Here is a 72089-nt window from a genome sequence, read left to right on the forward strand (position 1 = left end):
GTAAGATATTTTTGCTTTGGGTCTTAGATGTCTGATATCTGATCCCATGCACACCTCCTGAACACACAGACTGGTGTGCTTCTTTAATGTGGGCTTTAATGCTTCTCAGTTAGATGGCTGCTTGTTTATATTCAAGCTTTTAAGGCCCCAGATGTTGTATCTTTTAATAGCCAGGCACTATCCACTTTGTTCACCACATTTGCTATGCACCCACTTTGTCTTCAGCGATTGCGTCAGGATGATGAGCATCATGAATGCCAGGTTATTACAACAAAGTGTTCCTTCATTGAGGGCATGCTTGTGTAGAGAAACAATGTCCGTCTGCTACATTAATACTAAACCTATAAATATATATACATAGATCTCTTTCCCTATCATTATATATAAATATATTTACATATGTACATTCTTGTTTTAGGCCTCTATAAATGCCCTTTGCCGCCTCCTTCTTTCCTCTATTTTCTTTTACTTTCCTCTTGTCTCACTATCATATTCGGCCTTCATTCAGGTTTTGGTAATTCCTCTCAGTTACATGACCCGTGATCAAGCCCTACCAAGCATCCCACACCTTCCTCACCATCAATTTTAGATCACTTGTTGTTCCCTTGTCCCTGGATTTGTTAACCTGACTTCCTTTTCCATACCTCCCCCTCTCCCATGTCCCCAACCTCCCTGAAACGTCAGCCCATTGTTTTCTCCTCTGGATTGTTTATCCTGCCTATCTTATCTATATAGATTTTCAGAGACAATAATAAGCACATAAACAAGACAACCTAACAAAGAAATAAAAGAAAACAAAACAAAAGCAATAAAAACCAACAACCAAAAAAGATAAGCCTATAAATAGTTCATAGTCTATTTCTTAACCTTTAGGAACATCAAGCCTGATGTGGTGCCACGCCCTGGCTCCACAGTCTATTTATGGTGTTCCCTTGGGACTTCACATTTTTGCTTCTGTTGCTGTTCTGTTGCACATCCTAAGTGTTTCATCCCAGTGTTGTGGGGTCAGATAGGCGCAATTGCCACACTCTCCAGACTTTATCATGAAGCATCAAGACATGAATGCAATATATGGGCATGAAGCAGGGAACCAGTAGAGAGGTCTGAGAAGCTGGCCCCAATCTCAAGTACATGAGCAGACCCCCTCCTCCCAGAAGAATTCACATTATCGAACTTTTAAAAACTTAAGAGTTTTATTGATTTTTCTACTATTTCTTTACATTCTATATCCTATATCTCTTTTCAGATTTTTGTTTTCTTTTTTATGTGCTGCATGTGATATTTTCTAGTGGATATTTTCATAGGTGATGTTTTTTTCTTGTGTTCTTTTTTACTTTTATCATCCTTTTTACGAAGATAATTATAGCTACAGATGCTTTTTCCCCAATTATTTAAGACCTTTATTAACAGGTGCTTGCAGTTTGTTGATTTAAAAAAAATCAAAATGTAAACTTTTTATTACAAATTAAAACTTAGGTTCTTCAAAGTCTCAACTTGACCAGATATGAAACAGTTTAAAAACCTTTAAATGTATATTGAGAAAAACCAAGCTTTTACAAAAACACGTTTGTTATTACCAACTAGGTAATATCCTATTTACCAAATAGGTAAAAATAATAAAAACCCCATGCTGCATAGATAATGCAGATAGTTCTAGTTATCTGGTCAGTGGGCAAAAAGCAAACACTTAAGGTCTTCAGCTCCAATCTTTTGTTCGCTTCTTATTGCTGGAATTTCATATTCGTTTCTTCTTGTTGGATGATGGTAAATATGGTAAGCCGGCATTTACTCAGCCCCTCCCTCGGGAGTGGACGAATTCTTAGCTGGTGGATCAGCTGCTTTTGTCTCTTTGCCATATTGTGGCTTTGGCTTATCTAGACATCTCCGTCGGTAATTGAAGTTGCGGAGGTAGCATAACGACATTGAGGTGGCTTCTCACCTTGAGTTTCATCTTGATTTTCCTTATCCTCTTCATTGCCATTTCTTTAGGCTGCCGTTGGCTAGGAGGGCCCCTGCAAAATCTTGGCCTATAACCTGGATACATATTCTGTCTCACTGGTCTACCTTCTTTTCCTGCACCCTGCTTGTCAACAGCCTCCATCACTTCTGGCCCACGAAGGTTGGAATACTGTGGCTACGCCCATAGGGTCTCTGAATGTAGTCAGGTGAGAACCATCCTTGCTTGTGGTAAGGCCCTACACTGTTGGGCCTGGCCTTAGGCAGTGGTCTCCAATGCCTCATTCTTTTCCCTGCTCTCACTACTCTGGTAATTCTGCTGGTAATTGCATGGAGGACCCCTATGATGTGGGTAACGCCTATAATGGTTAAGGTCTGCTGCATACATACTGCCTTGCACTGGAACGCCACCAGGACCTGTAACATTTGCTGCCTCCGCAACATTTACTCCTTCAACAACATCAAACTCCACACTCTCTCCATCTTCTACACTGCAAAGGTACATCCTGGGGTTATTCTTCTTTATGGTAGTCTGGTGTAAAAACACGTCTTCCTTGGTGTCATTCCTGTTAATTAAACCATATCTGTTTCTTACATTGAACCATTTTACTGTTCCAAAACCTTCCTAGTCCCCGTCTGCAGGCGCTGCCAATGTGAGGCCACCTGGACCTCAGCTCCCTGCGCTGCCACCCACGGTGCCAGACTTGTCCATGGCGCTGAGGGCTGGGGCAGTGGGCGGCTGCTAGGTCTCAGCCTCGCTGCTCACAGTTGCAGTGATGTTGACTGGGGCTGGCTGGGCAACTGTGGCTCCTCCAGGGGTGTGATAGTAACTTGGCCTTGGCAGCTGGGGGGCCTCTGGGAGACCTCAAGGCTCTCTGGGGTCTGCTGTTCACTCCTACTACTGATCAAACTGCTGCAGATGTTCTTTGTGCCTTGCTTTTGCTGTGCCCTGTAACTTTGATAGCAGTTGTTCATTTCCATTTGACTTCTCTTTTTCTGTTTGTTTCTCACGTTACATTTTAGTTGCTTATTAATAAGACTGGTAATATTCATAGAAGATAAGCTAGAACATACACAACTTAGAATTATTATAAAATAGACTTAGATATGCTTTAGCCTTTATTTTTAATTTCACAGTATGAGAGAAAAAATAATTTATATGACTTTAGTACTTTAAGATTTACTAAGACTTGACTTGACAATTCATTTGCTGAGTTCTTGAGAATAATAGTGGAAAAGGTATATTGTGCTGTCATTGGTAACATGCTCTACATATCTCTGCTGTATTGTGTCCTGCAATACCTTTTGGATCTTTCATGGAAATTATTTCAATTTTGAATATAGTATAATGAAATCTTTACAATTTTATCAGTATTTGTTTGTTTGTTTATATCCAAAATCTGTTTCATCTCTTTGTCTTTTTCAGTAAGATGAGTCTCAAATTTCCATTTTGGTGAATTTTATTAGTGTATTTTATTACTTTGATCATTAACATTAGAATTTTGCATTGTGTAATTTTAAAAAGTGTGCCTGCAATTAGTTATTTCAACTATGCAATTTTTTACAACAAATTTCTTTTTGCTTTTAAACTCAGACTACTGCATCCTTTCTTAATGCTATAGGGTATCCAGACTTACATGTAGATTTTGGAAACACATTATTCACTGCTATCATGAAGCATAACCATTAGTCTTTGGATAACTGCTTCCTTATCTTAATTGTGGAATCATCTCATACCCTACCACTTTATTATATTTATTCGTTAAATTATTATGTACACATGCACACTCATGAATACACACATATATTGCACACATTCTCTTGTATAGGATTGCTTTGAGTCAGAATCAACATGGTATAAATGGGTTTGGGATAGATTTCTATATAAATATCATATATCTCTCTGAAGTTCAAAGAATTCTTTAGTTACTAGCTTTAATAGTTGTTGCCTAAATTTGAATACTAGCAAATAGCAGTGTACTTCAAAGTAATCTGGAATATTTTTTAGTGAAGAATATGATACCATTCCTCCAGAATATGCCAATCCCAGCATAGTATGCTATGTAATTCTCCAATTTTAAATGATCAATGCCAGTTGATTTCAGCTTACACATGCATAGGATACTTTATCTTACAGTTAACTGATCCTTTATTATCATTTTATTGGGGGCTCATGCAATTCCAATCACAATCCATACATACATCCATTTTGTCAAGCACATATATACATTTGTAGCCATCATCATTCTCAAAACATTTTCCTTCTACTTGAGCCCTCAATATCTGCTGCTCATTTTCTCCCTCCCTCCCCACCCCCAACTCATGAATCCTTCATCATTCATAAATTACTATTTTGTCATATATTACACTCTCCAATGTCTCTCCCTGGCCTTCTCTGCTGTCCCTCCCCCAGGGAGGAGGCTATACCTAAATTATTGTAATCATTTCCCCCTTTCTAACCCCACATTCCCTTCACCCTCCAGTCATCGCCATTCTCACCACTGATCCTGAAGGAGTCATCTGTCCTGAATTCCCTGTGTTTCCAGTTGCTATCTGTACCTACGTACATCCTTGGGTTTAGCCAGGTATGTAAGGTAGAATTGGGATCATGAAATGTGTGGGTGAGGGAGGTGGGTGTAGGGGTTGTGGCATTTAAGAACTAGAGGAAAGTTATATGTTTCATCATTGCTACACAGCATCCTGTTCGGCGGTACTCCTCCCCATGACCCTCTGTAAAGTGATGTCCACTTGACTACATATGGGCTTTAGTTCCCCAACCCACACTTCCCCTATTTCACAGTGATATATATTTTTTTGTTCTGTGATTCATAATGCCTGATCCCATCAACACCTAGTGATCACACAGGTTGGTATGCTTCTTCTATGTGGTATTTTTAGCTTAAGTTAGATGGCAGCTTGTTTATCTTCAAGCATTTAAAACCTCAGACACTATGTCTTGTGATAATCGGGCACCATCAGCTTTCTTCACCACATTTGCTTATGCACCCTCTTTGTCTCAGTGATCCTGCAAGGAAGGTAATTTTTGTTCTTGTTGCTGGCATCCTGTATTATCTGATCAGCATACAGATTAAGTAGGTGGGGTGAAAGGGTGCAATGCTTAAATACATTGTACTGGAATGTGTATTGCTTAGTCTTGGAAACTCAGAAGGCCAGTTGTGCCCTGACTCAATGGCAGTTGAGGTTTTGAGTTTGGTTCCCACAAGATAGTGTCAAATCTTGATCTCTGCAGCAGTAATTCTGGAAAGAATTCTTAAAAGTTTGTGAGCAGGCCTGCCTCTAGAAGCCTTTTACTCTGAATTCTAGTTTCAGACCATTATATGAGGAAGTACTTTTCCTTCCGTTTCTTGTCAAGCGGTCTCCATATGAGTTCGCCTCCTGTGTGATGACTGCAAAAACAATGACTGTCTCAAGTGGTGGTAAAACCTGATTTGTAAATGTCACCCAATCAGAATTCATAAGTTTCTGGATTTTCTCCTATTTAAGTTCCATGAAATTGTTCTTTACTATAACTCTGTGAATCCGTATAAGTTACTGTCTAATCCTTGATTGTTTTTCTTCCTCCAGTACATTCTTTAACTGGAGCTCAAGCAAGACTTTGATCATCAAAAATATCTGTGCATATTCCATTGGAGAATGAGTTCTTGTGCTACCAATTAAGTTAAGAACTGCCATCCTTGAGAAAATTGTTTATAATTACACAAGGGCACTTCAAAATATTCATGCAGAAAATGGAACTTCAAGAGTATAGTAAGTTTCCTCAATGAAAATGATCAAAACTGTTTACATTTATCTCCCACCATTTATGTTGACCTCCATTTAACAAGACAAGTCCATTTCCAAATTCATTTTCTTCCAACCCTTCTGATCTTGAAAATTCTGTATGGTAGGTTTATCTTTATGGAAACACGTCAAATTCACACAAAGGTAAATTGAGTTTTAGGCATGGTGAATCGTCTTCATTAATGAAAACATTGCTTCAGAATGAATACATTTTTAATATGCATTTTTTGTAAAAAGATTCTTACAAAGTACATCAAACATAAAGACTAACAATGCAGCAAGGATCGTCATGCTGACCAATCCAAGGGACCCTAATAAGACATCAAGCTCTGTGTCTGAAATGCTGAATAATATTATAAATCCTATACCTGAAATCACGTAAGTTTATAATTTGTGTTTCATTTAAATAGAACACATGTTTACTTGTTTGTTTTAAAAGACAATGTGCAGTTACATTCACGTGTCCATTTGACACCTGTTCATAACTACACATAGATAAGAAATATCTGTAAGCCAAGTATTAATGGTTGCTTAGTCAGTATTGACTCGACCACAGGAAGCCAAATAATGATTTGATATTACATTAGAGTACCTAAAACTCCATATGCTGTTTACTTTTAGGTAAAATAGCATGCGTGCATGACATTCATGAAAATGTCTGCCGATGACATTCACATATTTCAAATTGCATGTCAAAAATGTATCTTCTGTAAAGGTCCCCACACATTCATTTAAAACTCATCCCTTTGCAACATTCCATGTTCCTACATATCTGCATCTTTGTGTTAGAAATATGTAGATGTTGGTGTGGGTCGGGACATGTAATACAAAGTCAGCCACTAAGCAGAATATTATGAAAAGGGTTAAAAAACACCCTTAGCTGGAAAAGAACCTTCAGCAAACCTGTCCCAAGTTGTTATACTGTGTCCCTCTTCTAAGTGCTGTAGATGAACCTCCACTCGGAGACTGCTCTTTCCTCCATTGGTGTTATAGTCCCAAGGAAGACTTCAGGTGAGGCACAGATAGTGCATCCAAGCCAGTTTTGTTTGTGTTTTGCTTACCTGCTTTTTCTGCCCAAGTGGAACAATCTATCCTATCAAGCACAAGCATGCATTACAAGCATGTTTGACTCAAACCGAAAAGATGTTTTGGCTAGGACTGAATATTTCATGAAGTTGTTAATGTAGAATACTTCCATGGCTCCTGTATTCCTTCTAGACCTCCTAATAATGACATCTCTCTTCAAGCATGATAGAATAAGTGGTTTGAATACCATGCTACCTGTCAGCATATTTGTGAACACTGGAGTCACCTAGAAATATATGACTTAGAAATAAGGACAGTTCTACCAAAGTCGGTGCACAGAAAGGAACTTATACTTTCTCCTTTTGCGTCAACTTCTGGGAAAAGGGGTGTTAACATACAACACTGCCTTGTTTTTGATTAGTAACCCTCAAGGAAAATTCTGATTTGAGTTACACTCATCTTCATTTCGACCGTCCTCACAGTCCATTGATTCATCCTGTGTGTAAAAGTTTATCCATTTGTGACAAAAAGGGAGTATTTCTGGCTCTGATGAGCAACTGTTTCTTGAAGGTATCTGTTAGGAATGTTTACTCAGTTGGGTGTTTAATTTAGTAGCCACATCTGACAGACAGGATCAGCATCCACAGGATCCTGTTGCTGTTTTACAGCTCTGTCCTCAAGGTAAATGCAAACCCAGCTCACTGCATTGGAGTCTCTTGTGCTCACTCAAGGTAGGAGTGCCCTGCGGGTTTCTGAGACTGTAACACTTTACTGCAGTAGAATGCCTCCTCTTCCCAGGCACAGCTGGCAGTTTTGTGCTGGACTCTTATGATTAGCAGCCCCAGTGCGTTACCCACAACACCCCACTAGGACTCCCGTCAAAAATACCAATTACACAAGCCTCAGTTACAATTCCCTGACTTCCCCAAATGACATTTCATCCACTAAAATCTCCTTTTCTCACCTCTCTGGAAACTCTTAAAAGCTTAATCTTGTTATCTAAAGATAAGGGGATTGATCACCAACACTTGTGCTTCTTCAATTTGTGGGCAAATAAATCATCTTTGGCAACCCAGAACTCATTTTGCAGCACTGGTTTTGCACAGATAAGGGCCTAGCATTAAGCCCCTGGCTATTGATCAGCTCATGGAAAGCCTCCATTATTGCCTCTCTAGAGCACAGTGAAACTCTGGTCCCAGGCCTCAGCTTTTGACATGCTTCTGACTAGACTCTGGTAATGAATGTGATAACCATGACACTAGACAGTCAAAGTTGATCATGTGTCCTAACAACTTATATTTTATCCCAGCAGTAGAGCCTGGGTCTTAAGGCTTTCTTGTGCTCTCTTCAGCATGCTAAAGTGTGTACATTTTTTTTCAGCCGATGCCTGGGTTTTGGCACATTGGCATCATCTGCACAGTCAGCTGTGTGTTTCCTAGGGACTACAAAGGATTGCAGCTCCTCTTTGAGGATGTCTGAAATTCAGGGGAAGGCCGAATCCTCACAGATCCAAATATGTCTCTGAAGGAGGAACTTCAAATGAGGCGAGAAATATTTGTCACTAGTCTGTAAGTGGAGCTTACAGAGGCACTACTAAAATGATTAAAAGACATATGAGAATCACAGCAATGTGTTTCAGTCCTTTAAAAGGGACTGTCTTAGAGATGAACTTTGGCAAGGTTTGGAGGAGACAGACAGTTGTTGGTGGAGGGCAAATGAAAGAACTGTAAAATAAAACTTATTGAGTCAATGAGATTTGTAAATTCAAAATTCTCACAATGTCAAAAAAGACAAGGAGAAAGGTGGGTGAAGTCAACACAGCATAGTGACTGCCTGAATGTTCCTTGATGGCATTTTTAACAAACCTGGCTCAGGATGTCACAGAACTTAGAATGGGAGAGGTATTTAAAAACTTTAACAAACTCTTGTAAATTTTGGCATGCTTCCCCTCCATGTCTGCACGTGAGACAGATGTGGACACAGAAACAAAGAGGCTTGACTGAGGTAAAAGATCCTGAGAGTATGAGATTTTGCAGAAGGACATTATGTGAGGCGTGTTTATAACCAAAGGGACTACATATAATTCCTGTATGAGGAAACACTTGAAACTTTGGCCTCAGTGGCTGCCCAGTAGCTGCTAGCAACCAGAGTCATCTATGATGTCACAGTGAGTCAGCTGGTGAAACAATGGATGGCACAGAAGTGATCCCTAAGTGCAGACTAAGCAGCATTTGAGAACCATGCCAAAGAGGCAGGTACCCAAAGAAAAGTGGACTAGAGATGGCCCAGGTTCCTTCTGAAACTGAAGATGTTTCTCCTCACCATGAATCAGCAGATGCAGAAGCCTCCATGAGATCTCTAATCTATGACTGTTCCTCCACTGGGGAAACAGTCTTGAGGGCCCCAGTTGAAGAGTATGCTTTTCAGGCTTTGTCGGAAGGGCTCTCGATGAAAAGATCATCTTACAGATTTAGTGCCTCTGAAGCACATGAAGGTAATGATTTGCTTTCTCTGACATTTCCCAGGAAACTTTGGAAAATCGTTGAAAGCAACCGATTTAAATCAATTTCGTGGGCTGCAAGTGGAACTTCTATAGTGATTAATGAGGAATTGTTTAAGAAAGAAGTTTTGGAAAGGAAATCCCCATTCAATATATTTGAAACTCAAAATATGAAAAGTTTCGCTCGACAGCTAAACCTATATGGGTTCAGGAAAACAGGAAAGAATTGTCAAAGATCTGCTTCTCTGGCTGACTTCCTGGAAGAAGAAAAAGAAGCCTCTGCTTTCAACAAGGTACTCTGAGTTTTTCAGTCACTCATACGTGGAGGCTACATAAGGGTGGTGGTAGAAATTATACACACACACACACACACTCACACACACACATGCATGCGTGGTAATAAAAATCAAGAAAATAATATGAATTTACCAAGGTTAAAGTTACTTGATTTTTAAAAATGTTTCTATCTCAACTGTCAACCTGGTTTGTGCTTTGAGCCCTAAAGATCATGAGATTTTTACCAAGTGCTTAGAATTTCAAGAGTAAACACTATAGAAATGTACTTGAATAAAGGTGTACTGCTACCATAGATGCACTTCTAAAATATTTCTAGCCTAGTAAGTGTAATATGGAGAAAAATGCACATATTCAATGAAGGAAACTGAATTCTGAGGTTGTTAGAATGCTTACTTTGTCTTGCCTTGATCTAACATGATATTAAATTACCTTTCCTTTGGTTTTTAGTTGCAATTCTACCGTAATCCCAATTTTCAACGAGGCTGTCCCCAACTATTAATGAGAATGAAGAGAAGAGTGGGCACTAAAAATGCCTCTCAAATATCAGCATCCTTACTTGATCTCAACCAGAAGCTTTTTTGCTCAGGGAAGGATGTCATTCAGCAGAATACTAGTTCCCAAGATGAAAGTAGAAGAGAGAATTCTCCTTCAACTTCGACAAACCCTCCTGCACCTCAACTCAAGAAGCCGCCTACCAGCACGGGGATCGTTAACACAGTTGTCCCAATCAGAAGTAGTTTTTCTCTTCCACCATTAACTCTAGTCAGTTTATCAGGACAACCTGCTATTTTAAATCAGCAGACCACTTTTTATGTGCGCACCCCTTGTGACCACACACAGGCAAATGGTCACATGGTAAATCTGGTCACACCAACTTTTCCTCTTCAACATGTCTCTCTCCCACACAGCTGTTACTTTGGACCGATGGCAGGTCCTTCCACTCTCCCAAATGGGCACCCTGAGTATTCCGCCAATGAGCTGCCTCCTCTCAAGCACCTAGTAACTGGAAATAAATGGATTTTAGTCCCCGTGATGACTGATATAACTGCTAGATTTCCACCAAGGTGAACCCATGCAATCTCTTCAGCCTAGCAACATCACCCATGTTGCAATTGAACTTCTGCCAAAGAAATAACCATCAGGCAAGATAACAAAGATAAAAATTGTACCTGTTATTTGGACAATAAATGTGCATGGTCCACCATGTTCACTTTCCTTATTTTTCCAACAGTTGAAGAGTAAAAGGATTGAGGTTACTTTTTCTCCCACCAGCAGGTGATTGTAGTGTTTTTAGCATTCAGGCTTCTCAAGAGGGGAGGAACATATAAGTGCTCCTCAGAAAGTAAGACATAATGGTTTAAGAAGGAATAAAGAGTTGGAGACATGAGGCAGGGGCTTGGTTGGGTGAGAGTGAGGGCTAAGAAAGAAGACAGCAGAGGGAGTGAGGAATGCTGAAATAGACTGGGATTAAACCACAGGAAGATCTCAATTGAGTTAGAGTAGGGGAGAGAAAACAGGATTAAATGGCCAATTCCAATTTCTTCAATTACGCTGTATTCTCCTAGTTATTTTGCAGGTAGTCTTTGAAGGCAATGCTTTGCAAGTGTATTTCTCATTTCAAAGTACAGCATACTCAACACAATCCAGTAGCCAGGATCACTGTTGTTAATACCTTCACCGAAATAACAAAGGTTACATGATGTAATGTTTGCTTGTATCTCCATCAACACATGTTGAGATTTTACAAGTAGCATTGGCAAAGCCCTGCAGTTGACCTATTCATTTAATTATACCCCTCTCCAATTTTTCCTTTAAATATTTTCTAATGCACACTTTTACAACAAAAACACCAAGCCTCAATGCCATTGAATCAATTTGGACTCATAGTAGAGAGTAGAACTGCCTCTGGGTTTCTAAAACTGTCACTGTTGGCAGGTGTTCAAAGTCCCATCTTTTTCCACCAGGAGAAATGCTGGTGCCTTTGAACTCTGACCTTTATGGTTAGCAGCCCAATAAATAAACTATTCAGTCCCAGGACTCTGAACACCCATCCCTTTGTTCCTTGTCCTGGCATCTAATGTGGGTCCTGGACTCTGGACTTTGCATATCTGTCTGGAACTCCAGACCAACCATTTCAGCCAGTCATTCGCACTCATATCTTTTTGGCTAACTCTCCGCTGGGGCTAAAATATCTCCTGGATGCTTTAGGTCTCAACTTAGACATCACTTTCTCCAAGGATGCTTTTGTGTGTGTGTGTTTCTTTTTCTTTAATTCCCATAAGCCTTACCCCCTCTCTATCTTCGAAATGTATTTCTTGATCAAAAACTCTGTTCTGTCTGCTAAATATATTGAATGAGCAACAAGTGACTATTGACGTAAATGCTTTAAAATTGACTTTAATTATGGACGACAACAAACGATCATCAGAATTTGACATAGAGTTTGTAAAGCTCATGGGTCAAAATTCCAGCCACCACTGTCCTTTGAGCCAGTTGACAGTGCTTTCTTTTAGATAGGAAACAAAAGGTATTCATTTTCTTTGTGCCTTTCCATATGCTGGCTTGTTGGCTGTGTGAACACCTGCATAAAATCATTGTCTCATCCAAGTACCTGTAATGTCCACTCACCACCAATTTCATATTCAAACCGAGATATCAGAGGGTCTGGGTGAAATCCTAAAAATTCCCAATAATTTTACGTACCCAAAATGAGTAGAAAGTCCCATTGGAAAGATTAGGTGACATAGTCCTGAATTGCATATCTCTTGGTACAAGCACCATGGGCAAGGAGTCATTGGGTAACCCAAAATGCTCACTTGGACCCAAGGCTATGAAATCACTGTGTCAAAATAAAAGCATAAGTCTTTGCCAAGATTATGTGGAATATAATTTTCTTCCAGTCTGGGACAGTAAAAATGAAGTAAGACCAAAGATATGTTAAAACATTTTCAAGACCCTGCATCCAGAGAGGGCAGGTAGACAGATCCCTGTAAAACAATAAGCATGAGGTGAGTCCTATGATGTCCAATTTGGGCTTTTGAATTTCCAGGTCAGGTCTTTGTTAGATGAGTGTGGCAGAGACTTTGATCTCAGTATGGTGATGTTAGATAAGATCCAGGTTGAACATAGACCCATGTTGGGGATGTAGGGGAAGTGAGGAAGGGAGGGTATAGAGAGTCACTGAATTTAACTGAAGTGTATTGGTGACTCTCTGGGCTAATTGTGTCTTAAGAATATCTTCCCAAATTCTTGAGATCCCATAAGTAACCTGAGAACACAGTTGGATTCCTTAAGACAAGATTAGTTTCAAGGAATTCTGTGTGCTTAGAGCAGTTTTATCATGATGTTATTGCTACACTATGCAAGCTATTTACCCTTGCCTCATCATATACACACTTTACTTTGGAAATGAAATTTGCCTTTGAATCATCATCCCACTGGCCACTCTTTTTCCTCAGGTTGTCACTCACTGCAGATGTATACTGATGGACCTTAACAGAGGAATAAACAACACAACAAAACAGAAAACCAGAGTTCCACAAACCCCACTGTTATCCATAAGAAAGAAAGAACCTTAGGAAACTGGAATTCCTTTGTTCATTTGAAGAGAGAAAAGCTTTGTGGCTACCAAGCAGCCACTATTCTGTTTGGCTGACAGCCTCCTGTCTCTCCCTTCCTAGATAGATGGTCAGTGGAATGCCTTTCCCTGGGGGCAAGAATATCCAAGAATTATTACCCTGCAAACAGAGGAAGATGAGGTCATATTTACAAAGGAGAAGCAGCCCAAATCAAGCCAAGCTAACCAAGTCATCCCTCCTCAATCAATGCTTTCCAGGCCATTCCCTCTCAGCAACCCTATAAGGCAGAGTAGACCTGACCCCATGTCTTTCACACCCTGCGAGTTTCTCTGGGTTGAAAGCCTCATCTTTCTCCTGCTGTGCAGATGGTGATTTCAAATGGCTGAATGACCCAGCTCTTAAGCACCAGGCCACCAAATTAGACAAAGCACAATAATGACAGCAAGCACAGGGACAACAGCTCACCTTGATAAGGGAGTGCCACCAAACACATGTTCTCTTTACATGTATATTCTAGCCCCGCCACTCAGGGCAAGTCATGGAACTCCCCACACTGCCAGGCTGCTGATTACACTAGCTCTTGAGTGTAAGGTAACCAGCACTGACTGAAGGTGGTATCACAAACAAGGTCACGGTTACAATTTTTCAAGTGGGAGAAAAACACTCTGCCCAGCCCCTTAATCAGTTTCACAGGCTTTCCACTCACTCTTACATTCACTCCACTGACTCTCATGAAGCTTCCATCAGGTAGAAGTCAAAGCAGAGAGGAGGGGAGTAGTTCAGAGAGCTGGCAAGTGACAGAGCCAAGAAGGAGCTGTTTCACTATCTGCTCTCCCATTTAGTGCCACAAGGTGTCTGGGATGTCTAAAAGCTGCCCGGTTGTTGAACCTGATGTTAGATAAGATCCAGGTTGAACACAGACCCAGATTGGGGATGTAGGGGAAGTGAGGAAGAGAGGGTATAGAGAGTCATTGAATTTAACAAGTATATTGGCGACTCTCTGGGCTAATTGTGTCTTAAGAATGCCCCAGGCTGCACCATCTAATACAGAAGCTTCAATTTTCACCCCCTCACATGGCTTTCTCAAACCACATGACAGGTAAGAGGGAGAAGTCTCATTGGAAACTCTCAGTGACAACTCCCACTGACCACAAAGCCATGCCAAAGAAATGAAAAGGACCATAATAAACAATCTATCCTTAATGTCCTCAAGTTATCTTGTCAATTCTCATCTTCCTACGAATGATCTCAGCTAAGCATACTGGCATAATGACCCTAATTTCACTGAGAGACATACATAAAGCCTCAGATAGGGGATCTGCCACCAGCATTTGAAGACCTAACCTACGGCTCAGCCCAATGTGGCATGCATTTCAGAGCTATGGCACTGGGAAACAGCAAGGCTGACTTTAACTTTACTTTTGACTGATCTGGATCGCTCCTCACACGGTCCAAGGTGACTGCACCCTCCCCAGAGTCAGCAGGCCACCAGGTTCTTAACTCTCTTTCTGGTCAGTGGCTCTGGAGGGAGCTTAATGTATTGTATGGACCTGAACAGGGGTAGGAAACAGCCAAAAGCCCAGCAGAGAATGCACTGTTTTTTTACTTTTCAGGGAAGTTATTCTTAGAAAGGTACCCAGGGACCATAAATCTTATTTTGCCAATTACAACGTTGGAAATTCTGGTGGCGAACCTTTGGCATCCTTCACAGGCACAATCTCCAAAGAACCAAGTTGCCTCTCTCTTGGTGACAACACTAACATGGCCAAGATTAACCCCATGGATCACTGTACACACATTGCCTCCATGGGAAAGAAGACAAAAGATAGAGATGAGTCCCACACCAACAAGGTCACACCTGTCCATGAAGCACTTAACAAGATGGGTGATGGGGGAAACTTCCTTGACAGAGCATTCCTATGTCTGTTGTACATCAATGCACACTTATATTTCCATAAAAACCCTGTTTCTCCCCCACTTTCTCCTTCCCTTCCTGGTATCTCTACCCTCATTAGCAGTCCTGAGAGGTTTATCTGTCCTAGATTCCCTGTGTTGTGAGCTCTTATCTGGTCTAACTGGATTTATAAAATAGAATTGTGGTCATGATAGTGGGATTGGAGGTGTGGAGGGGAAGTATTAAAGAACTGGAGGTAAATCATATTTCATCATTGCAACACTGCACCCTGTCTAGCTCATCTCTCCCCACGACCCTTCTGTAAGTGGCATCCAGTTGCCTACAGATGGGCTTTGGGTCTCCACACTCTAAGCCCCCTCATTCACTATGATATGACTGTTCTCAGTTTTTCATGCCTGATACCTGATCCCATCGACACCTCATGATCACATAGGTTGGTGTGCTTCTTCCATGTGGGTTCTGTTGCTTCTCAGCTAGATGACCACTCAAACCTTTAAGACCCCAGATGCTATAACTCTTAAATTACTTGTCTCTGCATTTGTTAACACCCACTTCCTTTCCCCCACTGCCGCTCTCCTGACCCCAAAATCTTCAATCCAGTTTTCTTTAGATTGTTTATCCTGCCTATTTTATCTAGACAGACATGCAGAGACAATAAGAAGTACAAAAACAAGACAGAGAAAAACAAAGCAACAGAAGAAAACAAAACAATGACAAAAAGAAAAAGGAAAGCCTGTAAATAGTTCAAGGTCTGTGTGTTGGCCTTTAGGAGGGTTTTCTGGTTGAGTCTCATGGGTTGCCACACCCTGGTCCCAGAGTCTATTTTTGGTACTCCCTGGGGACTTCTTTGTTCTGTTCCCTTTGCTGTTCTGCTGCATGCCTTTAGTGCTGGGGTCTTCAGACTCTTTAAACATGGGGCCAGTTCACTGTACTTCAGACACATTGGAGGGCTGGACTCTAGTTTAAAAAAAAGCTGTGAACAAATTCCTATGCACACTGCACATATCTTACTTTGAAGTAAAAAACAAATGGGGCAAGAATACCCAGCGGGATGGATAAATGTCTTTGGCAGGCTGCATGTGGCTTGTGGGCCATACTTTGAGAACGCCTGTTTTAGTGTTTCACCTCAGTGTGGTGGGTCAGATTGGGCGCAATTCCCAGTCTCTCCAGTGTTGTTCCCATAGTGCTATGGGTCAGTGAGGGATGTCATAACTCATGGTGGGGCTTGCAATCTGGTCCTCTCTCTGCATTGGCTGTTCTGAGCAGGTTGGTGGGCCAGGATGTGTTCCTCGTTTTTTTCCTCCCCACTAATTTGTTCCTGTGTGCTCTAATCAGACATGCCCCTCTCCCTCAGCTGTAGCTTCAGTGCTGTCCTCTGAAGTGAATTTTTCTGGGGAAAAATACTTTTTATATCATTTTATTAGGGACTCTTACATCTCATCACAATTAAGACCATTTTAAAAAGAAACTGTAATGACAATGCTAATTTTGGACAAAACAGACTTTAAGATAAAATCTGTTGACAGATATAAAAATGGATATATTGATAATTGGGAAATTCATCAGGGGAATTAACAACACCCCATTTAAATGTATGAAGCAAATCTAAATACATAAACACATGGAATTAAAGGAGGAATACCACTGAAATAATAATTGGAGACTTTAATTTAGTATTTTCAATACTGAGAGAACTAGACTGCCAAAAAGATAGTGATCTAGGGAAATACTGGACAGACTCTTTATAACAAAGGCAAAAGGGCCCAAATGAAGCTGATAGATATTAGACTCTTAGCTTCACAGAAATGTCAGAGAAGTAAAAGGAATGCCTAGTAGGAGAATCAGCTGAACAAAAGCAGTTTAAGATGAGACAGGTGAGTGAATTTAGGTTGCCCTGACAAAGTGTGGTCATCTTAAACTTCTGCAAGCAGCATTCAAGTAAGAAAGGAGCCTGGCTTGTGATGGCTCGTGCCAGAATAGGAAGTATCTTCCCTTAATTTTCTTTTTTTTAAAAAATCATTTACTTGGGGGCTTTTACAACTCTTATTAATAATCCACACATATATCACTCGTGTAAATCACATTTTTATATTCGTTGCCCTCATCATTCTCAAAACATTTGCTCACCTCTTAAGTCCTTGGCATCATCTCCTCAATTTCTCCCTCGCCAATCCCACCTTCCACGTGAACCCTTGATAATTTATAGATTATTGTTTTGTGAAATCTTACACTCTCTGACATCTCCTTTCACCCACCCTTCTGTTGTCCATGCCCAGGAAGGAGGTTCTATGTAGATCCTTGTAATCAATTCTTCATTTTCTACCCCACCCTACCTCCACCCTCCCGGTATCATCACTCTTACCACTGGTCCTGAAGCAATCATTTGTGTTGAATTCCCTTGTTTCCAGTTCCTATCTCTACCAGTGGTCCAGACAGATTAGGGAGGAAGCATTTAGGAACTAGAGGAAAGTTGTATGTTTCATCATTGGTATACTGCACCCTGACTGGCTCAACTCTTCCCCATGACCCTTCCATAAGGCAATTTACAGTTGCCTACAGATAGGCTCTGGGTCCCCACTCCTCACACCCCCTCATTCACGATAATATTTTTTGTCTTTAATGCTCAATATCTAATCCCTCGACACCTCGTAATCACATAGGCTGGTGTGCTTCCTCAATGTGGGCTTTGTTGCTTCTGAGCTAGATGGCCATTTGTTTACCTTCAAGCCTTTAAGACCCCAAAAACTATATCTTTTGATAGCTGGACACCATCAGCTTTCTTCACCACATTTGCTTATACACCCATTTGTCTTAGGCAGTCATATTGGGGAGGTGAGCACACAATGGTGTGATTTTTTTCTTCTTTGATGCCTGTTAACGGATCCCTTCAGCACCTGGTACTCACCTCCCTTACTTTTAAGACCCTCCTGATGAACAGAAATGTGCCCGGTGATACCATTATATACCATTCACCAGAAACACACTCCAGCAAAGCCTCTGATCCTCCTAGGTCAGAATCCCATGGCCGTGATGGATCCTCCACTGGGTTCACCACCTCTGTGTCTGGTTTCACTTGAACACATACTCATCCAGGCAGTAGTGCATATAGTGTTGGGTCCCTCTCCACTCTCTATCCAACTAACCTAATCCCAGCTGCTCCCTGAGCCATCCTGCAAACTGGCAAAAACGCAATCTAGGCATAGGCACTTTCCCTGCTTTTGATTCTTGGCAGGCAGAAGATGCCAATCCATAGCCAGTGCCCTCCCAGAAAAAATTCCTCTTCTTGATCCCTGTCCTTTTGCCAATTTTCTCCTTGTTCTCTCTTCTCTTACTTTCATCCCTCTTTCTGACATTTTTTGTGTACTTTTTTTCATTGTTTCTCTTTTCTTATTTCTCTTTCTTTTATTTCATCTAGGTTTTTCCATACCTTATTAATTTCTTCTGTGTATTGTTTCCCTTCACTAGTATTGCTCATTATAGTCTACTTTTTTTTCTTTTTTACTTCCTTTAAAAATGTTTTACTTATTAAATCTTTACTATTTATTTAGTCATTGTTCTTTGTTTGCTTGCTTCCTCGTTTGATTAAAAACATTTTACTTTTTGTTGTTGCTTGACCCCTTCCTGTCTCACCCCCTGTACCAATGTCTACTTAACTGGAGGAAAACACTTGCCATACCAGCAGCCCCACCCATCAGCAAGGGCCACTAACACTCATAAACAGCATCATTGTTGATAGACAGCAGATACCACCAAGAAAGTCCACCTTAAACTGTCGCACATCAACACCAAAAGGAAACTGAAAACCGTCTCACATTCTCTGTCACATTCACCAACAGACAGGGTATAAGTGCCTGAAACTCACCAACTACAATCACCAGTTAATCACAAATCTCATAATACCACAAAGTCTTAGAGGAAACAAGATTATTTCCGTTAACATGAAGAAACAAGTCAGTCAACATGTGGCCAAACTCCAGAGTCAAATCATTCTGAACTATAAGTGGCATAAGAAGTAACTCAAAGGAAATTTTTAAGAATGAACAGTAAGTGTATCAACAGGTTGGAAAGATATAAAGAAAGCTACAAATAAGTTAAGAAAATTATAAAAAAAAAAAGACCTTAGAAAAATTCTTTAAAACATTACAAGACCAAAAATAAAACTTAGAAGGCATTAAAATGGTAAATAAAAATTCAGTAGATAAATATTAGGAATTCAGAAAAAAGGGAAGAAGTAGAATACAGTTAATGGAAGACATTCAAATATGTGCTTGATAACAAACTCTCAATAATAATCTTCAACCTGTGGGTTACTAACCCTTTTGGAATTGAATGACCCTTTCACAAGGGTTGTCCAACTCATAACAGTAGCAAAATTACCATTATCAAGTAGCAACAAAAATAATGTTATGGTTGGGGGTGACCAGACATGAGAAATTGTATTAAGGGGTCGTGGAATTAGGAAGATTGAGAACTACTGTGCTAGATACACAATAAAGAAAAGAATATAGAGAGGCCAAGAATAATTTGAGATGCCCTCAAGTATACCTTACATGTGATCAGAATTCCAGAAAAACAAGACAACAGAGAAAATTGTCAAAGCATTTTTGGAACAAAATTTCCCTAGAAAAATGAAAGCTGAGAAGCTATGCATTCAATAAGCTGGCCAAAGCCCAGTGAAGAAATACCCCCAAATAAATTCATCATAACCTATAATAATAACACTATTCAAAAACAAAGACAAGAAAAGTATTCTGAAAGCATCTTAGGAAAAACAAATAGTTCATTGCAAAGGGGCACACTAAGACTTAGATATTTCAGCAAGAAACCATGCCAAGCAAAAAGGCAATGGGATGACCAATCAAAACTTTGAAAGGAAAAAATGCCAGTCAAGAATTTTATAGGCTGAAAAACTACTTTTGAAATATGATGATGACTTTAGGAAGATTCCAGATAAACTACAGATTTTAATTTCTTACAAATCAGGCCAAAGACATCTTATAAGAAATAGGAAATGGAATTCTCATCCAAAGAACCACAGCAGACAGCAAACTGATTAAAATGTATGATTCCTCCCTGAAATCAACCCAGACTTAGAAATATCCAAAGTTCAGGAAACCTACAAAAATAAAATAGGGGCCAGATAAGTAGAGTAGTAAGGAAAATGATTATCAAGTAAAAAAGATGGAACAATTTAGATACAGAACTTCCAAATAAAGCAAAATAGTTTTGAAGAACTTTAGGGAAGAACTTTAGTGGAAAGAGTAAGTGGAAGGGAGAGGGAGAGGTTGGACCAGTGCGTGCAGCGGACATATTGATTTATAGAGTAGAGGTTCAAGAAGAGATAGAGAGTCTCAGAGAGAGATGATTGACATAGTGACTGCAGTAATGAGACCACACAGCTGCAATTGTGAGGGTGATACAGAACAGGTAGTGGTTTGTTCTGCTGTGAAATAGCTATGAGTAAGAATTGACTTAATGGCATTTTACAAAACCAGTCACTTCTATACAAATATAGTTTTGAAACAACAGCAAGAACAGCTAAGCATCATGCATGGGCTCACATGTATGTATGTAGCCATATATACATACATTGAGTACACACCCACATGTATTTAAAAATGTGTGTATATGTATATGTCCTTAATTGTATGAACACATGGTCAAATATATATAATGAGGCACTCAAGGTAGCTGCTTTTTCTTGTACCTGAACTGAATCATCTTAGACACATCAAACAGCTTTTGGGATTGGATATCTGGGTTTGAAGGATTAGGATGAGGAATAGAATGTTCCATTGGACATCTCAGTCAATTGCATAATATAATTTATAAATAGTTGTTCTATATTCTACTTTGTTTCCTTCCATATCCTACTTTCAAATATAATGTTTTCAATCTTAAAAGTTTGTGAGCATACATTAAAGGCACTCTTGGTCTAGCTGCAAGAAAAAGAGAACGACAAAACCACCTAAAAGAAGAAACTAGACTAATAATCAACACAAACCTGGGCCCTAACTACTCCAAGGCCAGAAAATCACAAACAATCATAATACATGAGAATTTGTAAAACTGGAAAGGCCAGGGGAAATATGGAAAAGAATCTCAAGTCCTTTAAAAACATACAGTACACACACACACCTCCTGGACTGATTGAGAACTGGAAGATTTCCCAAACACCGGTCAAATTTGTCCTTTAAACCTTGGACACAAAAGAAAACCAAGGTCATCTTGTAATACCGGAGGTATTACAAATTTGCTTAACATTTTAAATAAGAGTACCATACACCTTTACAAGTATCACCAATGAGGTTAGGTGAAAGATCATTGCTATAAATTTTAGAAGCCTTTATTAAACAAGAATATAAAGTGTTTAATCTTTGACAGTCATCTAGCTTTGTGCACTTCTGAAGGAATTGGGTTAATATTTCTAACACATCCCTTAAAAACTTGTAATTCTTCAATTTACACTATAGCAAATGATGATTTGTTTTCCTTTTCAGTGTTCTTTGACTGAATTTTGAAAGCAAAACAAATTGTAAAGGAACAAGAGGGCACTGTAAGATAAGTAGAGTTTCCAATTAAGTTATCTCAAATACACTAAAAAAAATATATAAGCAGTGCATTATTGTGATGGAGAGCACATATCTGGCTTTTTTTTCACAATCCATTTGTCAATTTTCTTAAGTCAATGGCCAGTTTTGGTAGTTTTAGGTCTGAACTGACCTGTCTAAGTCTTTAACTGGCCCACCAGATCCTTGAGAATGTACTTGTTCAATTGGATCTCTTTTTGCAGAACATTTTTCTACATAGACTTGAGTATAAGCCAAACTGCATATCAGCCGAGGCACCCATCTTTACCACAAGAACTGCATAAAAGAATTTTAAAATGTGCTGAAAAACGTGGCTTATACACGAGTATATATAGTAATCAGACTTACATGAGTGTATTCCTGAGAGAACTTGATTGAAGCCACTTAAAGTTATTGTACATTTCAGAGACATCTTTAAACTATGTATGAGCTGGAATATTAATAGCAGTGAGTTTTTTCACTTACCTTTGTATTTCAGGCCAAAGTGTCAGCAGCTACTTATTTAAAAAAATTAGAATATAAGAACATAGGAAAATAGATTAAGGAGAAATATGAGAATGGATATGCCTATGAATAATGCAACCAATGTTACTGACCAGTTTGGTGAGAAACACAGAATGGAAACCTAAACTGCTTTGCTAAAGTTCATTAAATACACAAAAAATATGATTAATAGAACAACCACAGTATGAAATCTACCAGTGTAACTACTCTGGTGTGTCCAGGGGGTCTTGGTCTTTAAGCCAGAATGGACTTGTGGACCAGAAAATGGCAAGCAGAATCCAAAGCTTATTTGGAAAAATAAGAAAGGCATGTGACGTTGCAGGTGGGTGGGTTAGGGCAGCTTTACTGTGTTGCTACTGGGTGAACTGTGTGTAAGGTTTTTTCCAGGCATGGGGTACTTGGCCTGTCAGTGCCTCCTGATCATGAATGGTTCTGACCATAGTTCAGGTCCAATCAGAAACTTGATCATGGTCTTCCCCATTACTGGGTCTTTCAAAGAATTGGACAGGAAAGATAGCATGCAATAGCTTGGCAAATAGAGGCTTGAAGATGCTGACTTGAAAATTTAAAATCACCCTAGGGGTATATGGACTGCAAGATTATTTAAATTGCCCTAGGCTGTTGAAACCATCTTTCCAGACCTCCTGCTGCTAACTTAGAAAAGCTTCCTGCCATAAGGACTCTTAGCTCTTATTTGCCAATAATCTCTGTATCTCCTATTGTCCACTATTAGCCACACAGACATAAAAAAAACAACCTTGGACCAAATGACAGATAGCTTTACACACTCTTCTAAACAATTGTAGAAGAATGCCATCAATGCTATCTATATTCTTTTTATTAAATAAAAGAAGAGGCAGAAAAATATCTTCCTTGATCGACTTATGGAAAAATGGTAACACGTACCATGGGGACTCTGCATAAATCAATGGAGGAGAGCAACTGAGAGAAATTCCACTTTGCCTGGTCACAGGAATAGCATCATAAATATAAGTAGGCACAGATCCAACTGGTTTTGAGCAGCTGTGGGCTTTTGTTTACCATTGTGGAGGGCAACTAAACCCCACTACAGACTCAGCCAGAGCTGGGCTTCTTTGGCTGGTTCAAGAGCTTGTCTTCAACATATCCACAGTTTTCCACCACCTCTGGGTGGGGTTTAAACCCCTCCAGCCACTCAGTTAGACAGGCAATCAGAGCTCAGCTATATATTTACTTTTCTTTTTCTCCTCTTCCCCTTCCACACGCCCCCACCTCCATTCTCAGTGGGCTCAGTAGTGTTTTTTCCTTTCTCTTTCCCCTCATCCTTCACTACTGGCTTCTGGGCCACTCACTTATGCTTAGTGCAACTATGTCAGCCTTCTTCCCAGCTGGGGGAACACCAGCATTTTTCAGTGTAACACGTGGCTGAGGGATAATCCTACCTGCTACAGGGGAACCCACACCTACCCTTCAAGGCCCTTTAAGCAGCTAGGGGAAACCCTGCCTGCCCTTGGGGTGCCCCACATGAATTGGGGAAACTGTGCCAGCCTTCCACAGCACTCTACATGGCTGGGGGAGCCCATGCCCATCCTTCACATTCCCACGTGGCTGAGATAACGTCCTCCCACAGACTGTAGTGCTTCACATGGTCTAAGACAACTCCAACAACCTTCCACAGTGTTCCACTGTTGTAGGAAGGTCTGGCCTACCTAAGTGGTGACCTAGCTCACTAGGGAAGTTCCACCCACCATCTGTGATCCTACATAAAAGCAGGCACACCCATCGATCCATCTTGCCACTCCCCTTGCAGGGCACACTCCTGCATATCCTCTGCAGCTCCTGAAGCCTCAATGCGCCCCAGCACCACAGCTTCCTGTGAGATCTTCCAGTTCAGTGCCATCCTTGCAGGTTCACAATCACTCAACCAGTATCTCCTGCAAGGACAATCAAACTTGCCCTAGGGACAGAATGAAACCACAGGAGGATAAGGCTCTAGGGCAACCCACAGTGCAATTAGCAAACAGGCAGTTTAAAGCCATATTCCTACAAGTCTCCCAGAGCCTAGTGTTCTTCAAATCTCTAGATAATGGCACCAGGCTCCTCTAAATCAAAATAATACAAACTGCAATCAGTCCACAAAACCTTAATGAAAAAAACAGGAGAGAAACAAAAGGCAATGCTCGAAGAAGTCCTGAACCTAAAAACATGCATAGGAAAAGGAGTGGAGATCCAGAGCCCATCTGTAGACAATTGGACATTTTACAGAAGGAAGAGATGAGCCAGTCAGGGGGCAGCATCACACCAATGAAATATATAACTGTGCTCTTGTTATTTAATGCTTCCATCCCCACACTATCATGACCCCAATTTTACCTTACCAAACTGGCTAGACCAGAGCATGTATATGGGTACACATAAGAGCTGGAAACACCAGAAATCCAGGACAGGTAAATCCGTCAGGACCAACAGAGAGTAACTATACCAGGAGGGAAAGGGGAAGGTGTGGGTAGGAGGGAGAATTGACCACAATGATCTACATATAACACCCTCCCAAGAACACAGACAAGAGAAAAGCGGGTGAAGCCAGACATTTGTCATTGTAAGATATGGGGAAAAAAGGAATAAATTATCAAGGGTTCACGAGGGACAAATAGTGGGGGAGGGGAGAAAATTATCTGATTGACCAACAGCTAGCTCAAGTAGAAAGATAATGTCTTGAAAATGATGATGGCAACACATGTATAAATGTGCTTGACACAATATTTTATAGACTGATCTGAGCTGTAAGACTGTGATCAGAGCTGTGAGTGTCCCAAATAAAATGATTTTTTAAAGTATTAAAAGTATTAGTCACTTAGAGAACTAAGGTGTATCTAACCAAATCATGGTATTTTCAAATAGAATAGTGTCATGGATTTCTCTCAACAAGCTAGGTTGTCATGAATTAGAATCAACAGTATGATACTAAGAACATTTATTCAATTCCTGGTTTCATATTTGGTAAATTTGTATATGGTAAGACTGGCAAAGACTGCACATACATATTTTACTTTTAAAAATTCTTGCCAGATGCTAAACTGTAGAATCTAGAATCACCCATGTAATGCAGAAAAAAATTAACAAAACAGCTCTGGTACCATAAAATGAAATTTGTGCTCTAAAAGAGTAGTCCTCCAACTCTCTTCAATTTATGCAATAATTAACTTCCATTTTAAGACTCAGAATAAGTCAGCCCTCTACAAAATGTATCTTTGGACTTAATTGCTATTATAAAATTAGGTTTTGCTTTTAATAAAAATAGAAAGAGCCTAGAAACTAATGTTATGTATTTTAATGTCAACGGAATTAAGTAGATAAAATCAGATTCACATTTAGTGGAAAATCTGTACAAAAATGTCTTCAAGAGGAAAGTAAGGCTGCTTCTATCAATTTGTCTTTTTGCAGGATGCCGGCTGTAAAAATAAAACACTGTGTTTCCCTCTGAGAATTTTTCACAGTTTTTTTCAGTGACATTCTGAGAGAGGTCTTTTTTTACTAACACCTGAGAATAGAAGAGTAATAATCTGCAAGATTGCTAAGTAAAACTAACTTTAAAATATTAAAGTTCAAGAAATGTGATACTATAATCTGAAGATAATACAATTTGTTACTAAGACTTAGCTTTTTGTTCATCTTGCACTATTTTCTCAGTATTGGCCCAAGATGCCATTATGATGGAACAAATACAGTTTGAATACATTCACCATTGAAGTTTTCCTGGAACAGCTACAGTGTTCAAAATTAAGATATGGCAAATTTGAAGTGATGGAATTAAATATTTCATATTTGGCTCAACTCCATACATATAAAATAAGAGCAAACATAAAAGATATATCCATAAGTGACAGACTTTACTATGTTCAAACACAGTTGTTTAATGAAAGGTGGCAAGCCTAGGCTATAAAGTGTACTAGCCCAGTTCTAGAATGTAGCAGATGCTGGGCATGGGCATGGAACAGAGCTATAATATTGGTTGATCTGGGGCAGTCAATTCTGTTTGGGAGAAAACATTCTTGAAAGGAGAATGAGTTTTGAAATTTTCAGTTGTAACAGAAGTAAAAGGAGTAATTATTAAAGAAAGCAGATTCATCCCCAACAAAATCTACATCATTTTAATATATTACTTTCTGCAGTAAAATCTAACAGTATACCGAAACCCATAAACTAAGTATTTTAACTATAGCAGACTCAAACCCCAAAGTCCATAGAGTTATTATGGAAATCTTATTGTTAAAAAATTTGACTCTATTTCTTTTTTTTTAAACGTTTTATTAGGGGCTCATACAACTCTTATCACAGTCCATACATATACATACATCAATTGTATAAAACACATCTGTACATTCTTTGCCCTAATCATTTTCTTTTCTTTCTTTCTTTTTTCCCTTTTCTTTTTTTACATTTTATTAGGGACTCATACTATTCTTATCACAATCCATACATATACATACATCAATTGTATAAAGCACATCCATACATTCCCCGCCCCAATCATTCTCAAAGCATTTGCTCTCCACTTTAGCCCTTTGCATCAGGTCCTCTTTTTTTCCCCTCCCTCCCCGCTCCCATCTCCCTCATGTGCCCTTTGTAATTTATACATCCTTATTTTGTCATATCTTGCTCTATCCGGAGTCTCCCTTCCCCCCCTTCTCTGCCGTCCCTCTCCAAGGGAGGAGGTCACATGTGGATCCCTGCAATCAGTTCCCCCTTTCAAACCCACTCACCCTACACTCTCCCAGCATCGTCCTTCACACCCTTGATCCTGAAGGTATCATCCACCCTGGATTCCCTGTGCCTCCAGCCCTCATATGTACCAGTGTACAACCTCTGCCCTATCCAGTTCTGCAAGGTAGAATTCGGATCATGGTAGTTGGGGGGAGGAAGCATCCAGGATCTGGGGGAAAGCTGTGGTATTCATCGGTACTACCTTGCACCCTGACTGACCCATCTCCTCTCCTAAACCCCTCTATGAGGGGATCTCCAGTGACCGATACTTGGGCCTTGGGTCTCCACTCTGCACTTCCCCCTTCATTCAATATGGTATATATATATATATATATATATATACACACACACACATATCCTTTTTTTTTTTTTTTGCATGATGCCTTATACCTGGTCCCTTTGGCACCTCATGATCGCACTGTCTGGTGTGCTTCTTCCATGTGGCTTTCTTGCTTCTGAGCTAGATGGCCGCTTGTTTATCTTCAAGCCTTTAAGACCCCAGACACTATCTCTTTTGATAGCCGGGCACCATCCGCTTTCTTCGCCACATTTGCTTATGCACCCATTTGTCTTCAGCGATCCTATCATGGAGGTGTGCAGTCAATGATATGATGATTTTTTGTTCTTTGATGCCTGATAACTGATCCCTTTGGGATCACTCACTCACAAAGGCGGGTGTGTTCTTCCATGTGGGCTTTGTTGCTTCTGAGCTAGATGGCCGCTTGTTTATCTTCAAGCCTTTAAGACCCCCATCATATCTCTTTTGATAGCCGGGCACCATCAGCTTTCTTCACCACATTTACTTGTTCACCCACTTTGGCTTCAGCAGTTGTGTCGGGGGAGTGAGCATCATAGGGTGCCAACTTAATAAATGAAAGTATTCATGCATTGAGGGAGTGCTTGAGTAGAGGCCCAAGATCCTCCCGCCACCTTAATATTAAACCTATAAATGTAGACAATTAGATCTATTTCCCCATCCTCATATATATGTTTGCATGTACACGTCTTTGTCTAGATCTCCATAAATGCCCCTTGACTCCCAGCTCCTTCCTCCCTCTCCCTTGACTTTCCTCCTGCCCCACCACCATGCTCCGTCCCCAACTGGGCTACAGCTATACCTCTTCTCTACGCAACCTTACCCTTGATCGTTCCCCATCAGGCCTGTCAATCCCCCCTCACTACCATTTTGGGTCCGATGTTGTTCCCTTGTCCCTGTGTTTATTAACACCACTTCCTTACCTTCCTCCCCCTCCCCCACCCAGATCTGTCTGTCCCCCCGGAACTGTCTGTCCTATTGTTTTTCCTCCAGATAGTTCATCCACCCTGTCCTATTCAGACAGACCTGTGGAGACACTAACATGCATGAAAACAAAACAGAGGAAAACAAAGCAACTGTATACAACCAGACAATAAAACAACAAAAACAAACCACTGACAAAGAACAAAACAAAACACTTCACAAAAGAAGGCTTGTCGTTCGTTCAAGGATCGTTTGCTGGCCCTTAGGAGCGTTTTCCAGTCCAGTCTGTTGGGACACCACGCACTGGCCCCAAAGTCCACTTTCAGCATTCCCTGGGGACCTTGCCACTCCATTCCCTTGCTGTTCCACTGCACTCCCCCAGTGATTTGCCTTGGTGTGGTGGGATCAGGTCAGGTGCAATTCCCACACTGTGTCTCCGGTGCTGTCCCTTGTATCGCCCTTAGTCACTGAGGGGCATCATGTCTCATAGTAGGGCCAGCCAGGTTGTTCTCTCTGTGGACTGGCTGCTCTACTCAGGAACATCATCCTCACGGCCTGGTGGGCCAGGCTGTGTTCCACTGTCTCCTCCTGCCCCTTCATCTGCTCCCGTGTGCTCTGATCAGATATGTCCATCTCCCGGAGCTGCAGAATCAATGTCATCCTTTGAAACAAATTCTTTTCGGGGGAGGGGCAGGAATCCACTTAATTTTTAGTGCTGGGATATTGCATTCATACCTTGCGGCACTGGGTTGAAGTCTGGTCCCACTTTCCCTGGGGAGATATAAACAATACCCTCCCTTTGGGTGGATTAGTGCCCCATGCCCCCACTTCCCGTTTCTTCCTTATATTCATCCTTTTATTTTCCTTTCCCCACCTACTCCATTGTTGTCTACCATGTGCATCCCTGGTTTTGGTCTGGTCTCTGCCATACTACACAGTCTTCACCCCAGAAATGTTTGTATACAGTAGCTTTTTCCCCTATGCTACTTTTGCATTAAAAAAAATTTTTAAAGAATTTTTTTATTTAAATTTTTTTTAATACTTACCTCAGCGGGCTCATGTGGTACTTGTCCTTTTGTGCCTGACTTACTTCGCTTAGCATGATTACCTCCAGTTCTTCCCATGCCGCTATGTGCCTCATACGTTCATCACTGCTTTTTAGTGATGCGTAGTACTCCATTCTATGTATATACCACAGTTTTTTAATCCAATCGTCAGTTGATGGAAATTTGGGTTGCTTCCAACTCCTTGCAATTGTGAACTGTGCCGCAATGAACATTGGAGCACACATGTCTGGTCTTGGTTTGTTCCTTGCCTGTTCTGGGTATATGCCCAGGAGGGGAATTGCTGGGTCATATGGTAACTCTATTTCCATCTGTTTTAGGTATCGCCAGATTGATTTCCATAGTGGCTGTACATACTTACAGGCCCACCAGCAGTGGATGAGAGTTCCTGTGTCCCCACAGCCCCTCCAACACTTGTTGCTTTCTGATTTTTTGAATTGGGCTACCTTTGAGGGTGGCAGGTGGTACCTCATTGTTGTTTTAATTTGCATTTCTCTTATGGCTAAAGATCGGGAACATTTTCTCATATGTTTGTTGGCCATTCGGATTTCTGTCCCTGTAAAATTTCTGTGCAAGTCCTTTGCCCACCTTTCAAGTGGGCTTTTGGTTTTTTTCTTTTTGGAAGCTAGCAGAGTATTGTAGATTTTAGTAATAAGGCCTTTGTCTGATGTGTCATTGCTAAAGAGGTTTTCCCAGTCTGTGGAATCTCCTATTACTCTCTTGGTGAATTCTTGAGATGTACACATGTGTTTTATATTCAGTATATCCCATTTGTCGATTTGTGCCTCCTCTGTGTTTGTGTCCTTCCCTATTTCTGATAGCCTGTGTATTCCCTGTGCCAAAGTTCTCAAGTTGGTCCCAATTCCCTCATTGATGGCCCTAATAGTTTGGGGTTTAACTTCAAGGTCTGTGATCCACCTTGAGTTTATTCTTTTGCATGGAGTGAGATAAGGGTCATGCTTCATTTTTCTGCATGTTGATACCCATTTTTTCCAGCACCACTTGTTAAAGAGGGCATTGGCTTCCCATTTGATATATTTGGGGCCCTTATCAAAGATCAGCTGTGTGTATGCTGATGCTTTTATTTCTGGGTTTTCAGTTCTTTTCCATTGGTCTGAGTATCTGTCATTGTACCAATACCATGCAATTTTGAGAACTGTGGCTGCATAGTATGTGCCAAAGTCAGGTAAAGCAAGCCCTCCCACGGTGTCCTTCTTCTTGAGGAGTTCTCTGCTAATTCTGGGTTTCTTCCCATTCATATGAAGTTGGTAATCAGTTTTTCCATTTCTTTGAAGAAAGATGATGGTAATTGTATCGGGATGGCATTAAACTTATATAGTGCTTTTGGCAGAATTGACATCTTAACTATATTAAGTCTCCCAATCCAAGAGCATGGAATATTCTTCCATTTGTTGAGGTCGCTCTTGGTTTCTTGTAATAGTGTTCTATAGTTTTCCCTATATAGATCTTTTGTTTTTTTAGTCAGGTGTATCCCTAGATATTTCAATTTGTTTTGGCTATTGTGAAGGGTACCACCCTTTTGATCTCTTCTTCTGTGGTCTTATCTGATGTGTATAACAGTCCGGTGGACTTCTGTTTGTTGATCTTGTATCCTGCCACTCTGCCAAACTCCTCTATTGCTTCCAGTATTCCCCTTGTGGAACTTTTGGGATTTTCCATATATAGGATCATATCATCTGCAAATAACGATAGTTTCACCTCTTCCTTCCCCAGACGTATACCTTTGATGTCACTTCTTTACCTTATGCTGTTAGCTAAAACCTCCAGGACGATATTAAATAGGAGTGGGGACAAGGGGCATCCTTGTCTGGTCCCCTTTTTCAGTGGGATTGTGTTAGTCTTTTCTCCATTGACTACCACTTTGACTGTTGGTTTTTCATATATAGCTTGTATTGTCTTGAGGAACTTTCCTTCCATTCCTATCTTCGCTAGTGTCTTAAACAGGAATTGGTGTTGGATGTTGTCGAATGCTTTTTCTGCGTCTATTGATATTATCATGTGATTCTTATACTTTTTCATGTCAATGTGACGAATAATACTAATGGTCTTTCGTATATTGAACCATCCCTGCATCCCTGGTATGAATCCCACTTGGTTATGGTGAATTATTTGTTTTATATACTTTTGTATTCTGTTGGCTAGTATTTTGTTAAGGATTTTTGCATCAATATTCATTAGGGATATCTGTCTGTAGTTCTCGATTCTTGTGGGATCCTTGCCCGGTTTGGGTATCAGAGTTATACTAGCTTCATAGAAGGAGTTTGGGAGTTTGCCATCTTTTTCTATGTTCTGGAAAAGTTTGTGTAGGATTGGTATTAGTTCTTCCCTGAATGCTTGGTAGAATTCTCTAGTGTAGCCATCTGGTCCATGGAATTTTTTTGTTGGTAATCCCTTCATAACCTTTTCTATTTCTTCTATTGCTATGGGTCTGTTGAGATTCTTGATGTCCGCCGAGGATAGTCTAGGGAGGGATAGTTTTTCCAGGAATTTGTCCATGTCTTCCAAATTGTTGAATTCATTGGAGTACAATCCTTGAAAGTACTGTGTAACTATCCTTTTGATTTCATTAGGGTCTGTTGTAATGACCCCTCTTTCATCCCTTATTCTTGCTATTGATTTTTGTTCCCTCCTTTCTTTGGTTAGGTTTGCCAATGGTCTATCGATCCTGTTTATCCTTTCTAAGAACCAACTTTAACGATACTAATTTTTTCCATAGTTTTTAAATTTTCCCTCTCCTGAATCTCAGCCCTGATTTTTATAATTTCTTTTCTTTTGCTATTAGTAGGGTTGTCCTGCTGACTCTGCTCTAGTTTTTGTAAATTTTGTGTCAGCGTATCCATCATGATTCTCTCTTCCTTTCTTAGGTGTGCTTGTATTGCTATGAACCTTCCTCTGATGACTGCCTTTGCTGTGTCCCATAAGTTTTGGTACGTCGTGTGCTCATTTTCATTGGTTAATAGGAATTTCCTGATTTCATCTCTGATCTGCACCAGTATGCACTCCTTTTGCAGTAGAGAGTTATTCATTCTCCAATTATTTGCTCTTATTTTCTTTGTCTTCTTTTTGTTGATTTCCAGTCTTATGGCACAGTGGTCAGAGAGAGTGGTCTGTATTATTTCAATGTGCTTAAATTTATGTAGATTTGCCTTATGCCCCAGCATGTGTTCTTCTTCGAATATGTGCCATGGGGACTTGAAAAGAATGTGAACTTTGTTTTATTTGGATGAAAAGCTCTGTAAATATCTATTAGGTCAAATTGTCTAATTGTGGAGATTAGCTCCCTAGTCTCCTTGTTGAGTTTCTTTCCCTGTGATCTATCTTTCTCAGTGAGTGGTGTATTGAAGTCGCCCATTATAATTGTCGAGTCTGTGATTTCTTTCTTAATCTTTTGGAGTGTTTGTTGACCTATTGAGCTGGTCTCTCATTCGGGGAATATGTGTTTACAATGCTTAGTGGTTCATTCTCTATCATTCTCTTGAGCATTATATAGTGCCCCTCCTTATCTCTTTTTATGGTTTGCACTTTGAGGTCAATTTTATCCGAGATAAGGAATGCAACCCCTTCTTTTTTTGTATTGCTGTTTGCTTGGTAGGTCCTTCTCCAGCCTTTGATTCTCAGCCTATTTTTGTCTGTAGCCTTGAGATGTGTCTCCTATAGGCAGCAAATTGATGGGTTGTGTTTTCTAAGCCATTCTGCTAGTCTCAGTCTTTTAATGCCTGAGTTCAGGCCATTGATATTCAGGGTTATTATCTCAATGTGCGGACTCTGTGATGCCATTTTATACCTTTTGTGTTGGGAGTTTTCCTACTTTCTTTTATCATTAGTATGTGTTTTGTGTGTGTTTCATTCTTGACTTCTTTCCATCCTTAAGCCATTGATCTCTTGGGGTCTGTTTTCTCTTTGTTGTGGTCTGGGTGAAGTTTTTCTATGTGTTGGTCTCTTATTTGTGCTTGGTGAGTGTTGTTCTTCTGCCCATACTGAGTCGGCGAGGATCTTTTGTAAGGCTGGGTTTGTTGTAACGTAATTTTTGAATTTTTCCTTGTCTGGGAAGACTTTTACTTCTCCATCGATCTTTATCGATACTTTGGCTGGGTAGAGTATTCTTGGATTTGCGTTGTTTTCCTTCAACTTTTGGAATATGTTACTCCACTCTCTCCTTTTTTTCATAGTTTCTGCTGATAGGTCTGAACATATCCTTATGTGGTGACCTTTATATGTGATTGCTTTTTTTGCCCTAGCTGCTCTCATGATTTTCTCCTTTTCCTCAAAGTTGGTTAGTTTAACTATTATGTGCCTTGGTGATTTCTTCTTGGGGTCCCGTCATGCTGGTGTTCTTTCAGCCTCCAGGATGGTTGCTTGGTTTTTATTCATTAGGATGGGGAAGTTTTCCTCCAAGAATTCTCTCGCTACTGTTGCAGATGACGTCTTTGTGTGTCTTCCTCCGGTAGGCCAAGAATTCTAATGTTGTTCCTCTTCATAGCATCAGACATAGCTCTTAGGTTTTCTTCGGCTTCTCTGATTCTCTTATTAGATTTCTGTTTGTTTGTTTGTCCTCCCAAACACTGATGCGGTTCTCTGATTCCTCCAGTCGATTCTCAAGGAACATGATTTTGCTATTGTTTTTCGTTATTTCCTCCCTAAGCTCCTGTATTTCCCTTTGGTGTATGGCTTTTATCTCCTCTATCGTTTCATCCTTTTTCTGTATTGTTTCCTTCATATCCTGCATGACTCCAAGCAGCATTCTGAGAGTTTCTTTGTATGGCTTCTCAATGTCTGCTTCTTCTATGTATGTTGCTATGTTCAGCACATCTTCTGCCTTTGTCTTTTGTTTCTCCTGTTTTTTCGTTGAGGTCGTTGGGGCTGATGGCTGTTTGCGTTGAGTTGTTTTTGAGGGACCAGGTGCCATTTTCTAGTCTCTCTCTGGAAGACTTATAGGAATGCTTCTTCGAAATGCCTACAGCTGATTTTGCTAGGTTATTAACCTACCACGTTATCTTCCTGTGGCTTCCCTATCAAGGGAGTGCCCCAGATGGCAGGTCGGCTGCCTGCCCCAGTGTGGCAGGGGCTGGGCTGAAGTTCCTGCTATTGGTTTGAATATTGAGAAGTGTTGGCTGAGCTGCCTTATGTCCCCAGGTACACAGGCAGGAATTCCCTGGTGAGGAGTCAGAGGAGTATCCCCTAGAGCAAGCAGGCCTTTCCCTAGCCTTTGGCTATCTATGCAGTGTGGAGCTCACCTGGCTGGGTGTGGCCCAGGCGCAAATGCCCTAGGGCAATGGGAGTGTCCCATAAGTCTGCAATGGAGTGTGAGAGAGCAGTTCAGGAACAAGAGGGGGAGCAAAATTAAACAGTGAGATCAGACTGTTCTGGGGTACAGGGAAGCGAGGGAAGGAAAAGCAACTATGCAGCTGAGTCCCACTCCCTGCCTGTGGACCTGCAAGGGCCCACTCCCTGCCCCAAGCCCCAGCGGCAATCCACAGCTGAGCCCCAAGAAGAGTCACAAGAAAGCTGCTGCGCAGCCCCCAGAGAAGTGAGGGTGCAGAGAGCAGAGATGTTAACTGGCACCGCCGTGTAGCTGAAGCTTGATCCCTGCCTATGGAGCTGTGGGGGTTTGGGTTCAGTCCCTGCTCAGCCCACGCAGCATGGCAAGCTGTGGCTCTGCCCTGAAAAAGCCCCTGCGCAGCCCTCCAAGGCTGCGTGGGAATATAGAGCAGAGACACAAACAGAAGCAACAATGCAGCTGAATACCTATCCCTGCCAGTGGAGCCTCAAGGGCCCTGTCCCTGCCCTGAGGCAGGCAGGGGGAAACTGTGGCTGCGCCGGGGCCAAGCCCTGCTATAAGCTCCAAATGGTCCCGGCTTGGGCAGACACAGCAGCTAGGCTAGGGTCGAGCCCCAGCCGGCTTCCACTGAGGTAAGCCAAAAGCCCCCAGCCCCTCAAAACCCCGTGGATCTGAGCCTACTTATCTTTATGATGCGCCTCCTGCGATTCAGTGGTGTTGAATTTCCCTCTGAGCAACTCTCCTGGGCTGGATTCTGCGGAGTCCCTCTGGTATGTGTTACTCCATCGCCATCTTCCCGGAAGTCTCCGACTCTATTTCTAATATATATATTAGATGACCTCTAATTTTCCTATATTCATACACCCCACATTCTAAGTTTGATAATTTTTAGATTTTGCAGCAGTTGCTCCCTCTCTTGAATTGTGCCTGTCAATAAATGAGGAAGTTCAAGACCTCTCTCCCACAGGCTTTTCCAGACTCACATCATTATGGTTCACTCCATTCCAAGAAATGAGCTCCACCTCAGTTAAATGTTAAGTTGCTTCCCACTAAAGGGGCTTATCTTTGGTACTATCTTTGGCCAATTTCCACTTCCAATCAGTAACACGTTTTGATGCTATACTTAAAGTTTTCAGTAGCTCTTTCTTCCAAAGTGTGAATAAGAGCTCTTCTTCATAGTCTGTCCTTAGTCTGGAAGGTCCCAGGAAACTTGTTCACATGGTTGACCCTGCTGGCATTTGAAGTACCAGTGACAAAGCTTGCAACATCACAGTAATACACAAGTGACAACAGTACAACAAACTGACGGACAAGAGGTGCTATGTACTGCTGTGATGCAGAACTTGAACATGGATCAAAAGGCACTTGCTTGAAAGAAGAAGGGTATACCCCAAGGTTAAAAATCAGGAAAAGTGTGCAACAGGTTTGTATCCCTTCACCATACTTACTCAATCTGTATGCTGAGCAAATCATCAGAGAAGCTGGTTTAGATGAAGAAGATTGAGAAAACAAGACTGAAGGAAGACTTATTAACTTTGCTAGCTCAAAGTGAGGTTGGCTCAGAGCACTCTGTAATAAAGGTCAAGGATTGTCGCCTTCCATATATATTACAACTCAATGTAGGAAAAGAGCAAAATCCTCACAATTGTACCCATAGTATCATCGTGGTAAATGGAGAAAATGTTGAAATTGTAAAGGATTTATTCTTACTTTCACCCACAATCAATGCTCATAGAGGCAGAAGTGTAGAGATCAAAAGACATGATGTATTAGGTAAATCTGCTGCATAAGACCTTTTTAGAATATTGAAAATAAATTATGTTACTTTAAGAATAAGATGCCCCTGATCTAAACCATGATATTTTCAAGGGCCTCATATGTATATGAAATTTAGACATTGAATAAAGAAAACTGGTGAAAAAGTGATTTAATTTTGAAACTGGAGAAGAATATTGAAAGTACCACGGGCAAACTAATCTATATTGGAAAAAGCATGACCAAAATGCCCTTAGAGTCAAGGACAGCAAGGCTTCATATTAAATACTTTGGACACATTGTTCAGAGAAACCAGAAGGACATCATGTTTGGTAGAGTGGCAGTGAGAAAGAGGAAGACTTTTAAGGAGTTGGATTGACACTGTGGCAGCAAGAATGGGCTCAAGCATAGAAATTGTGAAGGTGGTCTAGGACCAAGAAGAATTTCATTCTGTGGTATATAAGGTCGCTATGAGTTGGAACCTACTCAATGGCACCAAACAGCAACATTATGGCAAGGATGACAATGGATTTGCATTCATTTTGCCACCCTGCCCCCTTTTTTTAAATGACATTTAAAGATGGATCTTAAGGTACAATGCTGTCTGCGATAAGATTAATTCTGTCCAACCATCAAGGAAATCCAAACAATACAATTATTCAAAACTTTGGGCACCAATCACAAAAATGAATGATGTAGAAACTGAAAAATTATACCAACCCCATCAGTTGGAAATTGAGTAAACATGCAATCAAAATGCATTTTAATCTTTGGCAATTGGAATGCAAAATATAGAAATACAGAAAAAGGAATAATAGGGGTTTGGTGATAGAAATGAATTTGGAGACAGAATGGAAGAATTTTGCAAGACTAAATGACTGGTTCATAGCAGATATGTTTTTCAGCAACACTACAGAAAATTACCCAGATTTATTCCTCCAGATGATTGAATACATCTGTGGGAAGAGTCCGTGGAGAATCTCACTGGTAGAAGCTAAAGCCTAACTATGCTCCCAATTCTCCTTCATTAGTCCTCTACTATGTATAGAAAGGACTTCATTGTGATCATGTGGAACTTGTACATGCATCAAGAGGCAGACAAAGGAAAGATTGCATGGTTTAAAATCAGGATAGTTGTATCAGGGTGTATCATCTGGCCTTGCAAGCTTATGCTGAGAGAATAATTGGAGAAAATGGATTATATAAGCAAGAATGTGGCATCAGAATTAGTGGAAGGCTTCGTACAAACCTTCCATCTGCAGATGATACAACCTTGCTTTCTGAGTGAGAGGATTGGTATTAAAAATATTGAAAGTACCAAAGGACAATCACATCTCCCTTGAAGGGTACAACGAGAGTGCTCCTTAGAGGCAAGCATGGGGAGCCTTTGTCTCACAGACTTTGGACTTGTTGTCAGGAAAGATAAGTCCCTAGATTTCTGACTTGGATTTTCTGGTATGCCCTAGGTAGTATGCTAGGGAACAAGATCTGTATAGTCTAGGTAGCCTACAAAATGGGCTTGAGTCAGCAATAATTGAAAAACAAACAAACTCTACATCACATGCATGAGTATCAGGCATAGTCTCATCTTTGGGGGACCATAAGGCAATGCCAAGTATTGTACCAAAAGGCAAAAACGCTCTTTCCCCACCAACAGCAGTGAGATCATCTTTTGTGGGACAGACATTCTGTCCCTTCCACTTGGTCTTGAATCCCCACCGAGTGTATCAAATTCTATGTTCACACCATATAGATGCCTACATGCACTGCCACCTGGCATGGACTAGTAATCCTTTTCTGTTTCCCAGTTGAGATGAAGTCCCTACTGGGGAAGTCCTCTTTAAAGTATACAAATGAAGGAGTAATAGAATGATTACAAGTGTTATTTAACCTTATTACTCCATTGCCTTTAAGGGTGGCTTGTGTGGGTATTTAAGAGCTTTCTCTCTCTCTCTCTTTCTCTCTCTCTCTGTCTCTCTCTCTGTCTCTCTCTCTCTCTCCCCCCTCCCTCACTCCCTCCCTTCCCTCCCTTAAACCCTGTCTTGCATTTGGCTTTATAGCAGTAATTCATACAATATTTGTCTTTTTGTCTGATGATACCATGAAGTAACTCATGATGTGGTTATTGAATCTGGAGAATATCACACTGAGTTAAGCAGATCATTTTTGTTTTCCGTGATATATTAGTATTCCATTGTGTGTGTGTTTGTGTACCAAAGTTTCTTCCCCCACCTTCTACTGATGGACTTTGGGAGTGTTTGCAACTACTCACTAGTGTGAACAGTACTCTGAACATGGAAGTGCATATGTCATATTGTTGTCTGCTATTTCTTTAGTGTACATACCCAGCAGGAGTTGCTGGGTCATATTGGATTTTCATTTCACAGTTGTTTTAAATAGCACCATATTTCTTTCCACATGGTTGAACATGGTAATAGGTATTAGCTCCATTTAATACCTCCAACAAAACTCTTCTCCAATTGTCTATTATTTTGTCATACTGTGGTGCTTATATTCCTGTAAGGCTGGAATCTAATCTATGTCATTTGTTATTTCAAATACTAGCAAGGTCACTCAAGGTGAACTGTTTTAGCAGATCTTTCAGATTAAGAACAGACCACAGTGAATGAAGAGGCTTTCAACTTCAGTGGAATAAGCCTCTGAAACCTTATGGGTAGCATGGAAATATTGTCACAGACTGAAAACCAAATGAACATCAACAGATGAGTAGGGATAGTGCCAGAAGATTGCCCCTCGGGTCAGAAAGTACTCAGCTATGACTGAAGAAGAACTACTTACTCAAAGGAGAGTTGACTTTAATGACAGGGCTGGTGTAAAGCATGAGAAAAAAAAGCCTTGGCTCCTTCATTTACTGATGGGAAAGACCAAAAATGAGAACAAATAACTGCAAATATCTATGAATAATTAGAACTTTATATCAAGTATGAATCTAAGAAAATTGGAAGTTATCAGAAACGATGGTGGAATGCATGCACATCAATATACTAGACTTTAGTACACTTAAGTGAACTAGTGTGTTTCCCCAGCACAGTTTTATTGGCATGTCATTCACATATCACACGATCCAACAGTTCTACCACATCAAGAATAGGAGCTCTGGTAGTGTAGTGATTAAGAGCTGGGCTGCCCTACAGGGCACAACACTGGAGAAACAGTGAGGGAATTGTGCCCATCTGATCCCACCAGATCGAGGAAAAACACTAAGGGCATGCAACAGAACAGCAAGGGCAGCAGAGCAATGAAGGCCCCAGGGAATACCAAAAAGAGACCATGGGCCAGAGCTATCACCATATCAGACTCGATCGGAAACACTCCTAAAGGCCAACAAACAGTGCTTGAACTAACTAAAGGATTTTCTTTGTTGCGGTTGTTGTTTGTTATTGGCTTTTGGTTGTTTTGCTTTCTTTTGCTCTGTCTTGTTTTTGTGCATATTATTATCTCTGCAAGTCTGTCTAAATAACTAGACTGGATGAACAATCTGGAGGAGAAAACAACAGGACCAATGGTTCTCGGGGAGACATGGAAGAAGAGCAGGTGGGGGAAAGGAAGTGGCATTAACAAACTCAGGAAAAAGGGAACAACAAATGATCTAATTTGTTGGTGAAGAGGTTATAGGATGCCTGGTAGGGCATGTTCAAGGGTAATGAACAGGAGAAGAAATACTGAAACCCAAATGAAGCTTAATATGATAGTGGGACAAGAGAAAACTAAAAGGAAATAGAGGAAAGAGCTAAGAGGCAAAGGGCATTAATGGAGGTCTAAATAAAAGCATGTATGTATGTATGTATGTAAATATATTCATATCTGAGGATGGGGAAATAGATCTATCTGCCTATAGTTATAGGTTTAGTATGAAGGTAGCAGATGGGCATTGGGCCTCCACTCAAGTACTCCCACAATGCAAAAATTGTTCCATTAAACTGGAAATCCATGATGCTCACCTTCCTGATATGACTGCTGAAGAAAAATCGTTGCATAAGCAAATGTGGTGAATAAATCTGATGGAGCACGGTTATCAAAAGATATAACGTCTGGGGTCGTAAAGGCTTGAAGGAGCAATTAAGTAGTCATCTAGCACAGAAGCAACTAAGCCTATATGGAAGAAACACACCAGCCTGTGTGATCACAAGGTGTCAAAGGGATCAGGTATCTGGCACTGAGGTAATTCGTTTATTGTGCCAACCTGGCGTATAAATACAAGTGGGTTTAATTGAAGAGCAGAGGGATTAATGGCTCTGTGAGCCTCGTCTTTCAAGTTCTTGGGTCTCTTGCTTTGAGATGGTCAGACCAGGTTGCCTTAGCAATTCCCTGCTTCAGCTTGCAAGGCTGACTTTCTGAAAGACATCCCCAAGGAGAAGACACATGGACCTACTCAGATGCATTCCTTGGTGCTGGAGTACCCATGTGGAGACCGCTGCCAGCGCTGAGATGTTTACACATTCGCTGATTCGGCTTTCCCCCTGCAGTCCACATCACTGTGTCTGTTTTGTGAGATGGAGGAGAACTTTGTGGATTGGTGTCAAACATGGATTAATGAGTTAAGGTTTGACTTGTGGGCTTTGGCAGCACTGAGTTGGGATGCTTACTGATGTGCATTTAAATTTTATATAAAACTCTCTTATACATAAGTTTCTATGGATTACCCAGACTACATTAGTAATCAAAGAACAAAAAATTAAATTGTGAATGAGGGGAACAGCAGATTGAGGACCCAAGGTGCATTTATAGGCAACTCCTCTACCTCCTAAATGCTTCTTCCTCCTACCTCTTCCCGCTCCCTTTAATGATCCCAAGTCTACATTATGAATCTGGCTAGACCAGGGGATGTACACTGGTACAGATACGAACTGGCAACACAGGGAATCCAGGACAGATGGTCCCTTCAGGACCAGTGCTGAGAATGGCCATACTGCAAGGGTGGAGGGAAGGTGGAGGTGGAAAGTGGGAATCGATTACAAGGATCTACATATAATCTCATCCCTGGGGGATGAACGACAGAAAAGTGGATAAAGGGAGACATTGCACAATATAAAACAGGACATAATAATAATTTTAAAATAATCAACGGTCCATGAGGTAGGGGGAGCGAGATGGAGAGGAAAATGAGTTGATAGCAAAGGATCAAGCAGAGAACAAATGTTTTGAGAATGATGGTGGCAACAAATGTGCTTGACATAATGGATGGATATATGGGTTGCAAAAAGAGTTGTATGAGCCCCCAATAAAATAATAAAAAAATAAAAAGGAGTTGGGAAGCAATCTGCAGGTTCAGTAATTTGAAACCACCAACAACTAGATGGCGGAAGACTGGACTTTCTACGCCCTGAGAAATTACATTAAAAAACGCACAAGGGTCTGTTATGAATTCTTGAACATGAAAGTAATTTTGTTAATTTACATCATCTGTAACCTTTCAGTAGAATTTTGTAGATTTAAAAAAAATCATCTTATTGGGGGCTCATGCAACTCATCACAATCCATACAAACGTCAATTGTGTAAATCACACTTGTACATTCATTTCCCTCATCATAGATTTTGTTTTTATAGTTAAATGTAATCCTGAGTAATTTATTCTCGTCACCCTCTAAATGAGATTGAGTCTTGATTTCCTTTTTTGAATGGTTATTCCTGCTATAGAAACATATGATTTTGTGTCCTGTGACTTAACAGAATTTGGTTCTGAGTTCTGGTAGTTTGGGGATTTTCTGTATTAGGATCATGACATCTAAACTTAGGGCTCCTTTTATTTCTTACTAATAAGAAGAAATACTGGATGCTTGCTATTTCTTTTGTCCCGTTGTTCTGACTAGAGCAAGGCAATATTAAGTTCCAGTATATTAGTTTCACAACAATGATCATCATTGTGTTGATTATTCACTTTAGAAAATTTTCAGCCTTTCTTCTTTATGATTTTTTTCCTGTGAGATACTTATAACTGTCCTTTATTACATTAATGAATTCTCTTCTACTCTTTTTTCTTATAATAACTATATTCTATTAGTTATATGTAAATATGTTTACTTCTCTACATGATTTTAATATACCTCATTTTTAAGGTATTGTAGTATATTATGCTTTATTTTTAAATTTTTATTAATTTGGAGTTAATACTTAAGTCATACATAGTTTAGTCATGGCAAGCAGAATCAGACAATCACTACCACAACCAGTTTCCAAACATTCTTTTACACCCCACCCCAACCCTTATTCTCCTTACAGTCCATATATGTCCAATCAATCATAGGTTTATACACTAAAAACCAGAAAATCATATAACATAACTTCAAGCGGATGACCCCCAATGGCATACACTTGTGAGGTACACCCTCATATAAACAAACCAAAACAAAGCAAAAATACATAAAATGTTGAAAACAAGATTGGGTCCAGCATACATCAGAGGGGGGAATCAGTTGCTGTTTTCATTACGAAAGAATGCTGGATTTATTTTTAAATTCCGTCTTGGAAAATTTCAGAAAATAATGTTTTTTTTCTTTCATTCTGTTATTGTTACATATACTGATTCATCCTCTTAAATTTAAATAACATTAGATTCTGGGATAAGTTCTTTGGTGGTATTATATATTATTTTAAATAAGATGTGGGATTTTATATGTTAAATTTTAAATAATCTTTGCATGGGTATTCATATGAGATGCTGGTTTGTAATTTTCCTGTGGTGTCCTTTTCTGTTTAATCTCAGGGTATAGAATGGATTATGAATAGCCTGTGCTTTTTATTTATTGTATTTCCGTTTTCCCCTGTTGCAAAGTTAGGTTTTTATACGTTTTATTTTTAAGGTCATTTTTTAAAATCTTTTTATTGGGGCTCATAAGGCTCTTACCACAGTCTGTACATACATCAATTGAGCAAAGCACCCTTATACATTCGTTGCACTCATCATTAACATAATTCACCTACCACTTGGGTTCCTGGAATCAGCTCGGCTTCCCTTTTTTTCCCCCTTCCCACTCCCTCTCCGACCCCACCCATGGTCCCTTGTTAGTTTATAAATAATTATTATATCTTATCTTACACTCCCCGGCGTCTCCCCTCACCCACCTCCCCATTGTCCATCTCCCAGAGAGGAGGTTACACATAGATCTCCGAGATCGGTTCTCCCTTTCTACATGCCCTTACCTCCTGGTGTCGCCACTCCCACCGCTGGTGTTGAGGGGTTCATCTGTACTAGATTCCCTGTGCCTCCAGATCCCCACTGCACCACTGTACATTCCTCTGGTATAACCAGGTCCGCAAGGCAAGGTAGAATTGGGGTCATGATAATTGGGAGGGGAGGAAGCTTTCAGGAACTAGAGGAAGGTTTTGAGTTTCATTGTTGCTACACTGAACCCTGAGTGGCCCATCTCCTCCACACTACCTCTCTGAAAAGGGTGTCCAGCTGTCTACAGATGTGCATTGGGTCCCCATCACGCACTCCCCCTCTTTCACGGTGATGTGATTCTCACCACCACCCCACCTTTGTTGTTGGAGACCTGGTCTCCTCTGCCCTTCACGATCACCTATGTTGGTGTGCTGCTTATGTGTGGGCTTGGTTGCTTCTGGGCTAGATGGCCGCTTGTTTGCTTCCAAGCCTTTAAATCCCCAGACGTTATATCTCTCAGTAGCCGGGCACCATCCGCCTTCTTCACCACACTTGCTTATGCACACCTTCATCTTCAGCGATTATGTGAGGAAGGTGATCCCACAATGATTGTTTTTGTTCCTTGGTGTCTGCTACATGGTCCATTCAACACCGTGTATTCGCTTAGGCCATGTGCTTCTTCTCTGTGGACTTTGTTGCTTCTGAGCTAGATGGCCGTTTGTTTGCCTTCAAGCCGTTAAGACCCCAGACGCTATATCTTTTTAATAGCCGGGTACCATCAGCTTTCTTCACGACGTTTGCTTACACACACGTCTGTCTTCAGTGATCATGTCGGGAAGGTGGGTATCCTACAATGACTGTTTAGCAGGGCGAGGTGCTATTGTATTGGGGGATTATGCATGAGGAGGCCCAATGTTCATCTGCTACCCTACTACTTAACCTATAAATATATGTATATAAGTCTATTGCCCCCATAATCATAAATATATTTACATATGTACATGTCTGTATTTAGGCTTCTCTGTATGCACTTTGCCTCCTACTCCTTTCCTCTATTTCCTTTCGCTTTCCTCCCATCCCATTACCATGTTTAGCCTTCATTCTGGTTTCAGTAATTCCTCTCAGTTACCTTGCTCTTGGTCACTCCCTACCAGTCCTCCCCTCCCCTCCATCCTCTGGTTTAGAACCATTCGCTGTTCCCTTGTTTCTGTGTTGGTCGACACCTCCTTCCTTCCCCTACCTCCCATGCTCTCATGTCCCTCCTGGACCGTTGGTCCTGTTGTTTTCTTTTCTCATTATTTGTCCAGCCTATCTTCTCTAGGTGGACCTGCTGACATAGTAATATGTGCATACAAATGCGTATGACTTTGACTGCATCCAAGTGGCACATAAGAACATGGCTTTGACAGAAGCAACATCGACACGCTGATAAGCAGAAAAGCTACTAACATACAAAATTTACAAGGTAAAAAACAAAACAAATTAAAAAAGACAAAACAAAAAGATAGCAATTATTAAAAGAAAAATTGCTAGTAGTTCAAGGTCAGTTCGTTGGCCTTTAGGAGTGTTTTCTAAGTGTACCTTGTACCTTGTGTACCTTTCTAAGTGTACTCCTGGCCCAGAAGTCCTCCTTTATACTCCCTTGGGATCCCTTTGCTCTGCTTCCTCCACTGCTCCATTGCACGCCCCCAGTGTTTGCCTCAGTGTGGCAGGGTCAGCTCAGTTGCACATCCCCCACTGTGTCTCAGGTGCTGTCCCGTGTAGGGACATGGGTTGGTGCAGGATGTCACATCTCGTAGTGTGGTCAGCTGAATGGTCCTCTCTGTATGATGGGCTCTTCTAGCTGGTCTGTCGACTTTGGGCTTGGTGGACCCAGGTGTACTCCACTATGTCCTTTCTCCTTCTTTTGTTTCAGCTTCCTTCTGGATGTGGTGTGGTGGGTCAGTTCCTTTCCCACTCCAGACGATCTATTTTTGTTTTCTGTGGTATTCCCTTCAAGTGTGGGGGTAGGCCTAATTCTGGTGTGGGCCCGCGTGTCATCCAGCCTCTTTGTGTAGACCTCTGTACTTTGTGTTGCCCTCCTTGTTTGGTGTGTCGTGTTGGGGTCCGTATGCATGTTCCAGATCTGTGGGGACACAACCGATACTCCCCCCCGGGTGGGTTAGTACCCTGCCCCCCCCATACCATCCACTCAGATTCTCCCCCTCCTGGATCTCCCTCTCTCTGCCCCACTGCTCCTTCTTTATGCTGGGCTCTCATGTACCTTCCTAAGGGTGGCCTGCCCTCCCTCCAACTATCTATGCTTCCCCCCATTTATTGTGGGATGGATGTTTATTCTTCTATTTCTGTCATGCTGATTGTACTTACCTCAGGGGACTCATGTTGTAACTGTCCCTTTGGGTCTGGCTTACCTTGCTTAACATAATTCCTTCCAGCAATTCCCATGAAATAACGTGTTTCATGTGCTCATTGGTGCTTTTCAGCGCTGCATAATAGTCCATTGGGTGTATGTGCCAAAGTTTGCTAATCCACTCGTCTATCGATGGAAACGTAGGCTGTTTCCACGTCTTTGCTATTGTGAATTGTACCGCAATAAACATTGGAGCGCATATGACTGGCCGTGTTTTATTTGCTGCTTCAACTGGGTATATGCCCAGTAGAGAGATGGCTGGGTCATAAGGTAGATCAATTTCCATTTTCTTTAGGTATCGCCAGATTGCTTTCCACAGTGGCTGTAGAAATCTGCACGACCACCAGCAGTGGAGGAGGGTTCCTACTTCACCACAGCCCCTCCAACATTTGTTGCTCTCTGATTTACTAATCTGGGCTAGCCTCCGGGGTGTTAGGTGGTATCTCATGGTTGTTTTGATTTGCATTTCTCTTATGGCAAGGGACTTCGAGCACTTTCTCATATGTTTATTGGCCATATTGATCTCCTCTCTAGTGAAAGTTCTTCTCATTTCTTTTGCCCACTTCCTTAGGGGGTTAATTGTTTTCCTCTTTTTGCAGGTAATGATGGTGTTGTAGATTTTAGTAATGAGCCCTTTGTCTGATGTCTCATTACTAAAAAATCTTCTCCCAGTCTGTGGGTTGCCTTGTCACCCTCTTGGCGAAGTCTTTTGAGGTGCACAGGTGTTTTATTCTTATTAGATCCCATTTGTCTATTTCCAGTTCACCTGTGTGTGTAGGCTTCCCTGTTGCAGTGAGCCTATGTGCTCGCTGGGCCAGTGCTCTGAGATGAGTCCTGATATCCTCCTTAATGGTCCTGATGGTTTGGGGTTTGACTTATAGATCTGTGATCCACCTTGAGTGTATTCTTGTCATGGGGTGAGGTAAACGTCTTGTTTCATCTTTCTACATGTGGATATCCATTGTTTCCAGCACCACTTATTAAAGAGGGCATCTGCTTCCCACTTGACGTTTTTGGGACCCTTGTCGAAGATCATTTGTCTATATGCTGATGATTTTACTCCTGGGCTTTCTATTTTCCACTGGTCTGAGTGTCTATCATTGTGCCAGTACCATGCTGTTTTGACCACTGTAGCTGTGTAGTAGGCATTAAAATCAGGTAGGGTGAGTCCTCCAATTGCGTCCTTATTCTTGAGGAGTTCTCTGCTAATTCTGGGTTTCTTCCCTCTCCATATGCTCAGTTTTCCAATTCTTTGAAGAAGGTTGATGGTAATTGGATTGGTATAGCATTGAACTTGTAGAGTGCTTTAGGAAGAACTGTCATCTTTACTATGTTCAGCCTACCTAACCATGAGCAGGGGAGGGTCATCCATTTGTGAAGGTCACTTTAGGTTTCCTGTAACAGGGTTTTATAACTATGCTTATAAAGGTCTTTAGTATTTTTTGTTAAATATATTCCTAGGTATTTCAATTTGTTCTTGGCTATTGTGAAGGGTACTTCCCTCTTAATCACCTCTTCCATGGCCCTGTCCACTGTGTATAGAAACCCTACCGACTTCTGTTTATTGATCTTGTATCTTGCTACTCTTCTGTATTCTTCTATTGCTGTAAGTATTCCAACTGTGGAGTTTTGGGGGTCTTCAATATATAGGATCATGTCATCTGCAAATAGCGATAGTTTCACCTCCTCCTCTCCCAACTGGATCCCTTTGATGTCCTTCCGCTGTCTTATGTTGTTAGCCAGAACCTCCAAAATGATATTGAATAGAAGAGGGGACAGGGGGCATCCTTGTCTTGTACCCTTTTTCAGTGGGATTGTTCTTGTCATTTCTCCATTGACTATGATGTTGGCTGTTGGTTTTTCATAGATAGCTTGTATGAGCTTGAGGAACTTACCTTCCAATCCTATCTTCATGAGTGTTTTGATTAGGAATGGGTGCTGGATGTTGTCAAATGTTTTTTTTCTGCATCTATGGATATTATCATATGGTTTTTATCATTTTTCTTCTCGATGTGGTGTATGATATTGATGGATTTTCGGATGTTAAACCATCCCTGCATCCCTGGGATGAATCCTACCTGGTCGTGGTGGATGATATGTTTTATGTACCTTTGTATTCGATTGGCCAATATTTTGTTAAGGATTTTTGCATCTATGTTCATTAGAGATATTAGTCTAGAATTCTCTATACCTGTGGGGTCTTTGCCCTGTTTGGGTATCAAAGTAATGCTGGCTTCGTAAAATGAGTTTGGGAGCTTCCGTTCTTTTCTATGTTATTGAATACTTTGTGGAGGATCGGTGTCAACTCTTCCCTGAATGTTTGGTAAAATTCAGCTGTGTAGCCATCTGGCCCTGGGGCCTTTTTCCTCGTTAGGTTTTTGATGACACTCTCTATTTCTTCCTTCGCTATGGGTTTGTTGAGGTTCTTGATCTCTGTCTCAGATAATCTAGGGAGAGATTTTTTTTCTAAATATTTATCCATGTCTTCCAGGTTTCTGAATTCATTAGAATACAAACCTTCATAGTACTTTGTGATTATCCTTTATATCTCATTGGGGTCTGTTGTTATTGCCCCCGATTCATCCCTCATCCTGGCTATTGATGTTTGCTCCTTTCTATCTTTGGTAAGCTTTGCCAGAGGAGTGTCAATTTTATTAATTCGTTCATAAAACCAGCTTCTAGTTGCGTTAATCCTTTGCATTGTTCTTTTGTCTTCACACTGGTTTAACTCCACCCTGATTTTTATTATTTCTTTTCTCTTGCTATTGGAGGGGTAGTTCTCTTGACTCTGTTCTCGTTGTTGGAGGTTTTGTGCTAGCGTATCTCTCATACGCCTTTCTTCTTTTTTCATAAATGCATTCAGTGATATCAAGCTACCTCTGATAACTGCCTTTGCAATGTCCCATAAGTTTTGATATGTTGTATGCTCATTCTCATTAGTTTCTATTAACTTCCTAATATCCTCTCTGATCTGGACCTGAACCCATTCATGTTGCAGGAGATCGTTGTTTATTCTCCAATTGGTTGTCCTTGCTTTTCTGGGTGCCCTCCTATTAATCTCCAGGTTTATGGCATGGTGGTCTGAGAAAGACGTCTGGATAATATCTATGTGTTTGAATTTACTCAGACTGGCCTTGTGTCCCAGCATGTGATCTATTCTTGAGAAAGATCCGTGTGGATTGGAGAAGAATGTGAAACCTTTTGCTTTTGGATGAAAGGCTCTATAGATGTCTATCAGGCCCTGTTGCCTAATTACATTGTTTAGCTCTCTGGCCTCTTTGCTGAGCTTCTTTTCCTGTGACCTGTCTTTCTCTGATAGTGGAGTGTTGAAGTCCCCCACTATTATTGTTGTTTCCATGATTTCTTCTGTCATTTTTTAAATAGTTTGTTTGAAGAAATTTGCCGCGCCATTATTAGGTGCATAAATACTCAGTATGCTAAGTGCTTCCTGGTTTACTGAGCCTTTGAGCATTATGTAGTGTCCCTCTTTGTCTCTTTTTATATTTTGGATCTTGAAATCCATTTTGTCTGGGATTAAGATAGCCACTCCTGCCTTCTTGGAGTTACCATTTGCTTGGTAAACTTTCTACCAGCCCTTTATTCTTAGCATATGCTTGTCTGCTCACTTAAGATGTGTCTTTTGCAGGAAGCAGATTGATGGGTTATGTTTTCTAAGCCAGTCCTCCAGCCTCTTTCTTTTAATGTATGAATTGAGCCGATTTGTATTCAGAGTGATTATTACTATCTCTCGCTTCATAGTTGCCATATTCTGTTTTGTGTTTTGGGTCTTTACCTAGCTCCCTTCATATCAGTGTACTGCGTTTGAGTGGAGGGTTTCTATCCTGTCCTCTTTTCCATCTGAGACCCTGTTGTCCTGGTACGTGTTGCTGGCATGTTGGCTTCTAAATGGAGATGGGCTATACGGTGGTCTCCTGATGGTTCTAGTTGGAGCTTGATCTTCTGGCCATAGTGAGTCAGTCAGTATGTTCTTCAGGGTCGGGTGACTTGCAGCATATTTTTTGAGCTCTTCCTTGTCCTGGAAGACCCTTATCTTACCCTCTATCTTAATGGATAACTTGGCAGGATATAGGATTCTGGGGAGGCATTTTTATCTTTCAGTTTTTGGAAGATGTTGCTCCATTCTCTCCTCCTCTTCATGGTTTCTGCTGATAAGTCTGAGCATATTCTTACCTGCGCTCCTTTGTATGTGACTATCTTCCTTACTCTTGCTGCTCGTAAAATATTCTCTTTTTCCTCTAAGTTGGATAGTTTTACTATTATATGTCTTGGCGTGTTCTTCTTGGTGTTTAGCTTAGCCGGCGTCCTCTCTGCTTCCTGTATGAGAGTCGGATTCTCCTTTGTTAGGTTGGGAAAATTTTCTTCCAGAAATTCCTTTGCTATCTTGGCAGTTGATTTGTGTGTTATGTTGTGTTCCATTAGACCGATTATTCGAATATTATTCCTCTTCATAGCATCTGACATTGATCTCAGGCTGTCTTCTGTTTCTTTAATTTTCCTATCTGATTGTTTTTCTCGCTTGGTTCATTTGGTTTGAGTGTCCTCGAGTTCACTGATATGGTTCTCAGCCTCCTCAAGCCTAGATGTAGCTTCTGTGACCTTTTGTGTGGCCTCTGCTACCTCCTCTGTTAGTTTCTGCAATTCCCTTTGGTGGGTAGAATTCATCCCCTCTATTGTGGACTTCATCCCCTCTATTGTGCATTTCATCCCCTCTATCGTTGCATCCTTATTCTGGGTTGCTTCTCTTAGCTCCTGTATTACTGCAAGCAGAGTTCTGAAGATTTCCTTTTGTGGCTGATCTATATCTGTTTCTTCTATGAGTGACGTTAGGTCTGTTAAAGTGCCTCGTTTCTCTGATTTTTTTGTTGGGAGTGATGTGGTCTGTTGATTTTTCCTTGATCCTTTCATAGGCCCCATGCTTCTGGGAGACAGGGGTAACCTTATCTATGTTATTGTTAAGGATTCTTTCAGGCGATTGCCTATGACCTACTATAAGGGTGGGTCAGACTGCTGTGTAGACCAAGTTCCCTGTCGGTTTGGTGACCCGCAGTGTCGAGATGTTTCAGCAGCTGGAGTGGGGGCTGGAGACTCAGTGAGTGCCCTCAGACTGCTTTGACCAGGTGTGACAGGATACCCTTAGCCGCCCCCTTTATGGGTAGGGGGGGTTAGTAATAAAAAGGATTTAAAAGGTTAATGATATAAACATAGTTTTTAACAGATTATTGGGCAGAGAGAGAAAATATTGGAGAGAGAGGGAAGAGAATCTATAATAGAAGAGGGACAAGCTGTGATACTAGTAGAGGTGGAAGGAGAGGAAAGAAAAGAGATAGAAGGAGAATCTATAGAAAGGGGGCAGAAGAGAAGTACAAGCATTAATGAATAAGTAGGAAGGAAGGGGAGAGAGAATACAGCACAGACAGTGAAAGAAAGGGAAGAAGGAATAAAAAACAAAAAACACAAAAAAGCAACAAAAAATCCTATGCTAGATGGAGGATGTGTAGATGTGTATGTCTGAAAATTTCCCCCTTTCCCTCTAAGCGCTGGTGATGCCTAATAGAGCGCAGAGGTGGGTGAGTTTGTATTGCCCCATGATGTAGTGCTGATCTATGTGTTGTTGGGAATGCTCTTCAGCTCACCAAGCCCTCCCAGGTCCGGCTGCTCCCCACTGGCGGTCCTCGTGCTCTAGCTGGGAAGTGCTAGGGCAGCTAAGGGTACTGTGTGGAGGCACAGGCCAACGTGCCCGTCTCCTGTGGTGGCTGGGGATTGCTGCGGCAGGCAGGCTTAGGGCTGGCACTGGGGACCCCACAGGGCCCCCAGGTGGTGAGAGCCAGCTGGAGCTCACCGACGGCTCCTCAGGGACTACAAAGCTGAGTCCCAGGCTCCGCTGCAGGTGGAATGTTTGATCTGTCCAGGCTTTGAGCGGGCACGGGAAGGCTCCTCGGACAGCCACGCAGACAGCGGCGCAAAACTGCATGGGGGCAATGGCGCCCGCTCTCTGCCCAGGCTCAGAGCTCAGAACCGCACGGACAGCGGCGGCTTGGCGCCAAACCACAGGGGACAATGGTGCCCGTCCTCCACCCCGGCTCAGAGCCCAGAGCTGTGCGGACAGCAGAGGCTTGGCGCAGAACTGCAGGGGGCAATGGCGCCAACAGCGGCAGCTTGGCGCAAAACCGTAGGGGGCAATGGCGCCCGTCCTCCGTTCAGGCTCAGAGCCGAGGCCGCCACCGGGGTCCCTGCATCACCCTGGGGAGGGCACCTACTCTTGTGCCTTGCACTGGGAGGGGCTCTCGGCGGGCAGACTCAGCAGCGCGGGCCGCGGCCCTCCGTAGACGCGCAGGGTCCAGGATAGGCGCGGGTTGGGCTATGGCTCCCACCAGCAGGAAGTGCTCAGCACAGGGTCCCAGCTGGGAGTGGAGCTGGTGCTAGGCTGCCGGGGGTGGGCGGGGGTGGATGGTGGGCACACGGAGGGCAGGTGGAGAGGTCCGCAGCAGCTGTGCGGGTGGATGGTCCCCCGTGGGGGTCGCCAGACAACCCGCCGGTCCGCTCCCCGGAGCTTGGATGAGTGGAGGGAGGGACACGGGCCCGAGGGCAGGGCGCTGCCTTGAGGGGAGAGGGGAACCGCGGGAGAGGAAAGCTTCTCTCTTAGTGGGTATCCGCGAGTGGGCCGCTGGTGTAGGGGAGCGCGTGACCAGCTGCGCCTGTCTAGGCGGGGCAGGCAAGCGATTCTGGGCTGGGGTCCAGTTTGGGGATGGAGCTTAGGCTAGTCGACAGTGAGCTGGCGACAGCTTAGTGACCAGAGATGTCCCACGAGTCCGGTCCTGTTTCACCTAGACCCCTGCTCAGGACAAATGCATGGGGTGGGACTGGGGTGCTGTCTCAGGGAGATATTTCACTCACCAGACTCCTACTATTCAGCTACCTGGTCACCAAATCCGCTTTGTTTGGAGGAGCTCTCAGAGTAAGCGCGTGTCCCGGTCGGCCATCTTCCCGGACTTCTAAGGTCATTTTACTGGGGACTCTTACAACTCTTGTTTTCACCCATACATCAGTTGTATCGAACCTATTTGTGCATATGTTGACATCATTCTTTCTGACATTCATTCACTTTCTGTTGAACCCTTGGTATCAGCTCCTCTTTTTCCCCCTCCCTCCCACCCCATACCCTCATGGGCTCTTGATAGATTATAGATTGTTATTATTTTAATGTCTCACACGAAATGCTGTCTCCCTTACCCTCTGGTTACTGTTGTGCTTCACCCCCGGAGGAGGGTGTGTGGTTATGTGCCATTCATTGTGATCAGTAACCCCTTCCGCCCCTCCCCTTCTCCACTCCCCCCTACCCTTTTGGTAGCATGATTCCCATTCCTATTCCTGTGTCGGGAGTTTTATCTCTTGCCTATACCTATATACATGCACCCATGATAGTGGGGATGAGGAAGCTTCAAAGAACCAAAGGTACCATATATTGCGTGATTCATCGGTGCTCTACTGCACCCTAATTGACTCATCCCTTCCCAGTGACTCCTCTGTAGGGGATGTTCCATTGTATACAGAAGGGCTTTGGGTCTCTGCGCTGACCCCACTCATACTCAGCAATGCGTTTTTCTTTGTTTGTTATGAATGTTTTGATGCCTATTACACGGCCCAAATCCACCTCCTGATCACACCAGTTGGTGTGCTTCTTCCATGTAGGCTCGTTGCTTCACTGTTGGATGGATTGCTTGTTTAACTTCAAGCCTTTAAGGCACTATATCTTTTAATAATGGGGAACCAACCGCTGTCTTCACATTTGCTTAAGCACATATTTTGTCTTCCATGTTGGTGTGTGTGTTTGTGTGTGTGTGTGTGTGTGTGTGAATGAGAGGGGTGAGGGCTGGGGGTGGTGAGCATCACAAAATGCCATTTTGTTAGAGCAAAACATTGTATTGTGGGAGAGTAAGAGTTGAGACCCAAGGTAGGTCTGCAACTTCAGTGTAGTGCCTTATAAACATGTACATAACTCTATTTTTATAGATCAATGAATTTACATAAGTAAACACCTCTGTTAATACCTCTATCTATAGCTTTGCTTCTTAGAGCCTTCTTGTGTTTCCTTTTTCCTCCTCCTGCCCCGCAATTCTTTCCCCCTCTTCCACTTCTTAGTACTTTCTCTCAGCTAGATGGCTGTTGCTCTAATACCCACAGGACCTCTACAATTTCCTAGTTGCTGACTTTAATTCCCTAGTTGATCCCCTGTCTATGGTGTTATTTGCACAACAAGCCCTACCCCATCCCTCCCCCGCCTCCAAGTCTCTTTACTTTCTCCCCAAGCTTGCTTCCCATGTCTGTCTTAAATAAGTTGGCAAACCAGCACTGTCTTATTCCAAACAATAAGAAAACAAAATGTTGAAAAAGAAAGGAGAGAAAAAGAGAAAAACATACCTAGTTCTAGTCTGTTCTCTGGCCTTATGAAGCTCTCCCTCCTGGTCCTGGGGGAGTTCTGGGGGGTGCCCCTACTAGCCTGAAGTCTAGGCTCTTTAGGGGCTTTGTGAATTGACTTTGCTCCCATTGCTGATCTATTATGCTCCCTTCTTGGTTTGTACTGCTGCGGGGGATTCAGGCTGCATTATCTCCCCGCCACCATGTGTCCCCATTCTTGTCCTCTCTTGCCCAGTGCTCCAGTTAGGGGACAGCATTTCTTGGACCATTGGCAGTCCTACAATCCTCTCTGTGCCTTAGCAGATCCATAGAGGGACATCATTATCCGGGATGGGTGTGCCAGTATGGGGTCTAGGCCAACTGTCCCTTTCTCTTTTTTCTTCTTCTTGGTTTGCTTCTATGTGGATGTGGTAAGCCAGCTTCTTTTCCCCACCTGAAGGTGTAGTGTTCTCTGTTGCACAGACTTCTGGGGCCAGGGTCTGATTGGCCCTTGATGGGACCGCAAAGTTAGGTTATTGATTTCTGAATTTCTTACTTTTTTTAGCATAGGTTTCTAAAACTGTAAATATCCCTTTGAGATTTTCCTATGGTCTATAAGATGTAGTATATTGCATTTCATTTGATTCAACCTTTGCAGATACTCTTTAGTTTTCATGTTTGGGGATTTAAATTTTTTTTTGGTTTATTAATGTTTTATTAATTTCTTATTTATAAATTTAAGCATTCGGTTGCAGAATATACTTGTTGTGATTCTTGTCTTTTTATCATTATTGAGTCTGAAAATACTGTGTGTCTTGGGCAATCACCCATGAGTATTATAGAATAATATCCATTGTGCTATTAGTGGTTGACTAGTTGGTTTATAGTGTCTTTTAGGCTTTCTATGTACAAATTGATCTTTTTTTCTTAGGGGGGGGGGCACTTTTTTCCATTATTGAAAATGGTGTATTGATAATATTGTAAACTACTATGGTTAAACTGTGTAATTTTCTGTGTTAGGTACGGTTGTCTAGAGAAACAGATTTAGTGAATTCATCTATAAGAAACAGTTTTATCTATCTACTTTGGTAGCCCAAAATAACTTTCAACATATCCTGCCTTTTAACACTGAAGTTATACTTTTCCACTATTTCCTGGCCTTATGTTAATATTGGGTTTTAATCCATAGAGACTCCCCCGTCCTGATAATTTTCTCTTGCTGCTTTCAAGATATTTTCTTATTGGCAATTTAACAATAATGTTGTTGGTTTGGTTTTATTTTGCATTTTTGAGACTCCATGATTAGAGATTGTGTAGTATAGTCATATCTGTCATTTCAGGAATGTGGGTCATTATTTCTTCTTTTTATTGTTCTGTTTATTTTTATTTATTTATTTTACATTTTTCTTGGCACCTGATCTACATGTCATACAACTCAGTATTTCAATCATTAAATCATATAAAGAATATTACAATCATTACCATGATCCGTTTTAGAACATTTTCCTCCTTATATTGAATCGGCTTTCTAATGAGTTGTGTAATCAAGATCATTTCTAGTGCTCCCTTCCTCCTCCCACCTTCATGAAGTGTTTATTCCTGAAATCCCTTCACACCCTTTATCTCCCACCCCCCACGCCTATATCCCCTATAAACCCTTGAATCAATTACTATCTCTAGTCATCCATTTCTTCTGGTTTTCACAAACTGGGAAACCCAATCGAAACAATAGAAAACAAAATCTAACAAAGTGGTAAGGAAAAAATAATAACACAAATAATGAGTAAGAAAGAATATTTCAAAAGCAAGGGAAGAAATATTTGCCATGGAGCATGCAAGAGATAGTTGCATCTGGAACAAATGCAGGTTGGACCAGCAGGGAGGACAGTGGATCAAGAATCAAGTTTGATCCAACACAATCAAGATTACAGTGATCTCTGCTGATAGACTGTGCCTAGTGGGGGGGTCTGCCAGCAGTTTAATATAACTACTCTTCAGATGGGTTTTGGGTTCCCATTGTTATCCATAGCCTTCTACCAATTGGGTGTTCATAATTTTACCTCTGATACTTTTCCTTTCATCATATTTTAATTTTGTTATCATCATCTTTGGATCACACAAACAGGTTGGCTTCTTCCAATTGGACTTATTATCTGTTTTCTTCACCACACTTTGCTGTAGCACCCTTATCTAAAGTGATCATTTGATGAAGGTGAAGGCCATCCTATCAGAACTAACTGTTCCTGGATTGGGGCTAAGTTATGTTAAATAGGAAGCCAGAAAGCATTTCCATGTCCCATGGCATATATGCATGACTCAGATTCACTTGAGCGGCCAAAATATGACAAAATTAAAATCCCATAAGAATAACTACAACAAATAACAACAACAAACCCACCAGCAAACAAACAGAAACAAAATTAAAAACAAGCTAAAGACAGGATAACAAGGAAATAAAACACGGTTAATCATCTCCTTGGGGTACAAGGCAATTGCACTGATAACATTAATTTTCCAATATCAGCCCTCACTGTCAGTATGAAGGGTCTGTGAGAGTACAGTTCCACCTTGGGCTAACCATGAGTTGTTCCCTTACACAGTTCTGTCTCATTAGATCGTGCTGTGTTTAAGTATGGGCACATTGCCAGGGGACTTTCCTGGATCATTTCTCCCAAGTGCAGACCCCTGCCCAGCTGACGAAAACCAGTCATGTCACTTGAAGGGGGACATTGAGGTACTGAATGTATAGTTATTCTGAGTCCTTTTCCATTGGATAACCACCAAGCCAGGAATCCCCCACCCCCACCCCCCATGGTCCAATTACTGTCACTTCCACAGTCCTGGGTCAGCCACTCTCTGCTTCCTTTCCCATCAAAGTGCCACAGTCTCTAGTCCCAGGATGCTGGCAGCTTTGAGGCAGGGTTCATTCCATTCAGCAGAATCTCTGTTAAGTTCTTTTGGTGTATCTTCTGCATTATGCCCTTCTGCCTGCAAGGCCAGCTTCCACGGATCACCATGGCTTGGTTCAACAAAGATTGGGTATAAACAAATTTGTTTAGTCTACCTAGGAACATAAGGTCTTGCCAATTGTTCCTCTTGGTTTCTTTCCCAATGTGAGATTACTTCTCCCCAATCACCCATCATACTGACCAACAGAACTATCAGTGTCTGCTCCAAAATGAAGGTTCTTCTCTCCCTTTGTCTTGGCTTGATCTCCCTGCAAGGTGCTCCTTCCATTCCAGTAGTATGGGACACTATTGATTTGCACCAGCCTTGGATAGCCTCAAGTGGATGGTCTACTCTCATATCCCCCTCTTGAACAAGTGGTTCCAGACAATGTGAAGTCTCCTCCTTCATGATGGCTCTTGTGCTGTACCTAAGAAGGAGGTGATGTGGTTTGTGGCCAGTAGGTAGCCTTTTGCCCCTTTTGTTCAGCAATCAGTCCCTAAGATTTGTTTACCTGGCGCTTCTCCTTATAACAGTGAACTTGTCCTTTTGTGATTGATTTTACTTCACAAGTTTCCAGGTCCTGCCTTGGCATGCAAGGTTTCATATTTTTATCATCGTTTTTAAGAGATGCACAGTATTTCATTGTGTGTACACACCATAGTTTCTTTATCCATTCTTCCACTACTGGGCATTTGGGCTGCTTCCAGTTTCTTACTGTTTGGCGCTGGGCTGTTAGTTCATTATTTCTTTAAATATTCTTCCTAAGTCTATTATTTTCTTCTCTGATTAATCATATGCATATGTGGATATTCATAATATTGTCCTACAGATTTCTTGTTACTGTTTTGATTTCAGTTGTTGTTGAGTTGAAGGACCCTTATTGATCAATAGATTGTTCATTTGTGACCCTTATGATGTTAATTAGCTGATTTTGATGACTAGATCTTCTTCCTAATCTGTTCTGGTGTGGAAGCTCTACTCCAATGGTTTGCGACATGCAGGACTCCACTTGCAAGCAGCTGTTTGAATTATATTGCCCACAGATTGAACCATTGGTCTTCTACCTGAAGGCATAAATTTTACCACTGTACTAGCATTGCTTCACTCCAGGTTTATTTATCCGTGTTATATCTTCATTACTACGTTCCTTTGTGCTCTCTGAAAAAATTGATATTAATTTACTTTCTCATTCTATTTCCTCTTTCTTTTTCTACACATGCATATTTGCTTTTGAACCTCTCATGATTATTTTCCCTACAGTTATTGTACTGTATTTTCTGAAATACTATTGGTTATTGGATAGCTATCAGTCCTTAGTTGTTATTGGCCAGTTATTGAAATGTAGCTCCAAAAGTTCTAGTTTGTTACTCCTTCCCATTTATTAAAAATTAGTAGCAGCTTATTATTATTAATTGCTTCAAACTAGTTGGTGTGTGACAAGAGAATTTAAGTCATTGTCAGTTTTACTTCCTTCTTTTATAACCACTGTGATGATTGTTTAGGTCTCATGGGAAAGGTAACTGGAAGGTTTTTTTTTAAGACTGGGATCCTTGTTTCTTTTTAAAATAAGAATTTTATTGTTACTATTTTTCTTTTATTTTTTGGATATTACACATTTAGGAAAGTATTCAAATTTCTTGCATCCACACAGTCTCCCAGTAAACCCCTCTATTTGTGTATTTCTTTTACCTCATACTTGTTTTGGGGTTTTTCCCCCTTTTCCTACCTACCCTTTCCCCATACTACTTTGTCCCTTCCTCCTACTCAGCCCTCATTGTGGTTAAAGAAAAGTATTTTCCTTTGGCATGAAAATAATGTTTTTCTCTTCCTTTAAAACACTGATGCCATCAAATATATGAAAGTTGACTAGCTTAACTGAGCACAAAGTTCCCTGGTTTTGTCTTTGTCCCTGGTTTTGTCCTAAAAAACTTGTCATTGTTATTTTTTTCATTTTGTCTAGAAATTTATTAGATGTAATTATTACAGCAGAGGACCCAGAAAATGTAAAAATAGTTAATTTTTTATTTGCCCTGCTATAGTACCTTTCGTTTCTCTTAAAATTCCTAAAATATTCTCTCAAATCTCATGCCTTGGTGGACAAATTTTAAAAACACAGCGCCCAAAACGTGAGTCTTGTCTTTATCCATCATACTCATGAGGAATTTATTTCACATTTTCTCATCTTCACTCAGATACGTGAGATGGCTGCATTTGGTAGGGCTGCCACTGACATTCCACTTGATGGTATCTTATTTCTCCACCTCACTTCCCCAAATCTAGACCTGTGATCACAAATAACTCAACACTCAGACGACCATCCATCCGTGTAATACTCTAGCACAGAGGTTCTCAACCTTCCTAATGCCGTGACCCTTTAATACAGTTCCCAACCATAAAATTATTTTCATTGTAGTTTTGCTACTGTTATGAATCCAGTGACCCCTTGTGAAAGGGTTGTTCGACCGTCAAAGGGGTCACGACCTGCAGGTTGACAACTGCTGCTGTGCAGGAGTCCTCTTCCCTGGCTCTTTATGATTCTTTCCCACCTCCCCCGGAGGCTGATTTGAAATTATGATACTAGATTAAGTAGTTATCAATTTCTTAACTGGGTCAATCCAGATGACATTTAATTAATATAAAACTGCACTATTATCAGATTCTGATAAAAAACAATTTAGCTGGTAAGTTAATTATGGTTTTAGTTTTTGTAGAATGGAAGATAAATCACTGGCTAATGGAAGTTCCGGATTTGGGGTGGGTAAAAGGCATAAAACAGGCCCCAGGAGATTCTCACCCTTCTGCAAAACCAGAGGCCGCGAGGCATCCCAGAAAGAAAACTGGGTTATAAGTCAGCACTGAGACACTGGCCTTTAATGTAAGCTCTACTTCAATTTCTCCCACCTCAGATGTCTTATCTGCCATAGCTACATAGCCTGCTTTTGAATTTGGCATACTCACTGCCCTCTTCCAAAAGCACAATTTATAGAGCATGAAGACGCCCGGGACTTTCTGTCTCTGGGCAGTGCAAGGACAGGAGTGCACTGATGGGAAGGCCAACCAGCTCCCCTCCATTCTACCACTGGCATCTGTGGTGGAGGGAAAGTCATTGATCACAGATAAGAAGGGGCTTCTTCTAGATCGATGAGTGCTGGGCACCGCACCTACGAGAGTTGTGCAAAATGACTCATCCAACAACCCAAAAGTTAATGAATCCTGATGTTTCTTTATTTGTCTGGATGGGTTTCTTCCCATACACCTTCATGTTCCTCCTCGTCTCCAACCCTGGCCCCACTTCTCACAGCACAGGTTGCTAAATGCATGAACAAGTCCTTAAGCTCAGTATGACATGGTCTGTGATGAATGCAAATGTCCATTCTACTAGTAGGTCACTCTCTGAAGCAGGTGCTAATCTTGTCCTAGTGGGTCTTCAGTTTCATCTGAGGATATGCCACCATGATGATGCCTGCTATAGAGGACACAAGGCCTCCAAAGCCAACGATGCCAGGATTGGACTTATAGTTCCCTAGCTGGTCCAAAGGGTTTAGAATATCGCCAAGGTTCTTCACTGTGTCCAAGAGCAAGGGAGGATGTGTCTTCAGGGATTGGAATAAGAGAAGGAGAAAGGACTGGAGCCATTCTGTTTCCTCATCAGCCACACTGTGCCCAGGAAGTTTCTGGGACTTCTCCTTCTTGGCCCGGTCACGCGCCACCTGGTCCATCTGCAGGGAGATTTCATACAGATCCCTGAGCAGGCTCAGCAGCAGAGAATAGTAGTAGTGGCGGGCAGCCCACACTCGCTATTTCTCTTTGTTGATGCCAGAGGCGAGCCCTACACTTCTCACCCAGAGGATGGTGTCACAGACGGAATAAACCACTCGGTTTACGTTGGCTAGTGTTAGGCATAAGTGGGGCACCAGGGCTGTGACATGAATGCTCTGCTGAGTCGCCTGTACAGCATGTACCACATTACCTAGTCTGAACCATTTACGGCCAGTGCTCACACGGGACTCCAGTTTCTTGAGTTTCATGACCACCTTCTCTTTGCCAGCTTTAGGCTCTAACATATATCTAAGTAACATGCATGTGTACGGTGTGGCTCTGAAGAGAAACGAGTAAACAAACTCTGGTACTTACCAGAGTTTGTTTACTCATTTCTCTCCATATGGAAATTTTGGTTGTTTGTTAACTTTTGCCATTATACAAATTACATAATAAGCAGGAATGTAAATAAGAATGTTCATGTTTTGTTCTTATTTCATTAGAGTATATACAAAATAGAGAGATTTCAGGAACATAAGGTATTTGGATTTGCATTTGTTTAAGGTTCATAAGGTTTAAGATGTTACATAGTGATCGTGCAATTCTATATTTCTTTATAGCAATATATGAGCATTCCATTTTCTTGTCACCTTCTGCAGCACTGTTTTTTTTTTGTTTTGTTTTGTTGTTGTTTCAACATTTTCCCAAGAATATCAGTGTGAGGTGGTGTCACATTTTTATTTGTATTTCTTTTATCTAGCAAATGCAATCATAGGTTGCTTAGATGTCATCTTCAGTACACTGTCGATTTGTGTCTTGTTCCAACTTTTGATTAGGTTATTTGGGTTATTTGTTGTTTTTAATTAAGGTAATGTAGTTCTCTTGATTTTTGAAATTAACCCTTTTCCCAATATATCCTTACCAAATACTGTCATTCTTTTGATGAAATCTGTTTATAGTTTTAAATACCACATTTTAATATGGTATCTATAAATCCCGAATTCTATATTGTACCCAAAAGAACTAGTCAACATTCTACCATTCAGGAGGTAGTGTATGACCAGAATCAATGGTGTTGAAGGAGGAAGTTGGCTGCACTGAAAGCTATTAGCCAAAAGCAAGGCTCCAGGAATTGAAGGAATACTAATTGAAATGTACTTAGTTGTTTATGCCAGGAAATTTGGAAGGCTGAAAAGGATCTATGTTTGTATCCATTCCCATAGAATGCTCAAATTATAAAACAAAAAAAACCATTGATAACACAATGATCATCCAACAATGGCTAGCGCAATACATTGACAGGTAGCTGCCAGAGGTTGAGGAGGGGTTCAGAAGAGTATGGGAAACAGGGATATGACTGCTGATGTCAGATGGATCTTGGCTCAAAGCAGAACATATGAAAAATATGTTTACTTGTGTTTTATTGACCTGGCCAAAGCATTCAAATGTGGAGGATAATAAACTATGAATAGCCTTGAGAAGAATGGAAATTAGAGAACAGCTATTGTGCTATTCAGAATTTGTACATGGTTTAAGGGGGAGTGGGATACTGCATGGTTTACAATCAGGAAAATTCTGTGTCAGGTTGTATCTTTTCACCATCAGAGAAGCTGGCTTATGTGAAAAAGCACGTGGCATCAGGGTTGGAGCAAGGCTTATAACAGCTTGCAATATGCAGCTAAAACAACCTTGATTTTTGAAAGTGAGGACTTCAAGGACTTGCTGTGGTAGATCAAGTATTACAGCCTTCAGTATGGATTACAACTCAGATTAAGGAAGACGCAAATCCTCACAACTGGACCCAGAGATAATATCACGATAAATAGAGAAAATAAATAAATGGACAAGGACTGTGTCTTTCTTGGCTCCACAAGGAAAGCTCCTGGAAGCAGCAGTCAAGAGATCAAAAGACAAGTAGTACTGGACAACTCTGTCTCACAAAGATCTCTTTAGTATTGAAAAACGAGGGTGTTACTTTGGGTACTAAGGTGCACCTGGCTCAAGCCATAATGTTTCACATCGCTTCATATGCATATGAAACCTGGATAATGAATACAGAAGAATGAAGAAGAATGAATGCATTTGAATTGTGGTGTTGGAGAAAAATATTGAAAATAGCATGGACTGCCAAAAAGGACAACCTGATTTGTCTTGTAAGAAATATTGCCAGAAGAGAGTGCTCCTTGGAAGCAAGGATGGCAAGACTTCATCTACTTATTTTGGACATGTCAGGGAGACTGTTAGATCTCTCATGGGAGAGATATACCTCAGTCCATGGCTTCACGCAAGAAAGAATTCACCCCAAAATCTGGATTGTGATCCAAGTGATTTTATGAAAGTTGTAAGTCTCAGGTTTACACAGGCATCCTCAGGGACCCTCACCCTGTACAGCCTGCCTAGAAGCTGCTGGTGAGAGAAGGTCACATGGTAGACTCTGGGAACATGCCTTTTCAATTTCTCCACTGGAAGGTAGCATGGCTGACAATCCTGGTCGACCCTATTAGCTGAATTGAATTCACCTGACTCAGATGGCCCAAACCAGATGGAATTCCTACTTAGGTGTACCATCCCTTCCTGGCCTGAAGTTCGAACCTCTGAGCATCTATAATGGACACCACAGTCCCTATGTTAGCCTAACAGGACTAGCCCCTGGAGAAGGATATCAAGTTTGATAAAGTAGAGGGTCAGCAAAAAAAGAGGAAGAGAGATATACTGACACAGTGGCTACAACAGTGGGCTCAAGCTTGGTAACAATTCTGAAGATGGCACAGAAGCAGGAAGCCTTTTGTTCCCTTGAGCATAAGGTTGCTGTGGGTTGGACCAACTAGATGGCCCCTAACAAAACAAGTTCTATTTTCTTTTCTCCAGTGTGTGTGTTTTTTTTCCCATTATTTTGGCAGTTATTATTTCCAGATTGGCATTATTATTTTGACAAAATACAAGTCAAATATAAATGGCTTGTATTTAGGCCCTATTTTTCATAGATGATCCTTATGATTCTAGGGTTTATATTGAGATCTTTAATACATTTTGAATTTGTTTTTATATCTGGTGTGATATATGAGTCCCTGTTTAATTCTTTGTCCGGTAAAGATCCAAATTTTCTGGTACCATTTATTGAAGAAGCTATCTCTACCCACCTAATATGTTTTAGTCCTTTATCAAAGATCTAGTGTCTATAGGTGTTTATATGTCTTCATTCTCTGCTCTAATTCACTGGTCTACATATCATCAATACCAAGTTATTTTAATTACTGTGGCTGTATAATAGGTTTTGAAATAGTCCTGTGACACACTATTTATTTTGTTTTGTTTTGCTTTTTATAGTATTTTGCCCTTCCTGTGTTTCCTTTCTTGCCATATATATAGTTGATTATTACTTCCCATTCATTTGAAGATTGTGCTGGGATTTGTATTGAGTTGCATTGAATACACGCAGTGTTTGCACTAATATGCTGGAGAAAGAGGAGGCTTCTACACTGATAAAGACTTACTTTCTCAGAAACCTAAAATGGGCAGTTCTACATTGTGCATAGGGTCACTATGAGTGAGTAGGAGTCAGTGAGATGGCAATGATTTCCAAGAGTTTTGATTTTTCTTATAATATTGACATTTTCACTGTATTAAGTCTTGCTGGGTGTGACCATGAGTCCTTTTCCCTTTTGTGTAAATCTGTTTTAGAAATATTTTGAAGTTTTCTTTGTATAAGATTTTTGGTTTAATTAGAGGCCTTGGGTGGGAAATACCTCAGTCTTTGGCTTCACCAAAGAAAAAATTCACACAGAAGTCTGGTTTGTGATCCACGTGAGTTTTTATAGAGGATAAAAGAAGTTTCAGGTTTTACACAGGCACCATCAGGGTACTTCATACCCACACATGGAAACCTGAGATCAGAGGAACCACAGCGCAGCGGAGGTGCAGCGGAAAAGGGGCAGTTGTCTCCCAGTTCCAGCCTTTTTAGGGCCTTCCATTAGGAGGAATGGTAGACAGTACTGGTTGACCACATTGGCTGAATTAGGTGAACTTGGCTTAGGTTGGGGCCCACCCAAGTGTACTGCACACCAAGCTGCACTGCCCCCTTGCTTGGGGTTTGAATTGGGCATGACTTTTAGCCTTTATTGCCTTGCAACTTCCTGTAGGTAGCCCCCTAGGAATGGAGAGAACAATCCCTATCTAGTTTTCTAACATTTCTTTGATAAGATTTATTCCTAAATATATTACGTTTTGGGTAGTTATTATAAGTAGTATTGTTCTTTTTCTTTTCTTTTTGGAGGGAGTACCCTTTATTTCCCAATCATTTTATTGGGGGCTCATACAATTCTTATCACAATCGATACATGCATCCATGTGTCAAGCACATTTGTACATTTGTTGCCATCATCATTCTCAAAATATTCGCCTTCTACTTGTGCCCTTAATATCAGCCCCCTCATTTTTCCCCTCGCCCCCACTGCCCCTTCCCTCTTGAGTCCTACATAGCTCATTATTATTTTGTCATATCTTACACTTTCCGGCGTCTCCCCTCTCTCCTTCTCTGTTGTCCATCCCCCAGGGAGGAGGTTATATGTAGATTCTTGTAATCTGTTCCCTCTTTCCACCCTACATTCCCTCCACCCTCTGGGCAACACCAGTCTCACCACTGGTCCTAAAGGGGTCATCTGTCCTGGATGATTCCCTGTGTTTCCAGTTGCTTCCTGTACCTATATACATCTTCTGGTCTAGCCAGATTTCTAAGGTAGAATTGCAATCATGATAGTGGGGTGGGTTGTGGGGAGGAAGCATTTAAGAACTAGAGGAAAGTTATGTTTCATGGTTGCTACACTGCACCCTTACTAGCTCATCTTCTCCCCACAACCACTCAGTAAGAGGGTGTCTGGTTGGCTACCAATGGGCTTTGAGTCTCCACTCTGTACTTACCCTCATTTACAATGATATGATTTTTGTTCTTTGATGCCTGATACCTGATCCCTGCAATACCTCCTCATCACACAGGCTGGTGTGCTTCTTCCATGTGGGCTTTGTTGCTTCTGAGCTAGATAGCCACTTGTTTATTTCAAGCCTTTAAGACCACAGACGCTATAGCTTTTGATAGCCTGGCACCATCAGCTTTCTTCACCACATTTCCTTATGCACATGTTTTTCTTCAGTGGTCATATCGGGAAGGTGGGCACCCACTGATATGATTTATTGTTCTTTGATGCCAGAATCCTGGTCCCTTCTGCACCTCATGGTCACAATGGCTGGTGTGCTTCTTCCATGTGGGTTCTGATGCTTCTGAGATAGACAGCCAAGATGCTATTTTTTTTAATAGCTGGGCACCATCAGCTTTCTTCACCACATTTGCTTATGCACACATTTGTCTTCAGCGATCCTGTCGGGAAGGTGTACATCATGGAATGCCCATTTAATATAACGTGTTCTTGCATTGAGGAAGTACTTGAGTGGAGTCCAATGTCCATCCTCTGCTTTGATACTAAACCTATATGCACGTAGATCTATTTACCCACCATTATATATTTACCCACCATTATAAATATATTTACATATATACATGCCTGTATTTAGACCTGTATACGTACCCTTTGTCACCTAGTTCTTTCCTCTATTTTCTTTTACTTTCCTCTTGTCCCACTATCATGCTCAGCCTTCATTTGTGTTTCAGTGATTTCTCTTGGTTACATTGCCCTGGCTGAATCCCTACAGGGCCTCTCACACCCTCCTTGCCACTAAATTTTGATCACTTGTTGCTCTCCTGTACCTGGGTTGGTCAACACCGCTCCCTTACCCCTCCTAACTCCCCCTCTCCCATGTCTCCCCAGAACCATTGGTCCCATTGTTTTCTCCTCCAGACTGTTCATCCAACCTATCATTTAGATAGATCTGTAGAGATAATAATATGCACCAAAAAACAAGGCATAACGACCAAAATAATATGCACCAAAAACAAGACACAGGCAATGAATGATAACCCAGCGATCGTAACAAAAAAGAAAAACAATAACCCATAAAGAATAAATTAATTTAAAAAAAGAAAGAAAGAAATTAAAAAGAAACAGTAACCTGTAAATAGTTAAAGTTCTGATTTTTGAATTTTAGGCATGTCCTCCAGTCAAGTTTGATGGGATGCCATCCTCTGGCCCCAGAGTCTGTCCTTTGTACCCCGACAGGCACTCCCTGTTGTGCTCCCACTATTGCTCTGCCGCACACCTGTAGTGTTTTGCCTTGGTGTCGCCTGGTCAGTCTGGGTCAGTCTCGACACTGAGTCTCCAGTGTTGTCCCCCAGGGACAGCGTGTTTAATAGTGTGATCAGCCATAAAGCCCACTCTGCATTGGCTGTTCAGAGCGGGAATATCGTCTTCCAGGCCTGGTGGGCCAGGATGTGCTCCATTCTCTCTTCTTCCCCATTCATTTGCTCCTGTGTGCTATGATAAGATATGTCCCTCTCCCCTAGCTGCAGCTTCAGTGCCATCTTCTAAAGTTATTTCTTCAGGGGGAGAGTCAGTTGTGCACGTAGCTGCTATGGGGTCCGAGCCCTTAGGCCCCTGCACTGGCTCCCCCTCCATGCTGGCATGCTGCATTCACATCCTGGAATACTGGATTTAAGTCTGATCCCTCTTTCCCTATGGAGACACAAACAATACCTTCCCCTTGGGTGGGCCTTCTTAGATTGTTTTTATGGGGCTGTGGATATTTCATGTTGCTTCCTACACTTTATTCAATGATGTCCTATCGTTTATTATGACTTTAGTATCATTAATATATCTTACAATCAGGGTGCTTCTGTGAAATACCACGTTATTTTTTTTAAATGTCATTAATTTTCAAAATCTACAAGAGGGAAATAAAGGGTGAAATTATAATACCTCTAATTTTAGGTTTATTCACCTTTGAAATTGTATATGAACAAAGTGTGAACAGAAGTTATATTTTTATTATCTATGGTTTTCCCTATTTGTTTACATTTTGTAACATTCTTTTCTTTGTTTTTCCTCTTCCTTTTACCTGGGAGTGTGTTCCCTTTTTTTGGGGGGCGGCATGGGGGGTGAGTGTGTTCTTATACAACAGAAGAAACTATATTTTATGAGTTAACCAGGAAAATCTACATGGCATGTGATTCTCTATCAGATAGTATTCTTCAACATCAAGATTCAAGTTGTGCCAAAACAAGTAACAAGCATCTGTTGGGAAAGAATCATGACAATACTTTTAAACCAAAGTGTAAGGGTTTGGTGAACCAGACAGTGGAAACCTCTGGCCAACATTCACAAACAGATTTCCTTGATGGTCAGCAAAATTCTGAGTGCTACAAGAACAAACAAATAATCCTTAGTAATAATTTCAGTTAGTTGGACACTTTCATTTACTGCTCATTTCATTTACTTTCTTCCACCAGATGTTGCTTAGATAATTTGCATATTGTCTTAGGTTGAATCAGTCTGCCTGGTTGCTGAAAATATAGGTAAGAGTTGAAAAGAGTAAAAAAGGTTCTATTCTGGTTAGTTATGAATTCTTCTTTTTTTAATATTGTTATCCTTAATTGATGACTGAAACAATTTGGGCCTGTTCTATATCAGTAATTAGTTAGGGATAGGAATATTGGCACCCAGATCTTCATTGGCTGGTTTTTGGAAATAGATTGCTAGACCTCTATTCTTAGTTTGTCTTTTGTTGGAAACTCTGCTGAAAATTTTCACCTCCACAGCAATATGTAAGCTGTTACTATCAGATAGTTCTGTGTGCACATGAGGTGCCCTGGCCAGGAATCAAACCCACATCTTTCCCAAGAGGGCAAGAGTTTTTTTCACTGAAACACTATTATGCTAGGTACACATTGAAAGTATTTGTGGTTTGGCCATGTGATAAAAAGTTACTGAGGAAGTTGTCTATAAGTTTCTTTCAAGATTATTCAGAAAATTTCAGTTGTCATAATTGTGTCTATCCTTTAGAAAGTAGGTTAATTAGACTAGAATTTAGGTCGTTTTCTCCCTTGTGATGTGTTAGTCAACTAAAATATATGAATATACTATGCTACATCTCAGGAGTGAAACAGAAACTATATGTTAGCACTGTTAAATGCCTCTCAGTTTTTATATTTATACTTTCAGTGCTTGATTTGGGTTTTCTTTTTGAATGACAACAATTTTAAATTGCTGGTTACAGTACTCATATTCTTAATGCCTTCAATGTGGTATTATCCTATTTGGGGGATTAGACTGAGAAGGAAATGTATTTAAACACGTGTATATATTTTAAATATTTTTAATTATAATTTTTGTCCCATATTCCTTTGGTATATACAGCATTCCAACTTGCAAGCATTAAAATATCTTTTAATGTTTCAAATGTTTACTTTTGGTAAGAGCTATAGTTTATTTACCATCCTTGCCTATAAACACAAGTAGGATTAACTGAAGGGCAGAGGGATAAATGGCTCGGTGAGCCTCACCTTGGTTGTTCTGTGCCTCAGTTTAAAGGGGTACACTACCTGTGGGATGCCTAGCCTGTGGACTGTGTCGCTGTAAGTTGAGGTCCCTTTAAGCCCACACGATTGGAATGTTCATCTCTGGAGCTGGGGACCGACAGCTGATGACAGTTGGTGACCTGCCTTGCTGTGTGCTGCCTGGATATATATAGCCCAGCTCTCTCTACAGAAGGGGACTGGCAACTGGCAGCTCTCAAGGTTTAAAGGACTGCTAGTGTCTCACTGCTTTATAATTTAACTGTTAATTTCTTGTATTATCTATCTGTATATAATTTAACGGTTCATTTCTTGTATTATATATCTATCTTTATAAATATATTTATAAATAATTACTAGCAATCTGGTTTGTCTCTCTAGAGAACGCTTCCAATACAGTAAGACATATATAACTTAAAGCTTATTTTAGTCATGTCTACACATAAAACTCAGTGACTCTTTTAGATTCATAATCTGCTGAATTATTAATGCAATCACTATTGCCTATGCTTAAGATCATTTAGATACAGCTTTTAATTAATTTTTACTTTTAAAATACAGGTAGCTTTAAAAATGAAAGATACTTTATTTTTCAAGTTGAAGAGAAAAATCTAATTTCTTGAGATTCTTTGTTGACCGCAGACCTTTTTTTGACCCCATATATAGATTACAGTACTCCCTGAGATGTGCTATTCTTATGATACCTTAGGTGAGATTTAGACCCAGAAAAGAAAACTTGGAGGGCTGGGAGTACACTGGGTTTGCATGAATCAAGAAACTCACTGGATAGTGGAGGTGTGAGCACTGAAAGATCAGTCATAGATGGATGTCATTGGCCTGCCTATTATCCCACACCAGAAACCTGGGCTCAAGATCCTGATCCTGGAAATAGTTTATGCAGGCCCAGGTGATGTCTGAAGTCAAGGTGCTAGCCTCAGAAAAGGACTTCTTCACCTCCAACAGCAGCTGAGAGCAAGGTGTGTAGTTACATAAGGAGTTTTTGGCCACTCAGGTGGCCTTTGACATGCTGCTTGTCAGGCACTGAGAGTTCTAAACTGCTGCATAACTGAACTCCAGAGGTGATTATAGAGCACTAGGAGTGAATTCACAAATATGTGTCTCAGACCTGAAATGGCCAAATAGTGTTGAGGATATGTAAGTGACTACTGAGTAGGAGAGGATGGTGACTGGTCATTTCTCTAGTCACAAGTAGGGTGTGGATTGAAAGAGAGAATCCCATCTTACTCAGTACCACCTTATGGCTATGTTGCACACTGTTTGCTGTCAAGTCACATGTCTGTTTCATCTTTAGCAGCTCCCTTTTCACTTTTTCCTCAGTTGGTATTCAGTCTAACTCTCTATCTTTTCCCCGGATGCTTAGGATTCCAGCATTATCATTAGTCTCTATTCTCTCAGATCTTTGTTGAAAATGTCTGTATAGCACATCTGCTTAGTTTGCCATCTTTGTACAAGTCTTCATTAAATTCTTTAAATTATCTACTTCTGTGTTTATTTGTCCACTGAAACAGTCTTTTAAAAACATCTAACATTCAACACATATATATAACATTCCAGTTTCTGATGACCTTTAGATATTTTAAAATTCTATTCATTTCCATTTATGGATTTGTCTCTTCATCAGCACCTAATGAATTGTGTTTATCGTATTGATGGATATTTAGGTTATTTGTTCCTTTTGGCTCTTATGAATAAAGCTAACCAAAATACTATGGCCTATGATATAAGAAAGAGACTGAGCAGAATTGAATCCTCTGCTTTTGGATTGTACATAGCCCTTGCCTGCCATTTTTGCTGAGGTTCTGTCTACCTTGAGGAGCCTGAGAACTTTTGGTACAATGTCATGCTTCCACTGATCTTGGAATCACTTCCCTGTATATTGCTACACCTTTCTGCACCATTGGCCTATGACTACATGATTTTGACCAGGCATATGATCCAAGGACTTGATTTGGACTGAGCTGGGATTACTTCTTGATATAAAATTAGTTCTTAGACATTCTTATTCATAAATGAATTTCTATCATTTTCTTCTTTTAGACAGCTTTGCCTACCAAACAGTGTATTTTAAACTGGGAAAATTAAAGAAATAATTCAAGTCCTGGAGTTGCAATATTGAAAGCTTTTACGGGTGAAACATTGAAGTTTGAAAGAAGCATCAAAAGAATACACAGAAGCACTGTACCAGAAAGAACTAGATGGGTACAATTATAAGTATTGTTAAATGCTTTTTCTTGATGAGATATTGCTCCGTTCAGTTTACCCATCGAGACAGTTTATTAACCTTCTCAGAAAAATACATGTTCCTGAACACATCCTGAATTGCATTTTCTGCAAGATTTTCTTCCCACTCTGGTAGGCTTGTCTTTTGATTTGGAGTTACCTTCACTTAGTGTGTTATGGCAGCAATTGAACGGTCTCCCCTCGCCAATGTGAAAAACTGACCCCAGCAGAGGTGAGGCCTCCTTTGCTGAAGTTGATTTTTAGGTGTACATATAAAGGGGATGGTATGGTTCATGGAGCACTAGGCAGGCTGTTTACCTCCTAGCTTGGGAGACCACATTAGAATATATAACCCGAGAGTAAAAGCCTATGTCTTGATGTGTATCTATACTGTAGTGGGCTCGAACAGTCATTAGTCTTTTGTGATTGACTAACTTCATTCAGCATAATGATTTTCAGGTTCCT

General features: G+C 41.1%; 2 protein-coding genes and 1 pseudogene across 2 annotated transcripts; 1 reads left to right on the forward strand and 2 right to left on the reverse strand.

Annotated features, from left to right (window-relative positions):
- Positions 1-1785: 1785 nt before the first annotated feature.
- Positions 1786-6867, reverse strand: LOC142435633 (Y-box-binding protein 1 pseudogene; annotated as a pseudogene).
- A 2196-nt stretch (positions 6868-9063) lies between these two features.
- On the forward strand, positions 9064-52169 carry LOC142435634 (heat shock transcription factor, Y-linked-like). The gene is made up of 3 exons (XM_075539853.1): positions 9064-9576; positions 10028-10313; positions 51733-52169. The coding sequence occupies exons 1-3, from the start codon at positions 9064-9066 to the stop codon at positions 52167-52169; spliced, it is 1236 nt and encodes a 411-aa protein (XP_075395968.1).
- Positions 52170-60540: 8371 nt separating this feature from the next.
- LOC142435600 (peroxisomal membrane protein 11A-like) lies at positions 60541-60885 on the reverse strand. The gene has a single exon (XM_075539827.1). The coding sequence runs from the start codon at positions 60883-60885 to the stop codon at positions 60583-60585; it is 303 nt and encodes a 100-aa protein (XP_075395942.1). The 3' UTR covers positions 60541-60582.
- Between the last annotated feature and the right edge of the window lie 11204 nt (positions 60886-72089).

This window comes from Tenrec ecaudatus, chromosome Y (genome assembly GCF_050624435.1).
Source record: "Tenrec ecaudatus isolate mTenEca1 chromosome Y, mTenEca1.hap1, whole genome shotgun sequence".
Taxonomy (NCBI): Eukaryota; Metazoa; Chordata; class Mammalia; order Afrosoricida; family Tenrecidae; genus Tenrec; species Tenrec ecaudatus.

Bases quoted from the DNA above. Each gene is read 5' to 3' on its own strand.
- LOC142435634 (XM_075539853.1), top strand. From the start codon at position 9,064: ATGGCCCAGGTTCCTTCTGAAACTGAAGATGTTTCTCCTCACCATGAA. The intron at 9,577-10,027 runs GTACTCTGAGTT...TTTGGTTTTTAG, and splicing joins AAGCCTCTGCTTTCAACAAG to TTGCAATTCTACCGTAATCC. The intron at 10,314-51,732 runs GTAGTTTTTCTC...TGATCTGTCCAG, and splicing joins CACAGTTGTCCCAATCAGAA to GCTTTGAGCGGGCACGGGAA.
- LOC142435600 (XM_075539827.1), bottom strand. From the start codon at position 60,885: ATGGACCAGGTGGCGCGTGACCGGGCCAAGAAGGAGAAGTCCCAGAAA.